The sequence below is a fragment of the Triticum urartu genome, chromosome 3A, assembly GCF_056163025.1.
Source record: "Triticum urartu cultivar PI428250 chromosome 3A, HENAU_Tu73, whole genome shotgun sequence".
NCBI classification, from domain to species: Eukaryota; Viridiplantae; Streptophyta; class Magnoliopsida; order Poales; family Poaceae; genus Triticum; species Triticum urartu.
Genome location: NC_141875.1, coordinates 464,368,056 through 464,440,144, shown reverse-complemented (window position 1 = coordinate 464,440,144; position 72,089 = coordinate 464,368,056). Strand labels below are relative to the sequence as shown.

At 45.9% G+C, this 72,089-nt stretch overlaps 3 protein-coding genes and 1 pseudogene across 3 annotated transcripts; 2 read left to right on the top strand and 2 right to left on the bottom strand.

Annotated features, from left to right (window-relative positions):
* Positions 1-12,237: 12,237 nt before the first annotated feature.
* Positions 12,238-15,891, top strand: LOC125541470 (ubiquitin C-terminal hydrolase 12-like). The gene is made up of 6 exons (XM_048704879.2): positions 12,238-13,493; positions 14,444-14,518; positions 14,600-14,683; positions 14,769-14,945; positions 15,288-15,331; positions 15,484-15,891. The coding sequence occupies exons 1-4, from the start codon at positions 13,407-13,409 to the stop codon at positions 14,808-14,810; spliced, it is 288 nt and encodes a 95-aa protein (XP_048560836.2). The 5' UTR covers positions 12,238-13,406; the 3' UTR covers positions 14,811-14,945; positions 15,288-15,331; positions 15,484-15,891.
* A 35,962-nt stretch (positions 15,892-51,853) lies between these two features.
* On the top strand, positions 51,854-52,469 carry LOC147980094 (uncharacterized). Its single transcript, XM_087516829.1, has one exon. The coding sequence runs from the start codon at positions 51,876-51,878 to the stop codon at positions 52,467-52,469; it is 594 nt and encodes a 197-aa protein (XP_087372955.1). The 5' UTR covers positions 51,854-51,875.
* Positions 52,470-55,382: 2,913 nt separating this feature from the next.
* LOC125548495 (uncharacterized) lies at positions 55,383-56,173 on the bottom strand. The gene is made up of 2 exons (XM_048712078.2): positions 56,152-56,173; positions 55,383-56,066 (listed from the first exon to the last, which is right to left on the bottom strand). Exons 1-2 carry the CDS (start codon positions 56,171-56,173, stop codon positions 55,507-55,509), a joined length of 582 nt encoding a protein of 193 aa, XP_048568035.2. The 3' UTR covers positions 55,383-55,506.
* A 5,217-nt stretch (positions 56,174-61,390) lies between these two features.
* Positions 61,391-62,418, bottom strand: LOC125548494 (uncharacterized; annotated as a pseudogene).
* Between the last annotated feature and the right edge of the window lie 9,671 nt (positions 62,419-72,089).

Sequence of the window (72,089 nt, the reverse complement as noted above, 5' to 3'; positions counted from 1 at the left end):
GCCTGATGCCTCGGGACTCCTCACCTGCGCTTGCCTCTTTAGCACCAAAGAGGAAACGAGGACACTGCGCGCTGGCGCCCGCCTGGCTCCAGTCGTCATGGCTTGCGTCACAGAAACCTCGCAAGGTGTCCCTTGCCTTGATCTCTCTGCCCCTCGCGGGCCAGCCTGGTGAAGCTGCCCCCGAGGAGGTCTTGTGTCTTCCGCCTCGCGAGGCTTGGCCCCTTGTGAGGGTCTTGAGTGTTTGCTGGTGAAGATGGGCCGTACAGGGCCGCTGGTGGAGCCACGACGCGGGCCGCAGGCAGGCAAGTCTGGGGACCCCCGTTCCTAGGACGCCGAGAGCCATGCTTTGCATTTCCACTTGTTTCAGTCCTAGGGACAAAAGAACAACAGTCCCAGGCGAAGCGTATGAGATATGCATGGACCCCTCGAACCTGCATAAGGTGAACTGGGGGAAATATATACACAGTGAACTCCTTCGTGCGGCAGCAAGATGCAAGCAGGTTTTAAGAGAAGGGAGGACGCCTCACGTGTATGGATGTGCATTAGTGTTGCAGGTGAGTAGGATTGGGCGGCATCATCAGGGATGTGAGTTTTAGTTAGTCGTGTCCACACTAGATCGAGTTGACGACCGTGCTTTGTTTTCGTGCAGGCGCTTCACTTTCACTCTGTTGACTGCTCTGCGTTTGTCAAGCCCGATTTGTCTGTGCGTCCAAGAATAAGGTTTTTCACAGCTTGCCACCTCTTCAAACTTATACTTGGGAACACCATCCCTGGCTCCATCCCTAAGCAGTACGGTGTAATGAAGGTGAGAGACGCCTGGTATTTTTTTGTAATTTTTTTTTCTGAAAGCGCTTGCGTGAACTGATTCGAAATGTGTAACAGCCTAGGGGGTGCCAACTCAAAATCTCCCGTAGGACACGATGCATGTCAGGCGCAAAATCGCAGAGGTGAATCATAATCCTCCCGTGTATATGCTAGTTCTTGGTTTAGCATGTTTTCATTTTGTCAGGTGCGTTGGCCGCTGATTGTACTTATGTTTCAGGCTAAAGCTTTCATAGACAGGTCGCTACATGAGCATTCACTGGCTAGTACAGAACACAACAAGAAGTTCTCCCAGAGGCTAGCTGAGCTTAACAGCAGTGCCATATGTTTTGTGAACAATAACATGCGCATGGAGATTGACATGCACATGGAAAATGAGAGGGTAATAACGAGAAGGCACATGGAAGCTTTAATTAAGTATGTAGATGAGCTGGGCCTGGGAGACTCTGGAAACGATCTTAAACAGCAACTGATTGTTGTGGCAGCCCAAACAGGTATAAACTGTTTGTTGGTAATAGGTCCTATCCATTTTGTCGGGCTTTATATGGTAAAAATACATGATTGTTCATCAATATGCAAGTGCCTACAGCGGGGCTGGAGAGGGCACGAGCCGAGCTGAAGCATTAAATCCTAGGCAATTCATTCCTGCAGCGGGTGTTATCCGTCCTGGTACGATTTCCTTTTGTAGTGTGATAACATGTTAAGAATTTATTGTTGTGTGCTGAACATTCTGTACGCCTTTCAATTGTCATTCGTCATGATCCAGTGCATCGCCCGACCCCCAATCCTGAGCCCCTTCAGTAGACTGATAGGGGTGCGTACTAGAAATAAATGCACATAGTGACAGTGATATGGGTAGTGGCAGTTGAATTTAATGAATTTGTTTTCTCTCTGTTCAGGTTTGTCCTTAATGCTGCCCGGGGAGGCGGACGTAAACCAGATGGCCACTCCGTTACTGCCAAGCGTGCCAATTCGTATGTCCATGGGGTCTTTTGGACAGTTTTATCTAAATGGTGGGCTAGCTAATGTGTCACGCCCTGATGAAAACATGGGGTTTGTGCGCTTGGGGAAGAGAAAAGAAAGAGACTTTTATGAGGGGGTGAGATTATTATCTACGAGGGGATACATAAGTTGTAGCTGCAGAAAAAACAATTCCCTTTATAAACATGCTGTTATGATATAATCATGTGTTGTTTCCCTTGTCATAGGCGTAGATGACCCTCCCAAAGAATTGAATCTGTTGTCCAACTTTGGAGGCATTGGTGGTGAGAACTCTTGCAGCAGCTCCATGGCATGCACATATCACGGGAGATCTCCGTTCAGCATACCTAGCTTCACTTACGAGTTGGTTTCACCAGCAGTGGCCAACCAAGGATGGGAAAACATGACATAGTGCTCACGTAATGTTTTGGACAGGTAAGGCGGCGCGAGAGATTACTAGTTTGATTTTTTCTGTTCCTACAGGTTACTAAATGAATATCGCGCATTTTTTCAGTGCATGGTTTGATCACCCTGGGCCACCTCAAATCGTAATGTATGGAAAAGAGTTTTATGCAAAATTTTGTTAGCCGGGGGTGGGGGGGCTTGATGACAAGGGTTTTGAGGTTGTAAACATGGTCATGATCCAGCATGATGGAAGGTGGCACAAAAAATCCGACACGAGCCATTTCCGTCACCCTTTGCCGCCGAACTTTGCGGTAATATTTCTGCACCAAAGCAATCATAATGCAAATGTGGAAGGTGGCTGAAGTTTGTCGTATAATTGCAGGCCAAGGTCATGGAGGAAGGCTATGATTTCTTGTCAGATCCTTACATAAAGAGGTTGTTTGTTGGAGAGCGTGTGCGTTACGATGTGAAGACCTGCCGATTGGTAAATTCTTGTTATCCCTTCCTTTCTTCTCAGTCCCGTATAACTATAAGCATTTGACATCCCCTGCCATGAATGTGTTTTGCTAGATACTGGTGCCCATGAAGGGTGGGGGTGGCTATCACGTGATGTATATATTTGACATGATGAAGAAGATTGTTCATGTGATGGATCCTAAAAGGGCGCAGTACAATATTCTTGAGCTGGAAAGGAAGCATACAAGCTGCATCGACAGGCTCCTGTCCTCCCTATGCAAGTGCATAGAGATGTTCTTCGATGGGTGGCACCTTAGAGAGGATGATTTCACAAGGAGAGCGCACCGCATGATGCATGAGCCATCGTTAAGGTAAAATGCACTTGCCCTACTTCATTGGTTTGCTTGCAGTCCTAACTAGATCGATGTCTTGTGGCAGCAATGACTCCACCTTCTACAACATTCACTGTATGAGGTGGTTTGATGGTGAATGCATGCAGAAAGAGATTTGGAAGGTGGGTAAACTGAACCATTCTCTATGTTCTTGCACTGATATAAATGTTTGGTACGTTGGGGCCTGATAGATGTTTGTTTTGCTGTATTTGACTTGCCGCAGGACCAGCTGACACCGTTCAGGCAGCAACTCATGAGGATGGTTCTCACCCTACCCGGGAACAGGGCACTGCCTCCACAAGATGTGGTGGACCCTAAAGTTTAATGCAAAGTGGGTTAATCGTCCCGGAATCATGTGCCTCATACTAGTATTTGTATAATTAAATCCTTTGAACCAGTTTTATCGTCTTGTACTAGTATTTGTATAATTAAATCTGTCGTCTGGTGGATCTTGGCCATATTAAAAACAATCGAGCCCATATTGCCAGTTTGTGTGTGTGCGCGCAAATCTGCTTCTTATTTGATGGGTTTTGGTTGTTTCATTGAAAACAACCATTTCTCCTTTTTCAATAACCATGATCCACTCGTTCCACCCCATTTTGAAACAATATAAATGATATAAAACATCCGGCGAAGTTGATCTACCGACTTGGAAAACTCATTCATATTCTTTATTTGATGAATGACACGCAAGCGCTATCACTCTTTGAGTTTGCGCCCAAAATGACGATTGGAAAGACCGAGGAGTTCTATCATGGCCTTTGGGGGGGTAGTTTTATCCATGGTTATTTTCAAAAACATTGTTTCACCCTGTTCAAAACAAAAAATAATGATTTCAAACATGGTACCATATAACCCATGATAGTCCTCACGGGTACCATATTTAATCCAATCAAAAAATGATATACATAATACAAAAAAATGTCCTCACTGTCGAAAAAAGTCAAGGAATTCAGGGTGTAGTCGGGGCAACTTATTTAACTTACTAAAACAAAACCGAGGAGTTCTTTCATGGTTTTTATATATGAGTTTTCTCATGGTAATTTCCTGTGTAAATTATTGTTGAAAAAACCAAAATTCCTGTGACTCGTGACCAAACAAGTTCCATCAAGATTTATTTTGATGAGTTTTATCAAAGGTTACTTTTGGTGCTCATGTGCATTAGGTCCACCCATCACTAAACGTGCGAAAAAAGGAGCAATTGTTGTTTTTTCAAACGATATTCAAAATGTTATCGAAAGAGAAGGAACAAAATTACCATTCCCCGGGAGGGGAGTACGAATTTCAAGTTAAAATTATCCTTTTCTCTTGTAAACAGCTTTAGGATATTTAGCTACTCTCATGGTTTTCATTGTTCTGAAGCGGATAAAAATAGGTTCTGGATTATGAGGGATAACTTTTTGAATGATATCTTCTCTTTCGATAATAGCCTAAACTTGCTTGAAAATACATCCGTTAATCCTTTTTCAATAACATTGCCCCACCCCGTTAAAAACAATGTTAAGAAAAACAAAAAAATATTTCAAGATAAAATGATTTAGCTACTCTCATGTTATTCATTGGATAGGGGGGGGGGGGGTTTAATGACATATTCTCTTTCGATAATAGCCTACACTTGTTTGAAAAGACAACCGTTACTCCTTTTTCAATAACATTGTGACACGTGACCCAAAAATTCAGGTACAATGGATAGCTCGCCCGTGCTCGCATGTAGTACTACCACCCATCGTGCCACTATTCGCGGAGAATTCCGATGAGTTTTATCAAAGGTTTTTTTTGTGCTCGTGTGTAGTAGGGCCACCAATCACTAATAGTGCGAATAAAGGAGGAACGGTTGTTTTTTTCAAACGATTTGTAAATTGTTATCGAAAGAGATGAAACAAAATTACCTTCCCCCGGGAGGGGAGTAATAATTTCAAGTTCAACTTATCCTTTTTTTTCTTGTTAAAAGATTTAGGATATTTATCTACTCTCATGGTTTTCATTGTTCCGAAGCGGATGAAAATATGTTTTGGATTATGCAACTGTTCACGGAGAGTAGCTACAACTTTCAAAAAAATGAAAACCATGATAGTCCTCCTGGGTGGTAGTTGCATTGATCAAAATTAATGAAATAATAAAATGATATACATAATATAAACATATGTCTTCACCATCTAATGTGGCTGTAGTCTGGGGGTCTTATTTAACTCGTTGAATTAAACTTCAAATTTGTCAACCCACCGTCGGGATGGTAATTGCATTTATCAAATTAAAAAAATTAAAATTGGATAATCATAATATTAAACTATGTACCACACGTCGGGAAATGAGGCATTATCTTACAATAATAATTTTCACTCATGGATGGGTGTTGCATTGGTCAAAATCAAGAAAAAAAATAAAATGATATACATAACACAAACATATTTCTTCATTGTCGAAAAAACGGCAAGGCATTGTGGAGGGAGTCTGGAGGACTTGTTTAACTCGTTGAATTAACTTCAGTTCTGTCAACCCATTTCTCCTTTTTCAAATGCATGGTCCCATCGATTCCAAAAAATAAAAACCAGGATTATTCAAAAAAAAAATCTCTTTAAACAGTTTCATCGTCTCGTACTAGTTCTGGTATAATTAAATTTGTCGTCTGGTTCTTCCTCTTTGATGGATCCTTTTCATGGGGAGTAGCAACACGTACAAAACAACTAAAACCATCGAAGGCATAATCAATGGCATGGTCGTTTTTCAAATGTATGTTCCCACCCATTCCAAAAAAAACCATGCTCCTTTTCATGGAGAGTAGGAAAATGTACAAAACAAACGAAAAGCATGACCCTTCTCATTGATGGTAATTGCATTTATCAAAATAAAAAATCAAAAAAGGATAATCATAATATTACATTATTTACCCACCGTCGGGAAATGATTCATTATCTTACAATAATAATTTACACTCATGGGTTGGTGTTGCATTGGTCAAAATCAAGACAAAATAAAGTGATATACATAATACAAACATATTTCTTCACCATCGAAAAAATGGCAAGGCATTGTGGGGGGAGTCTAGAGGACTTGTTTAACTCGTTGAATTAACTTCAATTTTTTCAACCCATTTCTCCTTTTTCGAATGCATGGCCCGACCAATTCCAAAAAATAAAAACCATGATTATTCAAAAAAATCCCTTTAACCAGTTTCATTGTCTCGTACTAGTTTTCGTATAATTAAATCTATCGTCTGGTTCTTCTTCTTTGATGGATCCTTTTCATGGGGAGTAGCAACACGTTCAAAACAACTAAAACCATCAAAAAATGATTTAAAAAAACAAAAGGTGTGGTCATACATTAATTTATTTCTCCACCATCGAAAAATTATTTATTCTCTTACCATAGTAATTTACACTCATTTCGAAAAACAAACATTCCTCCTTGCTCAATAACATTGTTACGTCCGTTCCTCAGACAAAAATAAACCATGGTCCTGCCCATGGAGAGTGCCTAAACGTAACAAACAATGATAACCCATGATATTGCTGCTCAATTTTTATATAACAAAAAAATGGATAAACATAATTAAAAGAAAAAACAATGCATAGCTCGCTCGTGCTCGCGTGTAATACTACCACCCATCGCTATGCGTGAAAAAAAATGGTTAGAATGCATATCTCGATGGAAGGGCCGCCGATGGATCTTGCACGCAATTTGGCTTTCCCAAACTTAAAATTTGGAAAACTTGTCAAAAACATTTGTAAAACTGTTCCCCTTTTCCGATAATGGTTTCCTCTTGCTTATCCCTCTAGTTTTAAAACTTAATCCGTCTCTACATCGCGAGACGCCATCCATCTGATTTTTAGTACAATGGAGCTGGCGTGCGGAAAATACGGTTCTAATATTCGAAGGATTTCCGCCATGGCTATTTTGGGTATCATTTTTGCGAGTATATGCGTCTGTTTTGCGACTCATGCAAAAAAAACTAGGTAGGATGACGTTTCTAAAAATCGATTTGGATTTCTCCATGGTTATTTTGTGGTTTTGCATGGATTTTGGCGCTCCAAACTTCCGATTGGTTCTTTCCATTTTAACTAGTTTCACGAAAAAATATTATTTGTGGTAGCAAACACATCTGAAGACGTTTGTACAAGATAAAGAGTTGTGGATCAAGTTTCATGCACTGGGATTCTCATTCGTTATGAAAAGTCAACTCGATGAAACGTCAAAGATCACGTGGATTCGTCTACAGTTGTTGAAGTACCGAGGCGATCTGCTGCGCTATTCTATACTCCCTTCATTTCACAATGTAATGTTTCCTCTATCCACGTGCTTCAACTTCGACCGTAAGTTTAACCATCAAGACTGATTGCGGCGGGGCAAAAGTTATATAAGTAAATTCGTATTCGAAAAAAGTTTTTAATTATGTAATTTTTTCTCCCACCGCAGTCGGTCTCGTTCGTTAAATTTATGAACAAAGTTCAACATCGAAAAGCGTAGGCGCACTATATTTTGGAATGGAGGGAGTACGTGACTAGCTCGCTAGTAGGCACGAGGCTAGCGTGATGGCGTTGCACTGTGGACAGAACATGGGCGGCTGACCAAACGTGTGTGACTTTGACTGCGATTAAACTGGATACATCATGTGCGGTACAGACTTCAAAGCGTACATGCGCATTATTTTTAACAGTAGAACAATTAATTCAGACTGTGCGGCACTACTCCATTGCCCATGCATTAACTATGTCGTTGATGTTCATCGAGAGGGCTGCAACATTATCTTTCATTTGAACGAGTTCTGCGAGAATCTCCTGGCGCTCCGCGATGATGGCGCCCTGTGTGATCAACAAGTCGCGACACCTACTTAATGCATGTGCAATGTTAATCAAAAGGAATTGAAAAAAAATGTGCAAAACTTGATTACCTCTGACATATCCACCATGACATTCCTCCCATCGAAGTGTTTGGCCACACGAGTGATCCACACGCCCGTGTCCGTTCTGAACAAGCATGTTGTTAAAGGTGGGGAGCGGTACAGATGTTAATCGACTAAGCCATGCGAAAACGATATGTAACTTACTGGCACACTATGGTCGGTGAGGTGACGTGGAACACTTTCTCCCACCTGATGCAGTCAACTTTCCAATTGCTGAACAACTTATAAATTAGGGTGAAAAATGCAACGTGCAGCTTGTCAGCGACGACTCCTAATAGATCCTTGCGCCGTTGTGTGGTGCACATGTCGTACGATGGATCGAATATGTTGATTATCTTCCTCTGCATGTCCCAAGCGTACAAGTACCATCCAAAATCGAATATTGTCGGCTGGTAAAACTATAGGAAAAACAAACCATGAGACGCGTGATCGAAAATGGGGCCCAAAACAGAGCAAACGCATGCGGTCATTCTGTTGCTCACCATGGTGCACTCGGCAATGTTGAATGACACGTGGGGGCCCACAAGTTGCGCGCGTGCAGATAGCAGAGTCCAAGTTTCTTCTCCGGCCAGTGCAGCAGTCTGACATGCAAGACAAAAACGACATGAGAGAAGAAAATGGAGGGAATGCGAGCATCTTTCTGTTAAATAAACGCTCACCGAAAAATCTGGCTCCATACATTTACGCCATCTAGGTGCATTATTAGGGTAAAGGATCGCGCTGTTGATTTGGTCTCGGCGACGAAAAATCAGCGCGCATACCTCGTGGTCGAGATGGTCTGTCTTGACAATCTGGGTAAGGAGTGGGCTCGGAGTGATTGAGATGAACTTTGGGGTGGCATGAGTTATAATTGCCCTTGTTAAAAAGTGTAAGCGACAGGAACATTGCACAACAAACGTGTATGAACCCCTTGGGGTGTGATGCATGTAACCTTTCAAGCTCTTCCGACGATACCGTTTTTAAAAACAAGTCAGCCGCTTTTCACATAGACACCAAGACGGTTGGACGATCTCGGCCGTCAGTCCAGTGCGGGGGGGCATATGCTACATGCATCGCTTCTTGCTTGGGCGGGAAGTCACGCGATGCCTGCCCAAAAACCATTGTGTCGGCGGTGTGCGTGGCCTCGTCGTCCAACATCATAATCAAACCTGCCAGCCCGTCCCACCACCCTTTCTATTCGTCTGCTGGCGATTGGGCGATAACTAGGCTCTTGGATGGTGCTGGCATGAGAAAACCTGCACGCTCGCCGCTAGTGGTCTCCTGGTCTATGGAATGAGAATTGAGAAAAAAAACCAAAATGTATGAGCTGACCACGTGGAGGAAACGTATGCAACATTTGCACATGGAAGAACATGGTAACATACCGTGCACGACTACTGCTTCCATTTTTTTGGGCGTCGATGAACCTGATGAGGTGAACATTTTCCCAGACAAGCTTCCTCCTGTAAAAATTTACAGCCATTACTCCGGTGGAAAATTGCATCTAACGGCATACAAATATATGGACTCACCATCGGACTCGGACATATCCAACTTGCGCCTGTAAATGTTGGTGCAGCGTGGAGAGTCGGGATTGGGTGGATTGTTAATGATGCATGGCAGTGTACGTAGGCTACAACATATGCATCCCTCGCCAATGCTCGAGCCATAGGCAACAACTAATGAAATGGCAATCAAGATAAAAAAACCATTGCTCCGGAGAAGTCTGGAGTCCCTTTAAAATGCCCCATGCTGCATTGTACCCACATACGCTTGTACCGCGTTTCATCAAATGCAGATATTCAAGGAAATGTGTTGTGCGGGAGGTTTAGTAATCCAAGATCAAGGTTATATAGGTAAAAAACCTATGGCATAAGAAAAACATATGTTAAATGTGTGCACGACGCGTAACTTTGGTATATGTCAAAAAACGCAGGACTGACCTGCAGAAATAAATGGCATGCATGAAGATACGTGACATCCCATCCTGCCCTGATATCTGCCTTCACTCTTAAGCATGCAGCCATCAGCTCTTCTAACAGGTACTCACACCAGTTGAACTCGGTGACATGCTCTATTTGTGCGAGCGTGCCCCAATACCGTGTGTTCGTGCGATCATGTTAGGTGATGGGGCTAGCAGATAACCAACAACAAAAATGACAAAAGCCATTTTGAAAGAGCTAATCTCCATATCTGAGCTATCTTTGTCTAACGATCTAGAGATGATTTTTTCTACGGCCGTAAGAAGGTTTTTCCCGTGCTGACTGATTTGCAGAAAATCGCGCACATGTGTTGTGTCTACGTCGGTTGCTTTCTGTATATGCAAAGGACCGCATGGCACACCCAAAACCTTGTGCACGTCGGATGCCTTGAATGACATTTGCCGACCATGCCGAATGTATATGGTTCTAGATACTTCGTCTACTCTAGACATCAGCCATATGCTTAACTTTAAATTCATCCTAGAAATGAGAGGCACGCTCAAAATGCCTCCAAACTCCATCTCCTCAACCAGAGATTTCTTGAATGCATCAAGGGAGTCTACCATGGCACATACTTTTGTGGGAGAGGCCCTTGATGTAGGAGAAGGTTGCGTGGACATGGCCATGCTGTCGCTCGTCTCCTGTGACTGCATGAACTCGTCCATGTGCTGTGTAAGCAAAACAAAAGGGGAGGAGGCGTAAGCAAGACGAGTCGTAGAGAAACAAACGAACAGCATGCCGCAGACAATGGTCGTTGCTTACTGGGTCCAATAGCTAGGAGACGCCGGCGAGAGCGACCGATTTTTCCTAGTTGCTAGTGATAGAGGCGTGCTAGCAGGTGCGAGTCTGGTGTGGAGCCCATGACGATCCCACTCACTTTTATAAGACGGCCCGTGTGGAGCCCCTCGCGTGCATCACGCATCAATTGGGTGATGGGTGGCTTTACGTTTTGCATGGGCAGCTGGGGCATTCATTAGTCTGTGCGAATTTATTGTGCTACCGGAGCGACGAGTTATTTTCGGTGCACTGCATGAGGTGGGTGCGGTGTGTGGTTTGGGGTTAAATACATTTTCATCCTCTCAAGCGATCCGCCGAGCTTAATTAACGCCGTGCTCGCAAACACTGCCTTTTTTGAATCTAAACAGGCTTACATACACGGTACATACGTGTTACAAATGAAAGCATAAGAGAGAACTACTACATGCTGGAACTACATCTAATCCGGTACATAAGCTGGAACTGCTGACTCCACTACAAATGCTGGAACTGCTGAAACCAGTACAGATGGTGGAACTACATATTAGGGTCGGTAGCTTTCAGAACTTCTACTTGTAGTTCTGACCGATAACAACATATTGCTTCACAACTTCTGCATGGAGCATATGGCCATTAGCACCATGTTCAGGACGCCCAATATGAAAATGTTCTTCAACCATGCTTGATTTTGCTCAAGCAGAGTTACATGTCGATACACGGATGCGTGCGAGAGTAGATGCCCCCGGCGCGTGCTGAAGTACTGTACATACTTGTTCTCCCACTTCCAAAAACGGCATCGACCAAACTGAAAAAACCACAAAAGAAGGGTGGATTGAGATGATGATGTGCGGGAGAGGGAGATGGATGCAAAGAATCTCGAAATACTTACTCCATGGCATTCACACTTGTAGAAATGCCTCTCTGGGTTCTCTACCGTTCCAGAGACAAACCAGAGCACGTTGCCAGCGTTGCACTCCGGGCAGCGGATCAGAGGCAGCGGTGGCATCTGGGTGGAGCAGTGGTGTGACGCCGGGGGGGAGCTATGCTCAGACCTGGATGAACACATGCTGGAGGCATAAGGGAAGAGAGGAGATTTGAAAACTTGAGCGGGATGTGTATCTACAAGGGCCGGCGTAGTTTAATAAGGCCGCGGGGGAGCGTCGTGGAGCTAGCCGTTGGCACTGCCATCCTGAATGCCCGCCAGCATTTTAAATGCTTGCCCTGCGTCGTGGGCCACGCACGGGGTGTGTCAGTGCCAATACTGCGTGAATACGGAGTGCTATACGAAGAAGTGAACTGATTATATAGCCGAAGTGTATTAATGTTGCATGAATCTCGCGGCGTCGTGCGGTATGGATATCACCTGCGCGTGATGGCATGTCCACACGTAATTATTCGAGTGATGTCCTATATATACTATTCTAATCCCAGGATTAGAATAACTATTTGGATCACAGCCAACCCTTATATAGGCCCGATGGAACGTTTCAAACTCCCGAAAACAAAAACAAAAAAACCGATCGGCCCATGCGCGTGATGGCATGCCCAACCCCCACCCCACCACCCGCACTGTCGGGTCCCTCGACCACCTCCCGACGCCACCCCCGACCCCGACGCACCTCCTGCCAACGCCCACCCGACCCCAACGCCCACCCGCTGCTGGCCACCGGAGCCGCCGCCCCACTCGCGAGCTCCGCCGCCTCCTCCTTCCCGCATGTGGCCTCCTCCTCCCGGCTCGCCGCCGCCCCCGCATCGTCCCGGGTCGCTGCCAAGGTTCCCAATCCCCTCCACCCGCCGCAGCTTCCGACGACGCCCACGCCACTGCTCCTCGACCACCGATGGCGGACGCATCCATCCTCCTCGGCCGCCGCGACCTTCTTCCTCTGCCGCTGCGACCTTCCTCCTCTCCCATCGCAGCCTTCTTCCCTCCAGTGCCTCTCCAGATCGGCGACTCGATGCATGTTCCCCCACCTGTGGCCCTCCCCTGTGCTCACTTTCTTCCCTCCGCCGCCGGCGTGAGAGCCGTCCATGCCACCCTGCACTGCCACCTTCCTCCTCCCGGTCGGCCTCCCGGCTCCGCTGTGCGGAACAGAGCCGCCACGCACCACCTAATCATCACTACCGCCTCTCTTCCTCCATGCTGTCGCCGCCCCTCTTCCTCCATACTGTTGCTGCCCCTCTTCCTCCATGTTACTGTCGCCTTCGAGTCTGCCCCCACGCCCCAGGGTGTCCGCATCGAGCTTCCCTCTCTTCTACTAGTAGTGCACACAAGCTGTTTGTGTATATGCCTTGAACAAAAAATCCTCTCTGAAAATTAGCAATCAACCAATCTCTAGCCAATATTAGTGCCAAAATTTGGCATGCCAACTTTTGGCATCAAACCAATTATGCTATTGGTTGTGTTCTGTAAAACACAAAAAATACAGCCTGGTTGTGAGTAGTTCCTCAAATGCAGTTGGACAAACTTTTAGTCATTGTACCACATTTGGTTTTAAGTTACTTTGTCATTCACTGAAAGAAATCCTTAGCTGTGTCTCTAATACTCCAATATTTGACATTGTTGTGTTCTGCCCACCATCCAGCATAAATGATGGAACTGGGGGCAAGGAAATTATTGCTAAGAAAGGTTTCCTTGGTCTGCTTCTGATAGCATATTTGGATATCTAGTAAACCACATGCTTGATATTTATCCTGATTTCCACAGCAAGTTCAGAATTTTGGAAACCTTTCTTTATGGTTATTCATGAGGATGAAACCTTATCTTCTATTAAAGAACGTTTACAGAAAAAGCTTAAGGTCTCAGATGAGGATTTCTCCAAGGTAATGTGGATTTTTCCATGGTTTCTGCAACATATATTGCGATGTATATAAATATGTGGTTTTATTTTTTTGCTATAGCGGCATAGTGCATCCGTGTCCGCCGCCCAATCTTCGTTAGATGTGATGTCATTGAGATATGTGTATGCTTACTAGTTAGAATATTTAACAGCAGTCAAACATCAAATATCTGAGTTGGCATTTATAGCCCAAGGTCTCACTCGAGGCTTAAGAAACACAGTTAGCTATCAAATTTTGGTTGGCGCTCATAAAATGATTATGAAAAGCGTAAGCTTTTTCTTTTTTCTGGTTGGTTTTTCGTTAGCGGCTTATCGCCTATATATTTCGATGTGGAACTTTAAATATTCTGACACATACTGTCACAAACCTTGGTTCGTGAATGCTTAGGTGATGGGGGATATAGTGGAGGTTCTTAATTTCATCAAAGCGGTCCTCTGTGTTTCGAAGTCTAACAATCTAAAATAAATAACTAAATTATGCTTCTCTAAATTGGTGTTAACCTAATTGGAAAGGTACTCCTTCCGTCCCAAAATAAGTGTCTTGACCTTAGTACAACTTTCTACTAAATTAGTACAAAATTGAGACACTTATTTTGGGATGGAGGAAGTATTAATACTTATTGGAAGATAGCGGGGGTCCATCCCAACTGGCGACAAATCCCTGTGGGCTAGGACATGAGTTGCTTATCTGCATGACACATCATCCACAATGCATATAATTAATTGACTGCATTGGTCTAAGCTTGGCAGTAATCTCTAGAAAATTAGGCTTTGTCCATTTGAAGTTGTTGGGCTGCTTTAAACATGATACATACTATCTTTTTATTTCTCCGAGGCGTGTTTATCTTGCATTTTGTATGTGGAGCTGACACCTAGTGCAAACATTGGTTAAAATGTACTTGTCCGGTGCTAACAAATGTTCTATTTGAACAGTGGAAATTTGCATACATATCCTTTGGTTGCCCAGACTATTTTGAAGATTCTGACACTGTAGCCACGAGATTTCAGGTACTACGATGCTAGTTATCTACTTGATGAAGCAGCTTTTGTAGCGCTTAATTTGATTTCAATTTGTATAAACTTGTTTAGAGAAACATGTATGGAGCTTGGGAGCAGTATCTTGGACTGGAGCACCCGGACACAGCGCCAAGAAAGGCACATAGTGCTAACCAGGTGCTTGATGCACATTGTTGCAACTTGTGCCAATAATGTCAGGCATGTTGTCTGGAATTTTGCTAATTTCATATGTTGTGTGCAGAACCGCCATTCATTTGAGAGGCCTATAAAGATCTACAACTAGACAGTTGTGAGAAGCAGGAGCGACGTCCTGCCATGCAATACCACCAAGCAAGTGGCTGAAAGTGAAATTGCAGGCTCGAATAAATTGTGTACCATATGATGGCAGGACTGGTTGCTCAAGTTAATGACGGAGCCTGTAAGCTAGCGTTTCGGCGCACTCTGCCCTCGATATATAAAGTTTGTGCAGAGATGACCCAACAAACCATCACCTTTTAGTAGATAAGGAGGCTGTTTTTCTTTTCATGCACTAGGTGCTCTATACAGTCAAATAGTTGGTTACAGGAGAAGTTCATGTACAGCGACAACAACAAAGTTCATGTTGTCAGAAAATTGAAGTCCATGTATATGGAAGTTGATGATTGTTGTGTGTATGCAGGGGGCACAAAAAAAACCTGTGGCTGACAAGTTTTCCTGTTATTTAGCCGCAACAATCTTTCTTGACCTCTTTGACAATCTTTTACCTTGTTATATCCTGCAGATAGTCGATTGAAGGGTGTTTTCCTTGAGAGTGGAACCTCAGAGGTAATAAAATACGGACAACACCTTCGACATGGCAATATCTTCTTGCAACTTCTACTGAACTTAATACCAAGATAGTAGCCATTCTTTCAACTTCTGGACTTCATTTGTAAGAACCATTCTGGATTCCTAACAACATCTCTGCAATATTTTAGGAATTCTCCCTTCTTCTTCCACAGCTCACGAGATCAAAGGCCATTGTCGACAAAGCTAAGCTCAAGAGTGCAACTTCAGTCAAAGATATGCATTAGAGATTGCGAGAAGCTCTCACTAGTCTGGCTCTTCTGTTTAACTTGTGTCAACACATACGGCCTCTTCAGTTTGGGACTACAGCTTCTTTCGAAAAGTCATGGCTACGATGACAAATAATGCGGCCATAGTATCTGTTCTGTGCGTGGTTTGTAATTTTCTTAGATACCCCTTGGCCTTTAACACATAAACTTTGGTACTTGTGGCATATTGTTTGTTATAACTGCGTCTGCGCTGCTTGTTTCTTCCCAGCATCTCCTTGGTTGCTGTAATGTTGCTTCGTTTTGGTTGTAAAATATATGTGGTCTAATGTTTGTTATATGTTTAAAAGAAAGTGCAAATCTGGGTGGGGGTGTTCCTCACATATGTATGTTTTCGACATAGTTGAAGCTTCATAGGAATTTTCCTTTTCAAATGTTAGAAGTTCACTTGTGCAAAAACGGTTCCTTAACCTCATTTACAGGAGAAAGTACACATAAATCCCGAGGTTCAAATTTTTAAACTACAATTGTTTGTGTCTGAAAGAACAAGTGCACGCGAGTTCAGAATTGGTAAAATTAGAACAAACATCAACACTAAGGAAACCTTGAAAAACAGTTTGTTGAAAAAACTCCCCCCCCCCTTATGTTGAAAGTTAGCGCTAAAAAAAATCCATGAAGTTCAAATAAGTTTAAATTAAAATAGTAGACAACAACTCATATTTACAAAAAGAAGGATGTTCCATTTTTAAAAAATAAAAAGGAGCCTCAAATTAAAAAAGGTGAGCAGTTCAATGTTAATATAACAATAAGATTTTTCTCGTGTCTAAAAACTAAAACCAAGAATTTTTTTATGGATTTAAAGCCTAGAGGTTCAAATTTTAAAATACGAAGAAGTTCAATGTTTATTAGAAACCATAAGAAGATCAAATTAAAAAAGCATCTCAAACAATTTCATATAAAAGGGATTATCTTTGTTAAAAAAACTTAGAAGTTTATTTTTAAAATACGGAATAGGTCGATGTGTATTAAGAAACTAGGATTTTTTTCCGTTACTATAAGAAATAACACCAAGTCCAAATTGAAAAAGCAAGAAGTTCAACTTTTAAAATAGAATACCTTAATGTATATGAAAAAACCCAGATTTTCCTCATTAGTAAATAATAAACCAAGAAGTTCAATTTCAAAAAGTGGAGTGGTTTGATATTTATTACAAAAACTCGAATTTTTCCCGTTACTAACAAAAAGATTCTCCTCCCCATAGTTGTTATTCATCTACTACAGAAAAAATACATCGACCGTAGAAGTTCACATATAACTGGGAAGGAACAACTATAGCTCTCTATGTGGCACATGTTGTGTTTGGAGAGGCACGATTTTGATTTTGATTTTGGGCTTGGATGTACAAGGTGTATGATGAAGGTGAGACAACTAAGTGAAGTCCATTTGGACATGTGAAATTCAGTGAGCCATATGAAAGGGAATAAGATCGTTTGTTTATTTGGCCCCCATTTGTACATCGGGTTATCTAATTTCTTGTTTTGTATTGTTTCATGAAGTTCAATAGTATGCATTGATGCAAAAAAATGTGCTTTTAGTATGTTGGTTTAATGTTAAAAAAACAAAACAACGTGAAGCCCCGAACAAGTTCAAAAACTACGACATAGAGACGTCCAAAACAATGAGAAGTTCAATTACTACACGAAATGCGTTTCAAATGAGAATAAAAAAGTTAGAGCGGTTCGATGTCTATAAAAACACAGATTTTTTATGTTACTAAAGAGAAGTAGAGAGAAGTTCAAATTTATAAGAGCCAGAAGTTCACGTACTACACTGTGTGCATTTTGTATTAAAAAAGAATGAAAAAGAAAATGCTAAAAAATTTGTTGCTAGAAGATCAAGTGCTCTACCCGAGAAAGTTCAATAATTCTTGTGAGAGAGGTTGAACAAAAATACGTGACAAAAGTTCAGGTGAAAATAGCGGGAAATTCAACTGCTTCGTTTCAGAAGAGAATAAAAGAATACAAAACGAAAAGCCTAAAAGGTTTGTTGCAAGAAGTTCACGTGCTCCACCCTGCACGGTTCAAATGTTATATTTACGAGACGTTTGTCGTTCATTTACATGTTGTTTTAAAAAAGCAAAAAACAACATTGTTTTGACATTTTAAAAACTGCTCTCAAACGGCAACGAATTTGTAACACATGTCTACATGAAAAACTTGCTGCGACTCATAAGCTTTCTACCGGGTATATTAAAAAACATTCTGATGAACGGTTTAAATTTTCATGTATACCATTTAAAACACGGTTTGATGTATTCAAAAAATTCTTACGTGTTGAAAGGAGTTCATAGTGAAAACAACGAGAAGTTCAAGTACTGCAAGCAATGCATTTCAGGTGAGAATAAAAGTATAGAAAAATAAGAGCTTAAAAGGTTTGTTGAAAGAAGTTCAAGTGCTCTGTCCGGAGAAGTTCAAAAATTCTTGTGAGAGAGGTTCACCTTATATTTCCATGTTCGGTTTTTTCCGTATAAAAACCGAATACAATTCTTTACTCAAAATATAACAAGGTGAAGTTCAAATTAAAAAACAGAGAAGTTTGGAGTTTATTAAACCTAGTATTTGCCTGTTCAAAAAAATAAAAAACACAACGCCATTTTTTGCACTTTTAAAAACAACTCATAAACGAAAAAAATGGTTGCTAGAAGTTCTAGTGCTCGGTGAGGAAAAGTTCAAAAAAATCTTGTGAGAGAGGTTCACCGCGTATTTAGATGTCCAAAAATACATAAAAAATATGTTGTTTTTTGTGTTTTAAAATAATTCTCTCAAACTAGAGAGAAGTTTAAAGTGATAACAACTGGAAGTTGACGTACTACATGGTGTGTATTTCATATAAGAAAAATACAATAAAGTGAAACAGAGTGAAGTTCAAACAGACATGTCCGAGAAGTTCAACTACTTCACGCAGTGCATTTCCATTCATGATGAAGGCAGATATCATGATCTCGTCATTTTCTAATTTACTTTAAAATGACAGCAATATCATTTGTGTAAGTTCAACTCCTAGGTGAGAGAAAGTTAAAAAAAATTATTGTGAGAGAGGTTTGAACAAAAGGAAAATATCATTTGTGTGACATTGAGGAAATTACAAACGAAAATATGTCACAGAAGTTCAACGTGAAAACAACAGGAAGTTCAACTACTACATTGAATGAATTTTAGATGAAAAACTTTCAAAATCGTCGCGAGTATGAAAAAATGATCAACACGGAAAAGTTGCGTGCTTACACAAGCTTTCCATCGGTATATCACTTGCTCAATTCCGGTGAGTGGATGGAGAGCTGCGAGCAAAAAAACTCGTGCAAACAGAGTGAAGTTGAAGTACACACGCCGAGAAGTTCAAGTTCTTCACGCGGTGCATTTTCAACGAATCTGTTTCGCGATAAATGCAGAACGTGATCTCATCATTTTTAAAATTACTTGAAAATGGCTGGGAATCAGAGAAAACCATCAACATGAAAAAGTTTCGCACTTTCCGTAACTTTTCAACATTATATTATTTGCCCTATTCCGATAAAATTTGTAGAAATTATGGTGAAAATACATTTTTAGCCATTTTTCAAAATTAACTTAAAACAGTAAGGAATTGAGAGAAACAATATATAGAGAAAATTTTCGCATTTCCTCAGGCTTTCCAGCGCCATATCATTTGCTACATTCGGACGTACGATTAAAAAATTAGCTCGAAAATACAACTCAGTGGAACTTGCACCATTTTCTAAATTACTTTTAAATCATTTAAAATTAGAAAAAACTTTCAACATGAGAAAGTAGCGCATTTTCATAAGCTTTCCAATGCCATATCATTTGCCTCAATTGGATTAGCCGTTTAGAAATGACATCGAAAATACAAACTCGGTTATTCGGTTTGCGAAATTTTACGGTTTTTCAAATTACTTTTTAACCATATGGAATTAGAGAAAAACTTTCAACATGTGGAAGGAGCGGTTACAACAGCTTTCCAACGACATAGTATTTGCCTCATTCCGATAAATGATTTAGAAATGCGATCGAAAATACGATTCACGTTTTTTATTTGAAGAAAAAACGGTTTTCAAAACTGCTCTTAAACCGCTTACAATTTGCCAAAAATTTAACTTGGGTCATGATACTGGTGTCCATAGCTTTCCAACGGTATATCGCAAGCCCCATTTGGGCAATGTTGGCGGAAGTTCAACCTAGCACTGGGAGAAGTTCAGGTCGAACAACTCAGGCAGTAAAAATTGCAAAAAAACACAATTTCATCATGACCCGAGAGCAAAATCCACCAACGAGCGAGATTTCTATTTAAAACCAGTATTTAGTTGCTAAAAAACGTTTCTAGATTACACTAACATCATATAGAACACGACTAACCAGAACAATTCGCGGGGAAAGCCACGGTTGCGAAGATAGCCCGAAGGTCGGGTTCGTACGGAGGGAAGTTCTGGCGCGTTAATCAGATAGTTCAGGTTGTGATCAGAATATTATTCTGATCCCGTGATCAGAATAGTGTTTATATATATATCAATGCACCGTAATTTTACGTTCCATAAGTTTTGTCTTATTTCCGACGCAAAAAGAGACCGTAAGAAAATATATAATCGCCGTAAAAAATATTTTATGTTATGTAAAATTACAAACGTAAAAATATAGTCTAAAATACACATAAACTGGAAATTTTCTTGTCTTATGACCTATATTTTTATTTTCTTATGTCAAATTTTACGTAGTGAATCAATAGAAATGTAACTATTTGAATTCCAAACGTAATTTCATTATGAAATGATCGTAAAATTATCTCGGATGAAGAATAACTTATTCTACACCCTGCGTGATGAATAGTAACACTATATATATATATTCAAATGATTTTTTTGTTATATGGCACTCCTATAGGCCGGCACAAGTTTGTTTTATTTTTTTTTCAATTTCATATTTTTAGAATTAGCTTCTCCTATTTCAAAAAATAAATGGAAAAGAGAAGTTGCCATAAAACTTAAAGAAAGTGTTAGCGCATTTTTAAAAATGTTCAAAATGTCATTGGAAAATGTTTTCATGTGTATTAAAAAAATTGTAAACATGCTTTTGAAAATTGTTTCATGTGTATTAAAAAATTGCAAACATGTTTAAAAAAATGTTCATCATGCATTGAAAAAATTGACAACATGTATTTCAAAAAAATGTTCAACATGTACTAAGAAATATTGAGTAAATTTATGTATCCTTCTTCGGTACCACAAGCACACACCATTACTGTTTATTTTCATTGTATATTATTAAAAAACTAACAACTTTCTATTTTGAAAACTGTTCAACGTGTATTAAAAATTATTGTGCCAAAATAATAAATTCTAGAAATGTAATTAAACATGTTAATTGTTCTCATACAAATGTAAGAATTATTTTACACACTATTTTTGCAATACACATTGAACAAATTATTGAAATACATATCGCCAATTTTTTGAATGCATGATGAACTTGTTTAACATTTTTTCAGTACATGTGAAACATTAAAAAAATCTTGTTTACAATTTTTAGTACACATCAATCATTTTCCAAAAACATGTTATTTTTTAAAATGCACTAACACCGTTTTTATGTTTTATGGCAACTTATTTTTATTTTTTTATTTTTTCAAAAAAATAATACTAAAAAATGAACTTGAAAATAAAAAAATGGAGCTTGTGCAGGCCAATAGGAGCACCATATATAAATATTAAAAAATTTGCTTGAAGAGGTACACAGGAACGCAATATATGCAATTCTAGCAATTTAATGTACGCCAAATAGAGTGTAGCCCCGTGCATAGCTTTGTGGGCAAAGCAACCCCCTACCGTGAGATCAACGTTCAGAGTCCTCCCTGTTAGGGTTTCGAGTTCCTCTCGGCGACGCGCTGCCGTGAGTCCTCTATTTCATTGGTCAAGTTCGATGCCCTCCTGGTTCTCGTCCTTCTCGGCCCTCTCAGCCGACAGGTTACGTGAATAGGTTTTGTTGGAGAATTTGTTCGAGTCAGGGTGGAACTAAATGTGGAAAAAAGCTGATCAGATTTGTTTCTATTACAAAATGTGAGGTCACGGAATACTATCAAGTTCAATATGAAAAGATCCCATTTTTTGTGGTAATTGTGGCATGCTTGGTCATTGGTACCAGGAGTGTGGTTCGGGAGAACACGATGTCAAGAAGTTGGAGTGTGGAGATTTTATGCTTGTAGATGGAGGTAGAGGACGAGTCAGTAGGCGCAGCTCAGGGAGAAGCTCTGGAAGGGGTAGAGAAGGCGTTGGACGAGGGGATCCCTCTTTTGGTCCTGGACATGGGTAGGAGTGACCCTGTTGGAGAACGTAGCATAAATTCAAAATTTTCCTACGTGTCACCAAGATCTATCTATGGAGTCATCTAGCAACGAGGGAGGAGTGGATCTACATACCCTTGTAGATCGCACGCGGAAGCGTTCAAGAGAACGGGGTTGATGGAGTCGTACTCGTCGTGATCCAAATCACCGATGATCCTAGCGCCGAACGGACGGCACCTCCGCGTTCAACACACGTACGGAGCAGTGACGTCTCCTCCTTCTTGATCCAGCAAGGGGGGAGGAGAGGTTGAGGAAGATGGCTCCAGCAGCAGCACGACGGCGTGGTGGTGATGGAGCTGCAGTACTCCGGCAGGGCTTCGCTAAGCTCTATGGAGGAGGAGGAGGTGTTGGAGAGGGAGAGGGAGGCACCAAGGCGCAGGCTGAGAGGGCCTCCTTCCCTCACTATATATAGGGAGGCCAAGGGGGGGCACCGGCCCTAGGAGATCCAATCTCCTAGGGGGCGGCGGCCAAGGGAGGAGTCCCTCCCCCCCAAGGCACCTAGGGGTGCCTTCCCCTCTTAGGACTCTTCCCCTAGGGTTTCCCCACCCTTAGGCGCATGGGCCCTAGGGGAAAGTGGCGCCCCAGCCCACTTTGGGCTGGATCCCTTCCCACTTCAGCCCATGGGGCCCTCCGGGATAGGTAGCCCCACCCGGTGGACCCCCGGGACCCTTCCGATGGTCCCGGTACAATACCGGTGACCCCGAAACTTGTCCCGATGGCCGAAATAGCACTTCCTATATATAATTCTTTACCTCCGGACCATTCCGGAACTCCTCATGACGTCCGGGATCTCATCCGGGACTCCGAACAACATTCGGGTTACTGCGTATACATATCCCTACAACCCTAGCGTCACCGAACCTTAAGTGTGTAGACCCTACGGGTTTGGGAGACATGCAGACATGACCGAGATGACTCTCCGGTCAATAACCATCAGCGGGATCTGGATACCCATGTTGGCTCCCACATGTTCCACGATGATCTCATCGGATGAACCACGATGCCGAGGATTCAATCAATCCCGTATACAATTCCCTTTGTCTAGCGGTATTGTACTTGCCCGAGATTCGATCGTCGGTATCCGATACCTTGTTCAATCTCGTTACCGGCAAGTCTCTTTACTTGTTCCGTAACACATCATCCCGTGATCAACTCCTTGATCACATTGTGCACATTATGATGATGTCCTACCGAGTGGGCCCAGAGATACCTCTCTGTTTACACGGAGTGACAAATCCCAGTCTTGATTCGTGCCAACCCAACAGACACTTTCGAAGATACCTGTAGTGTACCTTTATAGCCACCCAGTTACGTTATGACGTTTGGCACACCCAAAGCACTCCTACGGTATCCGGGAGTTGCACAATCTCATGGTCTAAGGAAATGATACTTGACATTAGAAAAGCTTTAGCGAACGAACTACACGATCTTTGTGCTATGCTTAGGATTGGGTCTTGTCCATCACATCATTCTCCTAATGATGTGATCCCATTATCAACGACATCCAATGTCCATGGTCAGGAAACCGTAACCATCTATTGATCAACGAGCTAGTCAACTAGAGGCTTACTAGGGACATGGTGTTGTCTATGTATCCACACATGTATCTGAGTTTCCAATCAATACAACTCTAGCATGGATAATAAACGATTATCATGAACAAGTAAATATAATAATAACTAATTTATTATTGCCTCTAGGGCATATTTCCAACAGTCTCCCACTTGCACTAGAGTCAATAATTTAGTTCACATCGCCATGTGATTAACACTCACAGTGTTCTGGGTTTGATCATGTTGCTTGTGAGAGAGGTTTTAGTCAATGGGTCTGAATCTTTCAGATCCGTATGTACTTCGCAAATCTCTATGTCATCTTGTAGGTGCAGCTACTACGCTATATTTGGAGCCATTTCAAATAACTGTTCTACATGGAGCTATTCTAAATTGTTGCTCCATTATACGTATCCGGTATCTCTACTCAGAGCTATCCGGATAGGTGTTAAGCTTGCATCGACGTAACTCTTTACGTCGAACTCTTTATCACCTCCATAATCGAGAAAATTCCTTAGTCCACTAGTTACTAAGGATAACTTTGACCGCTGTCCTGTGATCCATTCTTGGATCACTCTTGTACCCCTTGACTGACTCATGGCAAGGCACACTTCAGGTGCGGTACACAGCATAGCATACTGTAGAGCCAACGTCTTAAGCATAGGGGACGACCTTCGTCCTTTCTCTCTATTCTGCCGCGGCCAGGTTTCGGGTCTTACTCAATGTTCACACCTTATAACACAGCCAAGAACTCCTTCTTTGCCGATCCATTTTGAACTCCTTCAAAATCTTGTCACGGTATGTATTCATTTGAAAGTACTATTAAGCGTTTTGATCTATCCTTATAGATCTTAATGCTCAATACTCAAGTAGCCTAATCCAGGTTTTCCATTGAAAACACTTTCCAAATAACCCTATATGCTTTCCAGAAATTCTACGTCATTTCTGATCAACAATATGTCAACAACATATATTCATCAGAAATTCTATAGTGCTCCCACTCACTTCTTCGGAAATACAAGTTTCTCATAAACTTTGTATACACCCAAATCTTTGATCATCTCATCAAAGCATACATTCCAACTCCGAGATGCTTACTCCAGTCCTCAGAAGGATTGCTGGAGCTTTGCATACTTATTAGCATCTTTCAGGATTGACAAAACCTTCCGGTTGTATCACATACAACCTTTCCTCAAGAAAATCGTCGAGGAAACAATGCTTTGACATCCTATCTGCAAGATTTCATAAATAATGCAGTAATTGCTAATATAATTCCAACAGACTCTTAGCATCGCTACGAGTGAGAAAATCTCACCGTAGTCAACTCCTTGAACTTGTCCGAAAACATCTTAACGACAAGTCGAGCTTTCTTAATGGTGACATTTACCATCATTGTCCGTCTTCCTTTTAAAATCCATCTATACTCAACAGCCTCACAACCATCGAGCTGTTCTGTCAAAGTCTACACTTTGTTTCCATACATGGATCCTCTCTCGGATTTTATGGCCTCGAGCCATTTATCGGAATCCGGGCCCACCATCGCTTCTCCATAGCTCGTAGGTTCATTGTTGTCTAGCAACATGACTTCCAAGACAGGATTACGTACCAGTCTGAAGTAGTACGCATCCTTGTCATCCCACGAGGTTTGGTAGTGACTTGATCTGAAGTCTCATGATCACTATCATAAGCTTCCACTTCAATTGGTGTAGGTGCCACAGGAACAACTTCTTGTGCCCTGCCACACACTAGTTGAAGAGACGGTTCAATAACCTCATCAAGTCTCCACCATCCTCCCACTCAATTCTTTCGAGAGAAACTTTTCCTCGAGAAAGGACCCGATTCCAGAAACAATCCCTTATTGCTTTCGGATCTGAGACAGGAGGTATACCCAACTGTTTTGGGTGTCCTATGAAGATGCATTTATCCGCTTCGGGTTCGAGCTTATCAGCCTGAAACTTTTTCACATAAGCGTCGCAGCCCCAAACTTTTAAGAAATGACAGCTTAGGTTTCCCTAAACCATAGTTCATACGGTGTCATCTCATCGGAAATTATGTGGTGCCCCTTTTAAAGTGAATGTGGTTGTCTCTAATGCCTAACCCATAAAATATTGTGGTAATTCGATAAGAGACATCATGGTATGCATCATATCCAATAGGGTGCAGTTATGATGTTCGGACAGACCATCACACTATGGTGTTCCAGGCTGTATTAGTTGTGAAACAATTTCCACAATGTCTTAATTCTGTGCCAAACTCGTAATTCAGATATTCATCTCTATGATCATATCATAGATATTTTATCCTCTTGTCACGACTATCTTTCAACTTCACCTTGAAATTACTTGAACCTTTCAGTAATTCAGACTCGTGATTCATCAAGTAAATATACTCAACATCTACTCAAATCATCTGTGAAGTAAGAACATAACGATATCCACTACATGCCTCAGCACTCATTGGATTGCACACATCAAAATGTATTACTTCCAACAAGTTGCTTTCTAGTTCCATTTTACTGAAACCGAGGCTTTCAGTCATCTTGCCCATGTGGTATGATTTGCATGTCTCAAGTGATTCAAAATCAAGTGCGTCCAAACGGTCCATTTGCATGGAGTTTCTTCATGCATATACACCAATAGACATGGTTCGCATGCCTCAAACTTTTCAAAAACGAGTGAGCCCAAAGATCCATCAACATGGAGCTTCTTCATGCGTTTTATACCGATATGACTTACGTGGCAGTGCCACAAGTAGGTGGTACTATCATTACTATCTTTTGGCATGAACATGTGTATCACTACGATCGAGATTCAATAAACCATTCATTTTAGGTGCAAGACCATTGAAGGTATTATTCAAATAAACAGAGTAACCATTATTCTCCTTAAATGAATAACCGTATTGCGATAGTCATAATCCAATCATGTCTATGCTCAAGCAAACACCAAATAATAATTATTTAGGTTTTAATACCAATCTTGATGGCAGAGGGAGCGTGCGATGCTTGATCATATCAACCCTGGAAACACTTCCAACACATATCGTCAGCTCACCTTTAGCTAGTCTCCGTTTATTCCGTAGCCTTTTGTTTCGAGTTACTAACCCTTAGCAACCGAACCGGTATCTAATACCCTGGTGCTACTAGGAGTACTAGTAAAGTACACATCAACACAATGTATATCCAATATACTTCTATCGACCTTGCCAGCCTTCTCAACTACCAAGTATCTAGGGTAATTCTGCTCCAGTGGTAGTTCCCTATTATAGAAGCACTTAGTCTCGGGTTTGGGTTCAACCTTGGGTTTCTTCACTAGAGCAGCAGCTGATTTGCCGTTTCATGAAGTTTCCCTTCTTGCCCTTGCCCTTCTTGAAACTAGTGGTTTCACCAACCATCAACAATTGATGCTCCTTCTTGATTTCTACTTTCGCGGTGTCAAACATCGCGAGTTGCTCAAGGATCATCATGTCTATCCCTGATATGTTATAGTTCATCACAAAGCTCTAATAGCTTGGTGACAGTGACTATGGAGAACCATCACTGTCTCATCTGGAAGATTAACTCCCACTCAATTCAAGCGATTGTAGTACTCAGACAATCTGAGCACATGCTCAACGATTGATCTTTTCTCCCTTAGTTTGCAGGCTAAGAAAATCGTCGGAGGTCTTATACCTCTTGACGTGGGCACGAGCCTGAAATCCCAATTTCAGCCCTCGAAACATCTCATATGTTTCGCGGCGTTTCAAAACGTCTTTGGTGCCACAATTCTAAACCGTTTAACTGAACTATCACGTAGTTATCAAAATGTGTATGTCAGATGTTCGCAACATCCATTGACAACGTTCGAGGTTCAGCACACTGAGCGGTGCATTAAGGACATAAGCTTTCTATGAAGCAATGAGGACAATCCTCAGTCTACGGACCTAGTCCGCATAATTGCTACTATCAACTTTCAACTAATTTTTCTCTAGGAACATAACTAAACAGTAGAACTGAAGCGCGAGCTACGACATAATTTGCGAAGACCTTTTGACTATGTTCAGGATAATTAAGTTCATCTTATGAACTCCCACTCAGATAGACATCCCTCTAGTCATCTAAGTGATTACATGATCCGAGTCAACTAGGCCGTGTCCGATCATCACGTGAGACGGACTAGTCATCATCGGTGAACATCTTCATGTTGATCGTATCTACCATACGACTCATGCTCGACCTTTCGGTCTCTTGTGTTCCGAGGCCATGTCTGTACATGCTAGGCTCGCCAAGTCAACCTAAGTGTTTCGCGTGTGTAAATCTGTCTTACACCCGTTGTATGTGAACGTAAGAATCTATCACACCCGATCATCACGTGGTGCTTCGAAACGACGAACTTTCGCAACGGTGCACAGTTAGGGGGAACACCTTCTTGAAATTTTAGTGAGGGATCATCTTATTTACTACCTCGTTCTAAGTAGACAAGATGTATAAACATGATAAACATCACATGCAATCAAATAATAGTGACATGATATGGCCAATATCATATAGCTCCTTTGATCTCCATCTTGGGGCTCCATGATCATCTTGTCACCGGCATGACACCATGATCTCCATCATCATGATCTCCATCATCGTGTCTTCATGAAGTTGTCTCGTCAACTATTACTTCTACTACTACAGCTAACGGTTAGCAATAAAGTAAAGTAATTACATGGCGTTTATGTTCACACGCAGGTCATAAATAAATTAAGACAACTCCTATGGCTCCTGCCGGTTGTCATACTCATCGACATGCAAGTCGTGATTCCTATTACAAGAACATGATTAATCTCATACATCACATATATCATTCATCACATCCTTTTGGCCATATCACATCACATAGCATACCCTGCAAAAACAAGTTAGACGTCCTCTAATTGTTGTTTGCATGTTTTTACGTGGCTGCTATGGGTTTCTAGCAAGAACGTTTCTTACCTACGCAAAAACCACAACGTGATATGCCAATTGCTATTTACCCTTCATAAGGACCCTTTTCATCGAATCCGATCCGACTAAAGTGGGAGAGACAGACACCCGCCAGCCACCTAATGCAACTAGTGCATGTCAGTCGGTGGAACCGGTCTCACGTAAGCATACGTGTAAGGTTGGTCCGGGCCGCTTCATCCCACGATGCCGCCGAATCAAGATAAGACTAGTAACGGCAAGCATATTGAACAAAATCAACGCCCACAACTACTTTGTGTTCTACTCGTGCATAGAAACTACGCATAGACCTAGCTCATGATGCCACTGTTGGGGAACGTAGCATAAATTCAAAATTTTCCTACGTGTCACCAAGATCTATCTATGGAGTCATCTAGCAACGAGGGAGGAGTGGATCTACATACCCTTGTAGATCGCGCGCGGAAGCGTTCAAGAGAATGGGGTTGATGGAGTCGTACTCGTCGTGATCCAAATCACCGATGATCCTAGCGCCGAACGGACGGAACCTCCGCGTTCAACACACGTACGGAGCAGTGATGTCTCCTCCTTCTTGATCCAGCAAGGGGGGAGGAGAGGTTGAGGAAGATGGCTCCAGCAGCAGCACGACGGCATGGTGGTGATGGAGCTGCAGTACTCCGACAGGGCTTCGCTAAGCTCTATGGAGGAGGAGGAGGTGTTGGAGAGGAAGAGGGAGGCACCAAGGCGCAGGCTGAGAGGGCCTCCTTCCCTCACTATATATAGGGAGGCCAAGCGGGGGGGGGGGGGCGCCGGCCCTAGGAGATCCAATCTCCTAGGGGGGCGGCGGCCAAGGGAGGAGTCCCTCCCCCCCAAGGCACCTAGGGGTGCCTTCCCCTCTTAGGACTCTTCCCCTAGGGTTTCCCCACCCTTAGGCGCATGGGTCCTAGGGGAAAGTGGCGCCCCAGCCCACTTTGGGCTGGATCCCTTCCCACTTTAGCCCATGGGGCCCTCCGGGATAGGTAGCCCCACCCGGTGGACCCCCGGGACCCTTCCGGTGGTCCCGGTACAATACCGGTGACCCCGAAACTTGTCCCGATGGCCGAAATAGCACTTCCTATATATAATTCTTTACCTCCGGACCATTCCGGAACTCCTCGTGACGTCCGGGATCTCATCCGGGACTCCGAACAACATTCGGGTTACTGCATATACATATCCCTACAACCCTAGCGTCACCGAACCTTAAGTGTGTAGACCCTACGGGTTTGGGAGACATGCAGACATGACCGAGATGACTCTCCGGTCAATAACCATCAGCGGGATCTGGATACCCATGTTGGCTCCCACATGTTCCACGATGATCTCATCGGATGAACCACGATGTCGAGGATTCAATCAATCCCGTATACAATTCCCTTTGTCTAGCGGTATTGTACTTGCCCGAGATTCGATCGTCGGTATCCGATACCTTGTTCAATCTCGTTACCGGCAAGTCTCTTTACTCGTTCCGTAACACATCATCCCGTGATCAACTCCTTGATCACATTGTGCATATTATGATGATGTCCTACCGAGTGGGCCCAGAGATACCTCTCCGTTTACACGGAGTGATAAATCCCAGTCTTGATTCGTGCCAACCCAACAGACACTTTCGGAGATACCTGTAGTGTACCTTTATAGCCACCCAGTTACGTTGTGACGTTTGGCACACCCAAAGCACTCCTACGGTATCCGGGAGTTGCACAATCTCATGGTCTAAGGAAATGATACTTGACATTAGAAAAGTTTTAGCGAACGAACTACACGATCTTTGTGCTATGCTTAGGATTGGGTCTTGTCCATCACATCATTCTCCTAATGATGTGATCCCATTATCAACGACATCCAATGTCCATGGTCAGGAAACCATAACCATCTATTGATCAACGAGCTAGTCAACTAGAGGCTTACTAGGGACATGGTGTTGTCTATGTATCCACACATGTATCTGAGTTTCCAATCAATACAATTCTAGCATGGATAATAAACGATTATCATGAACAAGGAAATATAATAATAACTAATTTATTATTGCCTCTAGGGCATATTTCCAACAGACCCTTCCTTTGCTGCTGATGTGACGAATTACAGGACTAGTTGGCGTCACAATGCCCTATTTAAGGATGGGGTTTAGGACATGGAAACAGATGTGGGTGCACAAAATCTAAATAGTAGTCAAGACATTTGAGCAGGAAATCTACTTGGGAAAAGAACGGCTGAGAATGCGAATGTGGATGGAGAAGAAAATGGCCGCTTACATGCCCTCCTGGCGAGCCCAACGATAATGCTTGAAACAAATAGTGGAACTATAGTCCCTGTAGGGAACATGGAGAACATGGTTGATCATTTTGATGGGGGAGAGGAGTTACCAAAGGAAGGCCTATTGGAAACTTCTCAAAAGAAGCTGAAGGGTTCAGATGGTGTGGCCTTTGACAGTACATCAACAGGAGAATCGGCGGCCTCCATGACGGAGGACTGCCGGGAGCAATGAAAATCTTGGTGTGGAACTGCCGTGGAATGCTTTCAACCACAGCAGTTCGAGAGCTCTTGGATTTGCAAGGGCGTGTGAAAGCGGATGTGTTTTTTTTGTCTGAATCACATCTGAATACAACTAACGTGAAGTTAGGCTTTGATTTTATTCATATTATTGATAGTGATGGTCGCTCGGGAGGGCTTGTACTTTTTTACAATCTTGCGAATGAAGTTGTGTTAAATTATTTCTCGCCTAATTTCATTATGGCTTTGTTATGGATGGTAATGATGTGGCATGGCGTCTCACATGTTTTTATGGAGAGTCTAATTGGGATCTGAAGCATCAATCATGGACACATTTGAGAAATCTGCACAGTAATGCTAAAGGACCATGGATGGTGACTGGAGATTTTAATGAAATCTTGGTAGAGAGTGAGAAAGAAGGTGGAAATAGTAGACCTCAACATTATATGCAAAATTTCAAGGATTGTATAGATGACTGTCGGCTCTAGGAAGTTATGGCACTCGGGGATCTTTTCACCTGGAGTCGTGGAGTGATCAGGGAGCGGCTGGACCGAGTGCTTTGTAATGAAAAGTGGGCTGAGATGTTTCCATTTGCTGCAGTTGTCCATGAACATCATGTTCATTCAGATCATAGACCACTGCTGCTAGATACTAATTACTTTGCAGCTACTATGGGGAGAAAGCCAACAGGAGAAAGGAAGTTCGAAGCGAGATGGCTAAGTGAATCGATAGTGGCTGAGATAGTTAATACAGCCTGGGAACGAGCTAAACTTGCTGGTATTTGGCCATCTCTAGCGGAACGTACAAAATTAGTTAAGGATGATTTACATAAGTGGGACAGAGAAACTTTGATGGGACCAAAAAAAATAAAAAAAGCTACAGAAAGTTATGGAGAAATTGAAGAGAGGAGCGTTGACAGTTGAGGTGGGCCAGAAATTGAAGGAGCTGCAGGTACTTATTGAAAATTAGCTTGATCAAGAGGAGCTAGTTTGGTTACAGCGGGGCTGTGCCAATTGGATCCTCCATGGAGATAGAAACATGTCGTTCTTTCATAAAGCTGCAAGTGCTCGGAAAAAATAAATTGCATTAAGCGACTCTTGGATGATACGGGAGTATGGAAGGAAAATATTGATGATCCGAATAGCATCATAAAAGGTTACTTTATGAATCTGTTTACATCGCAGGTGCAAACACCAAATGAGGATGTGTTGAGTAAAGTAAATAGACAGGTAATGCGAGAGATGAATAACATTCTTATGGCACCGTACACTACAGAAGAGGTGAGAAAGGCTCTTTTCTCGATCGGTGATTTCAAGGCTCCAGGGCCGGATGGCTTGCATGCGGTGTTCTATAAGAGGTTCTGGGCCATGCTTGGTGAGGATTTGGTGGTCGAAGTTCTTAATGCAGTCAACTCTCGGGTAATGCCAAAAGGATGGGATGACACCACAATTGTCATGATTCCAAAGGTAAATAATCCAGAAAGCGTTACACAATTTAGACCTATAAGCCTTTGTAACATAGTTTACAAGGTTATTTCAAAGTTGATTGCAGCAAGATTGAAGGTGTTACTGCCAGAGATAATCAGCCCAACTCAAAGTGCATTTGTTCCTAGGCGGCTTATTACTGACAATGTACTCATAGCATATGAAAGTCTACATGCAATCAAACAGAAGAAAGTCAGCAAGGAAGGGTGGTGTGCTGTCAAGCTGGACATGCATAAAGCATATGATAGAGTAGAGTGGGTGTTCCTAGAAGCAATTCTGTTAAAACTTGGGTTTGATGATGAATGGGTCAAGATGATTATGCTATGTGTTTCTTCAGTGGAGTACAAAGTGAGCTTTAATTCAGCTGAGACCGAGACATTTAAACCTACCAGAGGGTTACGACAAGGGGATCCTCTCTCCCCTTATTTATTTCTCCTTTGCACTGAGGGACTAACAGGTTTACTATCTCATGCTGAGCAGGTTGGAGATTTAGTGGGAGTCAAGGTTTGTCGTGAGGCGCCAGCTATCACAAATTTACTCTTTGTTGATGACTCACTGATTTTGATGAAGGCCAATGTTCAGAATGCAGTCTGTTTGAGATCTATACTGGACACATATCGTGCAACTTCTGGACAACTAGTAAGTTTGGACAAATCTAGTATTTTTTCAGTCCTAGTACAGGAGTTAATATGAAGGCCGAGGTATGCTCTTCTCAGAATATTATGACTGAAGCTTTGAATGACAAATATTTGGGACTACCGGCTACTCTTGGCCTTGATAAAAGTGACAGCTTACAATATCTGATTGACCGACTAGTTCTGAGATTGAATGGTTGGAAGGAAAAATGCCTATCCATGGGAGGGAAAGAGGTCCTTATAAAGTCAGTTGCACAAGAAATACCAACTTACGCGATGTCCGTCTTTAAAATTCCTAAAAAAATTGTAAAGGAATCACAGATGTGATATCTCGGTTTTGGTGGGGTGATGATGCAACTCACAAGAGGATGCACTGGTTCGTGTGGTGGAAGATGTGCATTCCAAAAAAAGGTGGAATGGGCTTTAGAGACATCCACTGTTTTAATTTGGCTTTACTGGCAAAACAGGCGTGGAGACTTATAGATAATCCCGATTCTCTTTGTGCGAAGATCCTCAAAGCGAAATATTTCAGTGATGGAGATCTCTTGAATGCTACATTGAAGAAGAAATCCTCTTATACTTGGCAAAGTATTATGGCTGGTGTTGAAGTCCTAAAGATTGGGCACATATGAACAGTCGGGGATGGGACAAAAATTAAGATTTGGAAGGACGAATGGATTCCGCAATCCCCAGCCATAAAGGTATTAACTACTTGTGGTAACCATCTTCTATCACATGTGTGTGATCTCATTGACCCTATGACAGGTCATTGTGACGAACAGCTTGTTAGGCAAACATTCTCGCAGGTGGATGCTCAACGCATACTTGCAATTCCACTACCTTTGAATGATATGATCGATTTTGTCGCGTGGAATATGACTAGAACATGAGTATTCACAGTACGGTCAGCTTACCATGGTGTATGGGAGTCTCGGTACGGCTATAAAATTCAGAATTCGGTGGGGTCCTCTAAACAGAGAGATACTTGGGAATCCGTTTGGAGTTTACTATGCCCGTCGAAAATAAAAATATTTATTTGGAGGGCACTTCACAGTGTAGTCCCTTGCCGCTCTATTCTTGCCAATAAACATATCAAAATAAACCCTAGATTCCCTGCGTGCAGTCTAGGTCCTGATAATATCAAGCATTTGCTATTTGAGTGTAAGTTAGCAATAGATTTGTGGAAATTATTAGGTGTCGATGATATCATCAGGAAGGCCTGCTTGCTGGACAGGGCGAGAGAAGTTATTCTTGAACACTTGCTATGTTTGAAAGACCATGACATTCACATCCTGGATCTACCAAAATTGAGAGAAACAATAGCAACTGCAGCATGGTATTTGTGGTATGAAAGAAGAAAATTAACACATGGGGAGAATGTCCAAAGTGTAGCTCAAATTCGCTTGGCTGTGAGAGGACTCGCCGCGAACTTCATTATTTCATGCACACCTAAGGCCAAACTGAAACTGAATATGTGGTTAAAGCCAAGGTATGGATATGTTAAACTGAATGTGGATGTTGGTTTTGACGTAGATACACTAGAAGGAACGGTGGTGGCGGTTCTTCGGGACCACAATGGCAAGTTCATCGCTGCTGTGAATGAAAAGATTGATATATGTTTTGACTCGTTTACAGCAGAGGCACTTGCAGTACGATTCGGGATGAATCTAGCACGTACAACAGGGTGTAGCAAAAACGAGATCAACTCAGATAGTATGGAAGTGGTGGAAGCTCTAAAGGAGGGTTACTCTTCATCAGTTGCTAGTGCCATATTCGATGATTGTTATTTCATGTCCTTAGATTTCAATCATGTCATTTATGCTCATTGTAATAGAGAGAGTAATGTGGTAGCTCATGAGTTTGCTAGGCTGGCTAAATTTTCTACTACTGGTTGTTGGTTGGATACTGCCCCTAGTGCGGTAATCCCGTTGCTTGTAAACGATGATACTGTTTTGATGCTTGAATAAAGGAGGAGTTTTCTGTAAAAAAAAAACCTCCCATGAGGTCGTAAGAGCAACTCTAGCATACCCCGCATCTCGCCCCGACCCGCAAAATAACCGCCAAAATGCGGGTTGGGGCGGAAAAACTAGCCCGATCAGACCCCGTATCCCGCCCCGGCCCGCAAAAAATTTATGGGGCGCGGCAAAATCCCGATCCCAATTCGAGAATACGCGGGTTCCCCACCCCCCTGTGGCTGCGGTGCCCTGCATATAAGGGGAAGCGGTTGGTGGGGGACATTTCAGCCCGCGCTTTCCCCACCAATCACCTCTCCTCCCCCCTCGCGCTGCCGCCGCGCCGCCGCCCAAGATTCCGTCGAAAACGACGAGGTACGTGCACTTGCGGTAGCTCATTTGATAGCTCATTCTTTAGTTCAATTGCGGATCCTCATTTCGAACATGGTCATTCGTTTGTGTAGGACGATGGATGCTCATTTTGGTTTTGGGAAGGCCAATACATTGATTTGTTGATAGAAAGAAACTTAATAGATGTTGATGCACTCCTTAGCAGAATCGAAGGCAATGATGCGACTGCATGTGCAACTAGAGGGAAAGCAACATCTACTTCTTTCGAACCAAATATGAAGAAATAGGAATGCAAAATCAAGAATCCACAGATCAACAACGAATGCATGGAGAAGATATTAGTCCAACTAGTGGGAGCAGTTATGAAAGTTGGAAATCTTCTAAAATGCATACTTGTGGTTCTTGTTTTCTTTGGTCTTGCTATTCTAGCAAAGATTTGATGATGTCTTTTGTATCCTATGTTATTGAAAAAGCAAAGAAATTCAATATGCTAGATCAAATTAAGGTGCAAATTTAATTTTTGCGGGCGGCCATATTCTGAGAATATCCTTTTTTACTGGTCCATTATGCGGGGTCTGCAACTGCGGCCGTCTGCGCTGGCCCACAAAGACGTTTTTCCACGAACTACAAACACGTTTTGCGGGTCGGGGGGATCAGTGGCGGAGACACGGGTGCCAGTCAGGGCCCTGGCCCCCCTAACACCACAGATTTAGGCCTACTATGAATAGTAACAGTGCTTTTTTCCTGCTAAAATGGTGTTTTTTGATGGATTGGCCCGCCCCAACAAGCTTTAACAATACTCCCCCCTCCCCCCCCCCCCCCCCCTTGTCCGATTTTTCTGGCTCCGCCACTGGGGAGGATGCAGGGGCTGCTAGAGTTGCTCTAAGTTCCATCCTCCATTTATAATTTATTTTTCTCTCCCAGAACATGTGGAAGTCACATTTCTAAATTTTAGGTTTTTTATGTAATTAAATAAAATTTGAGACGGTTTTCTAAAGGAAAAAAAACTTCACGGCGTAGACAGAACGTACGCAAGACGTATCGCGGGACTGGTTTGCCAAGTTTAAAACTGTACTGAATCGGTATTCTCAAGTTTTGAAACCGTATTGATCAGTTTTTGAAACCTCTGGATGTGCGTCTGAATGCTGGACGCCTCTTAGTTTCTAATCAGAAGAGTCATGGAGGAAAATGCCGTCAGGTTGTCTGACAGAATTATAGCGTAGGCAGCACACGCAAATCTTTTAAAATCTGGCCGACCGTTGCGTATCTGATAGACTCGAGCACCTAACGGAATAGCGGCCCACCTGTTCTTTTTAGCATCAGTACAGACATAAGCACCTCCGAGCATCAGTATAGACATAAGCATCATATACACGCGCATACACTCACCCTATGAACGCACACACGCACACCCTACCCCTACGAGCACCTCCGAGAGACTGAAAGCGCATCGCCGGAAATCCTAAAATAAATACAAGAATAATGCGAGCACTAGGATTTGAACCCTGGTGGGTTGGGGATATCACTGTCCATCTAACCATCTCAACCGCAGGTTGATTCGCAATATCGGCCCACCTAGATCCTCCTCCTCGCACAAAAGACAAAACGTATACGTATCAGATTGGCTCCTTCTAGGGCTCATCTAGATGTGACATAACAAAGTCACATCTAAATGTGATGTCAACACCACCTCATTTATTTGTTTGATTTTGATTTGACAAAGCTCAAAACAAACAAACCAGCTAGCCCGCATCTCCGCCTGGTTGGGCCGGTCAATATGTCCAACCGCTCGTACATTCAGTAGGCTACCGACTAGCACAAAGCTAGCGATTAGTGCTAAAAAGACGAAGCTAGCGATCAGTATTTAGATAAAGCTAGCGATCCAAATTGTGTCACTACTCGAAGCTAACGATCAGAATTTCTTTTCGAGGAAAAGCTAGCGATCAAATGTATCAGTGAAAATAAAGTAGCGCTACCACTAATTTGTTGTTTTTTTTCTTTTTTCCTGCCATCTTTTTACTGGCTAGCTTGTAGTAGGTTACCGACATTTTTTTGCCTTTTGGCTTTTGCGTTTTCAACACTAATATTTTATACCTTAATTTTTAATAAAAGGCAAAGTTTTGATCAAAAACATGTTCATCAATTTAAATAAAAAAATTCAAATTACAAAAAAAAATTCAATGAATATGAAATATGTTCCAACATATGGTGATCAATTCTTTAATATATGATAATTATTTTCTGAATGCACACTAATTTTTCTGTAATATACATTGAACTTCCTTGTCAATATATACAGTGAACTTTCTATATACAATAAACTTTTTTAATTATACACTGAACTTTTTTTAATATGCATTAAAATATTTTTAAATACACACTTAACCTTTTTCAAATATATGGTGAACTTTTTTAATATACGGTGAATATTGTTATAACATACACTAAACTATTTTGGAACACATACGGAACAATTGATCGTGCATTCAAAAAATGTTCATGGATTAGAAAATATTCACGATAATCAAAATTTGTTCACGGATTCAGAAAATGATCGCTGATTCATAAAATAATATGCACAAATTTCTAAAATTTTCAAGAGTTGAAAATTGTTCATAATTTGAAAAGGTTTAGAAATTTAAAAAGAAAAGAAAAGAAGGAACAAGAAAAAGAATAAAACACACATAAAAACAACCAAAAGAACTAGAAAACCAATAGAGAAAAATAAATAAAAAGAAGAGAAGAAAAAGGGGTTGCAACCATCCAAGACCCCTAGAAACGTTCGTAAATACTAGATCCCCAAACCCCTGGCTCCTAGGAATCGTCGATCGCTTCCCAAAAAATCACCCGCTAACAAGGCAAATAGTCCGACCCGCTAAGAGCGAATAGTGAGTGATCTCTACGCTTACGAATTGTATAAGCGTCCCCAAGGTCCTTATTGTAGGTATTAGTGGGCTTGTTGTTTTATTAGCGACATGCAACTGGGACAAAGGGTCGAGACATGCAACTATAAGTCCATCCGTGGTTGCATGTCGAGGGCGGACCAACCGGGACAAAATGATCCGAGTCAGTTACGTGTCGTGGGTGGACCAACAATTGGATCAAAAGGGTCGAGAATAAAGTTACGTGTCGAGGATGCACTTACAACTACGACAAAAGGGTCGAGTAAAAGTAGCGTGTCGAGGGTGCACTTGCAACTGGATCGAACTCGATTTACAACTTTTATAGAAAAGGGTTGAGCCCAGTTGCAAGTCGACTGTGGACTTGCAACTGGTACTACATCAAAATTACGGGACCGATTGCGAGTGAGGGTGGACATGCAACTAGGACAACTACGAAATTACGAGCCCAGTTGCGAGTCATAGGTGGACTTGCAACTAGGATGAAACAAACTATGGGCCTATTTGCGAGTCAACGACGGACTTCCAACTGGGATAATTACACAAAACTACGATATCATTTTGAGTCGAGGGTGGACTTGTAATTGGGACAATAACAAATTACAACCCAGTTGCGACTTGAGCATGGACTTGCAACTCAGATGAAAAATATAACACATGCCCCGTTGCGAGTCGAGGGCGGACTTGCAACTAGTACAATCATGAGCCTATTTTCAAGTCGATGGTGGACCTGCAACTGAGACAACTACGAATCTACGGGCCCAGTTGCGAATCAAGGGTCGACTTGCAACTAGTATGGAACAAATTATGGGGCCAGTTGCAAGTTGTCGGTGTCAAAACCGGTGGATCTCGGGTAGGGGGTCCCGAACTGTGCGTCTAGTCCGGATGGTAACAGGAGGCAAGGGACACGAAGTTTTACCCAGGTTCGGGCCCTCTCGATGGAGGTAAAACCCTACGTCCTGCTTGATTAATATTGATGATATGGGTAGTACAAGAGTAGATCTACCACGAGATCAGAGAGGCTAAACCCTAGAAGCTAGCCTATGGTATGATTGTTGATGTGTATGTTGTCCTACGGACTAAAACCCTCCGGTTTATATAGACACCGGATAGGGTTAGGGTTACATAGAGTCGGTTACAATGGTAAGAGATCTTCATATCCGTATCGCCAAGCTTGCCTTCCACGCCAAGGAAAGTCCCTTCCGGACGCGGGACGGAGTCTTCAATCTTGTATCTTCATAGTCCGGGAGTCCGGCTGAAGGTATAGTTCGCTATCCGAACACCCCCTAATCCAGGACTCCCTCAGTAGCCCCTGAACCAGGCTTCAATGACGACGAGTCCGGAGCGCAGATTGTCTTCGGCATTGCAAGGCGGGTTCCTCCTCCAAGTACTTTATAGAAGATTTTAAACACAAAGATAGTGTCCGGCTCTGCAAAATAAGTTTTCCACATATTGCCATAGAGAGAATAATATTTACACAAATCTAATCTGCTGATGTATTCCGTAGTGCGACACACCACGGCCAAGCTTTTATCCGAGTCGTTTCATTATCCCACCTCATCGCGTCATGCGAGGCGGTTTCCTTGGCACGTCTTGTCAAAGCAGAGATCGTGTCCCCTTATTCCGGGATTCTCATCAATACGGGCGTGGGTAACCCAACCGCGCCTTTGATTATGGCGCTTGGAGATAAGCGAGTTTTACCAGGCTGGTGGGGACATGTAGTTGCGTCCACCCATATAAGGGGATAAGGATCCACCTTTTTACCCACGCCTTCTTCCTCCTTTGCCTATCCATTCTTGCGCACTCGAGCTCCAGCGCCCAAGTTCGCACTACCACCTCAACCTTCTCCAATCATGTCCGGAGCGGGAGGCAAGTGGATGGTCTCCTCCGTCATGGAGGGACACATCAAAAAGCTGAGGAAGGCCGAATATCTGGCTAGCGACATCGCGCACCGGCTTCCCGAAAAGGGGCAGCTCATCCCCACTCCTAGGCCCCATGAGAGGATGGTATTCCTCCCCCATTTCCTCCGCGGACTGGGCTTCCCTCTGCATCCATTTGTCCAGGGGCTCATGTTCTACTACGGCCTGGATTTCCACGATCTGGCCCCGAACTTCGTCCTCAACATCTCGGCGTTTATCGTCGTGTGCGAGGCGTTCCTCCGCATCCACCCCCATTTCGGCCTATGGCTTAAGACTTTCAACGTCAAGCCAAAGGTGGTGCGCGGCAGCCAGGCGGAGTGCGGTGGTGCCATGGTTGGCAAGATGGCCAACGTCCTGTGGCTCGAGGGCTCCTTTGTGGAGACCCTGAAGCGGTGGCAATCATGGTGGTTTTATGTCACTGAGTCGCGCGACGCCGAATGGGTCGCACCCCCTGAGTTTCGATCCGGCCCCCCTACGCAGCTCACCTCCTGGAAGGAGACAGGCCTGTCTTGGGGTAAAAAAAGGAGAGCTGACCGGACTCCAAACATGCATCCAAACCCTGGTGGACAAGAAGCTCAAGCTTGTCAACGTAGTCCAGGTTATGCTCATCCGCCTGATCCTCCCGTGTCAACGATGGGCCTTCAAACTGTGGGAGTTCGACCCGCGCAGCATCGAACTCTAAACAGGCTCTTTGACACGACGTATGAAGATGCTTGGAGGATGCTTTTCAAAGGCGCCGAGGCTCCCGCATCCGCTACCGAGGATCGCGGATTCAGTACTCAGCATCACGCTCATGCGGTAAGCTGTTTTTGTCCTTTTACAGGGTATCAGTTTTTCATAGTTTGACTCTATGCGGGATAAGTTCCCTTATCTGTGATAGGGTTGGGAGGTGACGTCCGGACAGATCAACTGTCCGGCTCCTTTGCCCGAAGGCCCAGCGGACGCTCGCTTGGCGAAGCTGCTGGTTCCGGCGCCCTATGTGGTGCCGGAGAAGAAGGCCACGAAAAGGGCCACGGGAACTCGAAAGAGTGCCCGGCGCCAGGAGGTGTCGGATTCGTCATCCGACGGTCCCGAAGCGCCTTCCTCTCGTGAAGACGAGGAGGAAGAAGAAGAGACCTCTCCCCCTCTAGCGGGAGGAGAGAAGAAAAGGAAGGCCGCCCTCTCTGAGGAGGCCGGAGGGTCCAAGAAGGGGAAAACCCTTCCTCCGGACTACTCCAACAACGCCGACGATGGCGAAGAGGAGTGGCAGCCCAGGGCCAAGCCCCTGGCAAAATCGTAAGTATCCGGATACCGGAGTAATTCATAGTATTCGTTTATTGCACAGCTTTCCCTTATGTCGGATATGCTTATGCAGCCCACCCAAAGACCGGCTCGATGCATCGTCGAGCGGCTCACTGGACTCGTCGGATGTGAACTCGCTTCCGATGGCTCCCCCCCCCGCCCTATGGACGACACCGAGGTGTTGTCCCAACAGGTTCCAAGCAGGGAGGAGGTGGTCCCGGAGGCGCCGCAAGGCGACCTCCCGGACTCCAGGAGTAAAGGGGATGAAACCCCCCAGGGCTCCAAGTCCGGCTCTAGGCCGGACACCGCTCCGGAACCTTCAAGGGTTCCGGAGTCCGGCTGGGGACCTCCTTCCAAGAGGAGCAAGTCCACCGTGCCGGTGACCCCCGTCCACTCGAAGGCGCTGGACAATATGTTGGAGGCGCTCCAAGGCGCCTCCATCGACGAGGAGCACCGCGCTATTATGAGTGCGGTGGTCCAGAAGGTTCAGTCCGCCAAGAGCGGACTGACTGAAGCTTGTACTAGCCTTTTGACAGGCTTTGAGGTAAGTAAATAATGTGTAAATGATATTACCGCATAGACAGTAGCCCCTGATGCTCTGTTGGGCGTTCAGGAAGAAAAGCCGAATAGAGGATCAAAAAATTCGTAGGAGTCTAACAAAAGGAGTCAATATGCGTGTGCAGGCTTCTCTGCTCGCGTCCGCCGTACTCACTTCAGAAGTGGATACGCTGAAGCAGAGCCTCGAGAAGTCCGAGCGAGAGCTCGGGCGTGCCAAGAAGCAGCTCGAGGAGAAGGAAGGTAAGAAATACCTTGGTTGAATATGTATATAAAAAAGGTGCAATTGCAAGAAATGACAGGATTAACATGGCTATTGAAGGGGCCACATCTGACGTGGCGACCCTTAAGCAAGCACTGCTCGAGGCCGAGAAGAGTGCGGCCGCGGAGCGCACCGAGCGGGAGAGGTATGAGGCCGAGGTTGGTAAGGTGCGGCAAGAGCTCCAGGTTCTCATGAAGAAACATGAGAGTTTGGAGCTTGACTCGAAGACGCGAGCGTCCGAGCTCGCAGCGGCTATTGAAAATGCCAAGTCTGCCAAGGCCGAATCCCAGAAGACCCTCCAGGAATTTTTATGAGGTGAAGAAAATAGCGGCGGGTAAGGCATTCTATATGCAAAGTAAACACATAAACGTGAGTTACTTCATACTTACCCGAATCCGGAGCTCTCCAGGGGCATTTGCAGATCTTCCCGGGAGTGTATCCGGTGCCGCCGCATTCTATCGAGCCGAGGAGGGCAGCTCGACGGAGAAGGTGTTCTGGTCTCAGTATGCTGAGGCCGGACACCCCGTGCCCCTGAGCGACCAGCTGAAGCAACTGGTTGAGCTCCACAAGGCGGTCCAACAGGCCATGAAGGGCCTCCTAGTTCAGCTGTGGCCTGGAGAGGCTCTGCCTGGGAGCTATTTCGGGCTGGTGCGGCGGCTGGTGGAGGCCTGTCCAATGCTCGAAGTCATCAAGCGCTCTGTCTGTATTGAAGGTGCCCGTAGGGCCTTTGCCTGTGCTAAGGTGCACTGGGGCAGGCTGGATGCGGAGAAGCTTGTGAAGGACGGGCCACCAGCGGGGAAAGAGCATCGCAAGCCCGAAAATTACTATAAGGATGTTCTGAAGGGTGCCCGCCTTGTGGCGGATGAATGTACTAGGAATGTAATTTTTGAGTAAAACTCGCTCGTTTTTGTCCTGTGCGCTGAAAACTTGTTCATATGCGCCGAGCAATGCTGCTTGAATTTAAAATATTACCTTCTGTGCGGTTGTTTATCAATACTGAGAGATGGCGAGTCGTCGGCTTCTGCCCCCTTGCCACTAGTGCTGGGGTGTTCGGGGATAAATCTGGGTGCTCTTTTTCCCATATTTGGGTCCTTCGAGGGAGGCGCTCAGCCCGACGAACGTGGCAATCGGACTATAATGCGTGAACACTCTCACTTAGCCATAGAATTCTATAATTTTAAATTTTGGCGAAGCCCCTAGTATTCGGAAGACCGAGTTCGGGGCGCTATCCACGCCTTGGCCGGACAGAGCCGACTCGTCGCCCTAAGCGGCATAAGTCTTTAGGGACTCGAAAAAACCTCTCGAACAGCGACCAGCTCTCGCTTCATCATGACAGTCAGTTTTAGCTTTCTCCACTGAGGTGCTCGGCCCAGCTCAACTGGGGCACAATCGCAGTGGTTCTCCTAGTGCTACCTTAGCCGATATAGCGGAACGTAAGGCACCAAAACATAGGAGCCGGGCAAACCCAACTATTGACCCAAGACATGATTCGGAGCCAATGCATATAATGCTATAAGTTTGGGGTGCCGCACTTGTGAAAGTGTTCGGACTTCTCACATCATATTGAGGGGTGCTAAAAGCCCCTGGCGTATTTTGGCCGTACCAAGTTGTACGGCTACAACATGTCATTAAGGAACATTTATTTATAAAAAGATAGTGCAAAAATAGACAAAAGTTATGCATTGTTTATTAGAAAAAGCTGCAATCAAAGCAGAACGATACAAGTAATGCGATAAACGAAAAGTTGGACTATTTAACATGCCTGCTCCAGGGGCAAGCTGTGGAATAGTATGCGAAACAGGTATACTGCTCGTGATAGAGACCACCTGGGATTTCCGTAATGCGGCATGGCTTGTCTGCTTCCCTGGTTCTTACATCGTTTGTGCGGCAATTGAACTGCCAAACAGGCCTTCCGAAGAGTAGAGTCCTGGAAGTAAGAGAAAAGTAAAAAATCGGCAGCCCCTGGTGCGGTTTAAGCCGTGTTTTGGGCGTGCCGTGATGGTGCCCCTCCCCCTATGCCCATGGTATTTCTAGAGCGTAATTATGTACGCGAAGTACTGGCGTCGCCTTTTTGCTAGGGTTGGGGTTGGGGCCGCATTGCTACGCCTGCTCGGAACGTGCCAGGCGGTCTTGTTGTAGGTTACTCCGGGCGTGCTTGACGGTGTTTGGACGTTTAATGGCTGGACTGGAGAACTTCCTGGAGAGGCTGCTTTGTACTTCCGCTGCATGGGCCGCCGTGTGCTCCTCCGTTCGGAGGGAGCGTTCGGTGTTTCCATTGACCGTAATTACTCCACGAGGGCCTGGCATCTTGAGCTTAAGGTATGCGTAGTGCGGTACCGCATTGAATTTGGCGAATGCGGTTCGTCCGAGCAGTGTATGATAGCCACTGCGGAATGGGACTATGTCGAAGACCAATTCCTCGCTTCGGAAATTATCCGGGGATCCAAAGACCACTTCAAGTGTGACTGAGCCTGTACAGTTGGCCTCTACACCTGGTATTACGCCTTTAAAGGTCGTTTTGGTGGGCTTAATCCTCGAGGGATTGATGCCCATTTTTCGCACTGTATCCTGGTAAAGCAGGTTCAGACTGCTGCCACCGTCCATGAGGACTCTAGTGAGATGAAATCCGTCAATAATTGGGTCTAGAACCAATGCGGCAAATCCGCCATGACGGATGCTAGTGGGATGGTCTCTTCGATGGAAGGTGATCGGGCAGGAGGACCATGGGTTGAACTTTGGGGCGACTGGCTCTACCGCGTATACGTCCCTTAACACGCGCTTCCGCTCCCTTTTTGGGACGTGGGTGGCGTATATCATGTTCACCGTCCGCACTTGTGGGGGGAAACCCTTCTGTCCATTGTTGTTCGACGGCCGGGGCTCCTCGTCGTCGTCGCTATGCAGCCCCTTGTCTTCATTGTCGGTGCTTAACTTGCCTGCCTGCTTGAACACCCAACAATCCATGTTGGTGTGATTGGCCGGCTTTTCGGGGGTGCCATGTATTTGGCACAAGTGGTCGAGTATTCGGTCCAAGCTGGACGGGCCCCTAGGATTCCTTTTGAATGGCTTTTTCCGCTGACCGGATTTAGAGCCTCTGAATCCGGCATTAACTGCCGTATTCTCACCATTGTCGCCGTTAATGCGGCGCTTCTGCTTGTTGCGACGTGACCTGCCACTAATGTCCCTGGTGTCCGAACTACCAGGGTTCTTGGTCATATTGTTGCTATGAGCAAGCCAGCTGTCTTCTCCCGCGCAAAAGCGGGTCATGAGTGTCGTGAGTGCTGCCATAGATTTCGGCTTTTCCTGTCCAAGGTGCTGGGCCAGCCACTCGTCACGGATATTGTGCTTGAAGGCTGCTAGGGCCTCAGCGTCCGGACAGTCGACTATTTGATTTTTCTTTGTTAGGAACCGTGTCCAGAATTGCCTGGCCGATTCTTCTGGCTGCTGAATTACGTGACTTAGGTCATCGGCGTCTGGGGGTCGCACATAAGTGCCCTGGAAATTGTCGAGGAATGCAGCTTCCAGGTCCTCCCAACAACTGATTGATCCTGTTGGCAAGCTGTTGAGCCAATGCCGAGCTGGTCCTTTAAGCTTGAGTGGGAGGTATTTGATGGCGTGAAAATCGTCGCCGCGGGCCATGTGGATATGAAGGAGATAATCCTCGATCCATACCACAGGGTCTGTTGTGCCATCATATGATTCGATGTTTACGGGTTTGAAACCCTCGGGGATTTGATGATCCATTATTTCGTTTGTAAAGCACAGTGGGTGTGCGGCGCCTCTGTACTGGGCGATATCATGACGTAGCTCCAATGAGTTTTGTCTACTGTGTTTGGCCCTACCGAATTTGTGGCCGGCGTGACGGTTACCGTCTCGAGCCGTGGGGTGCCCACGCGATCCGTAGATCGATCGTGTTTGCCCTGCCTTGTCCTCCAACATGTCTCGTAAGTCCGGCGCATATTCCCGTGCCTTGGTACGGGGTGCGGCTTGAGTGGAGGGCCGGGAGGCCTCTCTGTCGCGGCCATGAGGAGGCCGTTCGGCCGCATCAAGTGCTTCCTCCTCTAATTGGGGTAGCAACCTGCGCTTTGGGTAACTCTTGGAGGGGCGTTCGAGTTTATGCTCTTCGGCCGCAAGGACTTCGGTCCATCTGTCAACCAGCAAATCTTGATCAGCTCGGAGCTGTTGCTGTTTTTTCTTGAGGCTTCTTGCCGTGGCCATAAGCCTGCGTTGGAAACACTTTTTCTCAACGGGATCCTCTGGCACGACGAATTCGTCGTCGTCGAGGCTTGCCTCGTCTTTGGAGGGAGGCATATAATTATCGTCCTTGATCTCTCTGTCTGCCGCTCTCTCATGAGGGCTGGTTTCTCCATCCTCCTGTGCTAAATCTTGCTGGAGGGGGTTTTCTTCGGCACTCTCCGGAGTATTATTATCTCCCGTGCTGGAATCACCATTTTTGTGTTGGCGGGATTTTGAGCGGCGCCGCTGACGCCGGCGCTTGGGCTGTTTCTTGGAGGGGTCATCCTTCGCCGTTCCATCGCCCTCTCCCTCTTTTGGGGTGTCCACCATGTATATGTCATATGACGAGGTGGCTTTCCAGGGCTTGGTAGGCGCTGGTTCTTCATCATCTCCTTCATCGGCGTCCATATCGTCGATGTCTTCGGAGTCGAAGTCGAGCATGTCGGTTAAGTCATCGACAGTGGCTACAAAGTGGGTGGTGGGTGGGTTTTGAATTTCTTCATCGTCCGTACCCCAACCTTGCTGACCGTAGTCCGGCCAGGGCTCTCCTGATAAAGAGATAGACTTCAGTGACTTCAGGATATCGCCAAAAGGCGAGTGCTGAAAGACGTCCGCGGCCGTGAACTCCATGATCGGCGCCCAATCGGATTTGATCGGCAGGGGCGCGGAGGGTTCGGAGTCCGGAGAAGAATCCGGCTCCGTGGAGTCACGAGTCTCGCAGAGTACGGGGCTGGTGTTCGGCTCAACCGCCATTGGGATCAAAGCCCCCGAGGTGGCGTCCAACCGCCCATCCTCGATCGGCGCGGTTGGCTCCGAACTAAGGGTCGGAGCCGATGCGGGTGCGGCCTCCAGGGCACTGTTCGGCGGCAGAGCTAGATCATGCTCGTCGTGACAGTGCGGCGCGCTTGGCGATGGTTCGAATCCGCCGAAGATCAAGTCCCCACGGATGTCAGCCATGTATTTTAAATTTCCGAATCTGACCTGACGGCCAGGGGCGTAGCTTTCGATCTGCTCTAGATGGCCAAGTGAATTGGCCCGCAGTGCGAAGCCGCCAAAGACAAAGATCTGTCCGGGGAGGAAGGCCTCACCCTGGACTGCATCGCCATTGATGATCGTAGGAGCCATGGGGCCTGACGGCGACGACACAGAGGAACTCTCAATAAAAGCACCAATGTCAGTGTCAAAACCGACGGATCTCGGGTAGGGGGTCCCGAACTGTGCGTCTAGGCCGGATGGTAACAGGAGGCAAGGGACACGAAGTTTTACCCAGGTTCGGGCCCTCTCGATGGAGGTAAAACCCTACTTCCTGCTTGATTAATATTGATGATATGGGTAGTACAAGAGTAGATCTACCACGAGATCAGAGAGGCTAAACCCTAGAAGCTAGCCTATGGTATGATTGTTGATGTGTATGTTGTCCTACGGACTAAAACCCTCCGGTTTATATAGACACCGGATAGGGTTAGGGTTACATAGAGTCGGTTACAATGGTAGGAGATCTTCATATCCGTATCGCCAAGCTTGCCTTCCACGCCAAGGAAAGTCCCTTCCGGACGCGGGACGAAGTCTTCAATCTTGTATCTTCATAGTCCGGGAGTCCGGCTGAAGGTATAGTTTGGCTATCCGAACACCCCCTAATCCAGGACTCCCTCACAACTCAAGGGTGGAACTGCAACTGTGATGAAAAACAAAAACACATGCTCGAGTTATGAGGCAAGGGTGTTCTTGCAGCCGAGACAACTATGATCTCAATTGCAAATCGAGTGTTGCAACTGGGACAACTACAACGATAGTAGCCAAGTTGTGTGCCAAGGATCGACTTTTAACCAGGGTGAAACAAACTACGCGCCCAGTTGCGAGTCAAGGATGGACCTGCAACTGGGAGGGAAAACAAAACATAGGTTGAATTGTGAAACAAACTACGTGTCTAGTTGCAAGTCGAGGGAGGACTTGCAACTGAAACAACTACACAAAACTACGATAGAGTTGCGGGTAGAGGGCGGACATTTAACTAGGATAAGTACACAAAATTACAATACAAGTTGCGAGTCGAGGGCGGACTTGCAACTGGAAAAATAATAAACTACAAGCCCAATTGCGAGTCGATCGTGGATTTGCAACTGGGATGAAAACAAAACACATACCCAGTTGTGAGTTGAGGGTGGACTTGCAATTCAAACAGCTATGAGCATATTTACGAATCGAGAGTGGACTTGCAACGGGGACAACTATGAAACTACGAGCCTAGTTGCGAGTCAATGGTTGACTTGCAACTAGGATGAAAACAAACTATCTGCCTAGTTGTGAGTCAATGTTGGACTTACAGCTATGATGAAAAATAAACTACGGGCCTAGTTGCGAGTTGAGGGTGGACTTGCAACTGGGATAACCATACTTAAACTACAATAGGAGTTGCGATTCTAGGGTGAACTTGCAAATGAGGCAACTATATAAAGCTATGATACGAGTTACGGGTCGAGGGTGAACTTATGATTAGGATGAAACAAACGACGAAACTAGTTGCGAGTCAAGAGTGGACTTGCAACTGGGACAACTACACAAAACTATGATACCATTTATGAGTTGACGGTGAACTTGCAACTGGGATGAAATATACTACGGGCCTAGTTGCGAGTGGAGGGTGGACTTGCAACTAGGACAACTACACTAAACTACGATACGAGTTGTGAGTCGGGGTTGGCTTGCAAGTTGCAACTGGGACAACTTCACAAAACTACAAAATATGAATTGCAAGTCGAGGGTGGACTTGCGACTCGGACAAAACAAACTACTAGCCTACTTGCGAGTCAAGAGTGGAATCGCAACCGGGACAACAACATAAAACTTTGACACCATTTACAAGTCGAGGGTGAACATGCAATTAGGACAATAACAAACTACGAGTCGAGCATGTATATGCAACTAGAATGAAAAACAAAACACATGCCCAGTTGCTAGTCGGGAGTGGACTTGCAAATTGAGCAGCTATGAGACTGTTTGCGAGTCGATGATGGACTTTATAAATTCTCCACCAGGCGACAAAACACTCGGATGAAACAAACTACGTGCCTAGATGCGAGTGGAGGGTTGACTTGCAACTGGTACAACTACACTAAACTACAATACGAGTTGTGAGTTGTGGGTGGACTTGCAAGTTGCAAGTGGGACAACTACACAAAACTACAATGCGAGTTGCGAGTCGAGAATGGACTTGCGATTGGGACGAAACAAACTACAAGCCTAGTTGCAAGTCAGGAGTGGACTCACAACCGGGACAACTACACAAAACTACGATACCATTTGCGAGTCGAGGATGAACTTGCAAGTGGGACAATAACAAACTACGAGTCCAGTTGCGAGTCGAGCGTGTATTTACAAATGGAATGGGAAAAACCCATGCTCAGTTGTTAGTCGAGGGTGTACTTGCAAATTGGACAACTATAAGATCGTTTGCGAGTCAAGGATGGACTCTACGAATTCTTCGCCAGGCCACAAATACAAATAGCAAAGACCAACAAAAGAGAAATGGGCCACGTCTCAAACGACAACACATATGGGCCAATGTGAAAAGTAACGCGGGAACAAGCCGACACAAAATAAAATAGAACAAAGAGGACACACGTAAAAAAAGAATGAATTGACACAGGGCACACATGATCAAGTTCATGCAAACATTAAAGCAAACAAATCAGACGGTTATAGACTTAGATAAGACATCACGTAGATGAGATTTAGCAAATCCAAAAGAAAAAATAGTTATGCTCTTTTCTAACTAAAACAAGGAATACAAAGACACGTGGCCTCTGAAAAAAATCTAATGCCAAAAAAAGTACACAAAACATAAAAACGGCCCACTAGAAAGTTATACTGGACCTCACTGATTTATGAGGAACGAACAGAAAACACAACACAATGACAACGAGCACGACTGGGAAACACATATATCTAACGGTATATGAGTTAAATAAGATATTATTAACTCTCATTTAAATGAGAATAAAAAAAAACGATCCAAAACAAGACCCCAGATCACGCCGTGAAAATGTCCCAACAAAAGATGCACGCACAAGCAGACCAATAAATTGACACCAGACGCACGACGCCACACGGGCCATGCATGACAAAACAACCAATGGTCAAGGTTTGCACGACATTTAAAGCTAATAGATGGCATAGTGGAAAAAAATCATGAATTTGAACAATAAAATAAGTAAGAAAGGGAAAAAAGAAAAAGAAAAAGAAATGGAAAAGGAAAAATATGAATCAAAGAAAAATGCGAGCGGAAAATCACTTACTTCCACTGCTCCCTTCTCACTTCCAATCCACTCGTCGCGTGAAGGATTGTAGGAAAAAAATTAGCAACCATAGGAACCTTTACAAAATACGTACTCACTCTGATGAGCACCACCTGCTCAGCTGTCACATCCGTTCTCTCTAACTATTCTCTACAACTGAGACAACCAGAAAAAAAACACAAACGTCAAGCGGCCTAGAATGGCCTGTGTTCGCAAAAAAATGGCCCGCCCCATCTCGTGTGGAAGTGGACACAGGCCCACGTGCGCGTCAACGCGCTAGCGCGCGAGGGACGATCACCTGGTGTGAGTTTTAAAGACAAACAAGATTTGACAACCCTGAACTTAGATGTGACATCCTTAAAAATCATCCAGATGTGAGTTAACAAATTTGTTTAAAAGAAATATAAAAATATAAAAAGAAATGGAAAAAGAAATGGCAATTAGCAAATCTAGAAAAATGAAAATAGAGATATTGAAGATAAAAGTAAAAAAAGAAAAATAAGATAAATCATATTTTTTGTAAAAAAATGAAAAAAGGAAAGGAAAAAAATAGAAAAGAAAGGGAAACAAATAAATTGAAAACTGAAAAACAGATTATCAAAAAAGCGAAGAGAAAAAAAAACAAAAAATGGTCGTAAGTAAATGCCGTGCCACATCTACACTTTTTTTTTAGAAGATGCCACATCTACACTTCGTTGCAAAAGGAACAGCCCCCCAACAAAAACAGCCACACGAACAGACAAAATCAGTAGGTATCCACACCACTGTGCATGCCGATGAAACAAAAATAAGATAGCCCATGTAACAAATAGAAGCCCATCTTTGCGAACAAGAAAACAGGCCGACCGGGGACAGCGAGACGTGGGGACAAAGCACGTGATCAACCTCTGCACGAATTTTAAAGAAAACAAATCCAACGATTGTAGACTTAGATGTGAGATAACTAAATTTCATCTAGATGTGACTTAGCAAATCCGTATCAGATTTCCTTGTGAGGGGAAAAACTGAAGAAATACATAGAACGTGACGGTATTACGCCGACGTGCTACCGATGGCATCCAAGGACCATGGAGGCGGCGCTCCTCGCGACGATGGATCTGACGATTGCGGCTGCGGGTCCTGGACGATAGCTCTGCTCCTGCACACGTCCTTCTGGCTGGTCATGATGTATCTGCCGCCGATGGATTCCTTGCCCGGGATTCGCGAGCTCGACGGCTCGCCGCCATGCAACGAGGACAAGCCGACCACGTGCTCCGTGGAGCTAGCCGGCGCCAGGGGGCTGGAGCCGGCGCTGGCTCCGGGCGCGACCTCGCCGGCCTTCCACCTCGTCGTGCACGTCGACAACCGCCACGTCTACGAGCTGTGCCATGACGGCGGCGACGTCGTCGTCTCCTACGCGGGCGTACCCCTCGCGCGCGGGCGCACGCCGAGCTTCCGGCTGGCGGCGAAGGACACGGGGCGGTGGGCGGTGAACGTGACGGGCGCGGGGCTGGGGATCCCGGCAGATTTGTCTCGCCTCATGACGGCGGAGCGGAGATGGGGGGTGGCCCAGCTGGAGATCGACATGGCCCTGGCCTGGCAGTCCTTCACGTGCGACGTTTTGGTCGACGGACAACCCGGCGCATCACCGTGCAGGCTAGCTTAACACACGTTTTAGAGTGTAGATTTGTTTATTTTGCTTCTTATGTACTCTCTTCATCTTAAAATAAATGATTTAACTTTTTACTAACTTCATAAATTAGTACAAAATTAAGTCATTTATTTTGGGACGAAAAGAGTAACTTATGTTGAAATTTTTAGAGGGCTTCGTTAATATAAGTTCTTTTAGAGATTCCGGAGGGAATATGTTATAAACATTAAACAGGTATTTATATGCAACTCCACGAAATGCATTGTATCTTAGTCTTGTATCTAAGCATTCATTTACTATGTTATATGAGATCAATACTAACGCCTTGACCTTGTGGTCTAGTCATGCCACATACAACTAATCATTTTATACAAGCTTTATCAACTATTTAGTTCCTTGGTTGCAATATACAACAAGAGATTAACTTACGAAAACCATTCCATAGAATAAAAATATATATTGTGTTGATTTAGCATGTTAATGTTCATAACAGTATAATTGAGCACATGGGCTAGGAGAGAACGTTATTATTGACCAACATAGATTGCAATCATGTTTGTAGCAGTTTACCTTTTTAGTTATAAATCCAATTTAACCATTGCATAATGACTGAATTTTTCACTAGTAGTAACACAAAATTGCATGACTCAATGCCACATGTTTGGTTCAGTCAAATCCAGCAAACTGATTTAGGAACTTGGTTAACGTGTGTTAAAATTTCAGTCAACTTAAGCAAGCTACTTGCCACCGCTGCAGCATTATAATTCGACATAGGTGATGCCGCTCACCGGTGGTCAATTTGACACATCCCATGTACGCTTCTCCCAGCGAGGCATGTGATGTATTGGGCATAGGTGGTACACGACCACCACAGTTGTTGGAGGCGATGTCGGCGACTTGAGGCGAGAAGGCAACGTCAGTGGGATGGGTCGAGAAGGCGACAATGAAAGCAAGGACGGAAAAAGCAAAAGACCGGCCGGAGAATTTTTGCGTGGGGATCCGGGAAGGAGCATACCGCTCGAAACGGCGTACAGGACTACGGATGTGCTTTGAGAAGACCTCTAAAAGGCCGCGTCGGTTGCCCGGTGGTTTCTTCTGCGTCGAGGGAGGGCAGTGTCGCCCCCACACAACACACGGACTAGGGATACAAGCGGACGGCGTCCGCATGCCCGCGATCAGAAAAATTAAAATAACGCTATTATTAAAGTATCGAAGATTAGTGTATTTTTTTTTCTTTGCATACGGTTGCGGACACCGTCTACTTGTATCCCTAACAGGGACGAAACGTATCGAGCTCGAGGCAGAGTCGGTCAAGGTAAGGAGGGCGCGGACACTGGTCCCAGAGGCGGGGGTCAAGGGCACATGTTTTCCCGCCGATCCGTATCTCCAACAACTGCTGCTCTCAATGGTTCCTCTCGTTCAATTCGTTGAGAGTGGGGATCAAGGAGGAGGAGAGACGACGAACAACGAGTAGGAGGCATCAGATGATCGTTTTTTGGGGTAGGAGCAAAAAAAAGACCAACGATAAAGACCAAAAGCGGAAAAAAATCAGGAGGGGCCGAGGAGGTCGTGCGATCGTAGAAGCGAGAGGAAGCGAACGACCAATTCTGCTTTAATAATAGAGATAGAGATATTAGTTGCTAGACAAATCCTTCATCATTGCCTACATATTTACCAGGCTATAAAGTCAAAATTAATTAACAGTTTTGCTAGGTCTCAGTCGATTGAAACTTGGTTATGTCTCAATCGATTGTTCAATCTTGCATGGAGATCCATGCAAAAAAATTGTTTTCTTTTTTCTTCTTATATACTCCTCCATTCCAAAATGTAGTGCTTCCTCTATTCTCCGTGCTTCAACTTGGACCATAAATTTAACTAACGAGACCGATTGCGAAGGGAGCAAAAATTATACCAGTGAATTCGTATTCAAAATAAGTTTTCAATTATATAATTTTTTCTCCCGCCACAGTCGGTCTCGTTAGTTAAATTTATGGTCAAAGGTGGACCTTGGAAAACACGAGTGCACTATATTTTAGAATGGAGAGAGTACGTCACTAGACTGGGACTCAGTTAAATCTCAGTGAGCTGAGACCTAGCCACACCCATTAATTAATAAACTTCACTTTAAGTTTTTGTGTTGCACACTATATTTTGCATATTCACTAATGTTCTATCTACTTTGATTAACATATTAGTGTATCTTTACAACTGACTACTCATAGGAAGCAAATTTGTAGCACCCGGGTGCTTCACATCACTATACGAACATTAAATTAGAAAACTACCGAGAAATTTGAGAAAAATCTGAGATTTGGGATATCAAACCTGGGTACCTGATCGTACTCCGTGTGAAACATATTCATGGCAAAAATGATAAAAAATTCCTATGTATAGAAAAAACTGTTTGGATGGATTTTTGTTCAGACAATATTTCCTTCGCCACGGATACGTTTTAATTTTTCATGAAATTTCACACGGGAGTAGATTGCAAACCTAGGTTTGATATCCTCAAATTTCAGATATTTTTGAATTTTTTTGATATTTTTTACGTTTAATATTCGTATAGGGGCGTGGAGCACCCAGGAGCTCCCGTGTATTTTCGCGACACATGTGCTTATAACTTTTCCCTTTTTTGTTACTGTACATTCTGATTCTAACAAAAAACATCTATTTGTATATTACGGTGTTTCTACATAAAATTACTTTTTCATATACAAATACTGACTCATAGGTCTGTAAGATTCATGAATATTAATGGCCTAAGTTTCATTTTACCTTTTATCAAATAAATATGCGGACACACATGGACGCAAATTGTATGGTAAGAAAATACAAATCAATCTACCCTGTGGAGGTCGACGGGTTGATGACTACATCACAAACAAGTGTAAAAATTGAACTTCAGTCTTAAAAAATGCCATTCAGCATATAAATGATACAGCCTGAAGAAAATACCAAGACCGATAAGAGTAGTAATGTACAAATATGTTGCACAATTGTGCATGATGTCGATCTGCAACCGAGCAAAATAAATAACTACAAGGATCATGCACTAGCCATCGCTGTCTCTAAGCATAAGCTTGAAAGTATGCAACGACGTACTACGGTGCGTCTCTGTTTCGCAGAGCATCCAACTGCCAGGGTCGAACATCCTCACTTCCACCAATACCTCAGCTGTGTGCATCTGCGACTCCGACAGGAGACGCCGGTGCAAGTCCTCGGACAAGCCAACCTCCCACCCCCACGGAAGCACTGTCAGCTCCGTCGTCGCGCTCCTCGGGACGCAGAAGACCGGCACATCACCCCACGCGAGGGCAACGCCCGAGTAGGAGACGACCACCTCCCCGCCATTGGAGCACCACGCTTGCCAGGACAAGGTGTTCTTGACGTGCACCGTGAGATTGAACGCAGGAGAAACCGTGCGGCCAAGCGTAGCATCCAGCCCGTCGAAGGCCGCCAGCTCCACAGAAACCTCGGCAAGTTTGCTCGTGTGGCCCGTAAAGGTGTAAACGATCAGGAACACTGTCATAGCTGTCATAATAGTAGACCCTACTATGAAACGGGCTGTTGTCAGGTTTTCCTCCCAGGACGCGACATCTGCATCAATAAGCACTGCCCCAAACAGTCAGGGCTCACGAGAGAGAGAGAGAGAGAGAGAGAGTAATAATAGGGGGAGGGGGAGGTGGGGGCTGCTCACCGGCGTCATTGCGGTCGCTCATCGCTGCTTGAAGAACCCGCGGCAACGACGCGGAGGGATTTAGCCGGGAGGGGATAAAATGAGTTCCGGATGAGGTTCTAAAAAAAAAGTTCCGGATCAGGGGAGGACTCGAATTTCACGGCGTAGCCAGCCCGGTGGCCAACATGGCCACGTCTCCTCGTTGGGATCACTTTTTCCCTTCTCAGGTCGTTTTTTTTTTCTTGCATTGAACAACGACTTTATTCAGCGAAGGATCATTCGGTTACAGGCTTACAGCCTGCCCTTAGGCCATTGCCAAGAAAGCCTGGACTCTCCCCGAGCCAGCACTCCGTGCCCTCTGCACAAGCACGTTGGGCCGGAAAATTAAAATCCCTACTAACATGTTGCACCGAAAAAGACATAAAATTAAGGACTAAAACATTTAATTCTCAAAGATAGGTGCTGCAACAGAACGTGAATTGCCGCGCGAGTTCCATTGGGTGACTAGCTTCATGCAGTCGACCTTCATTATCACATATGACATCCCGCGAAGCTGAGCAAAGATCACAACCTTTCGGAATGCTAGGAGTTCAGTAATGGAAGGGTCTGAGATCCCCTCTAGCGGCTTGCACCAGGGCCCAATGAAGGATATGTGAGACCGGGCAACACCTCCAACTCCTCCTGACAGTGCATCCGGGAACACCGAACCATCAGTGTTGATGGTGATCCACCCCACGTCGGGGGGATTTCAGCCTTGCCCCGTCTGTACGCTTGGCCGACGGGCAAGTAAATCGAGTATGAACAGGTTTCATGGATCCATTTGAGTGCTTGCACTGGGGAGAATCCCTCTTGGTCATGAGTCCATTTATTCCTGGAGGTCCATACAACATTCATGATCGTGATGATCTTGCATCGAGTATCATTAGAGAACATGTCATTGAGCACAATATCCCGTGCCCACGTTAAGGGATGCAACCTCGGTAGGTGCAGATTGAACCGATCCTTCGCCGCAATCCAAAACCGCTTGGCATGTGAACATGAGATGAGTGCATGCATTAAGTCTTCGTTCATGGCCTGACAGATATCGCAGCGTCCGAGTGGCTTGATGTGTCGGTGCTTCAAGGTCATGGAGTCTGGCAAGATGCCATGAAGAACTCTCCACCAAAACACTCCGACCTTCGGCACCACTCGTAACTTCCAAAGTGCAGTTCAGAACTGTTTATTGGCCGATGAAGAACCCGTAATCGTCCCTTCCTCTAGAGAATTAAGATCATTATGAGTCATTAGAGAGTGATACGCTGATTTTACAGTGCAGTTACCTGACTTTTCTAGTGCAGTTACCTGACTTTTCTAGTGCCCACGCCAAAGTGTTCAAGGGTATATTAAGGATCGCCTCAGCATCAAGGTGGGGGAAGTTTTGGCGGACAAGATCAACATTCCAATTGCCAGTGTAGTCAACAATCAGCTCTGATACGGTGTGCAGGGGCGTCGCCCCTAGTCTTCCACTCGGTTTTATGGTGGCTGTATTGGGAATCCAAGGATCATTCCATATGAAGATAGATGAGCCGTCACCTATCCGATGGATCAGCCCGGCCTCCAAAGCCTTCCTGCCCACGATGATTGCTTTCCAGGTAGCGGATGCTCGGTTGGGAATCGAGGCTTGGAGGAAATTTGAGTGTGGGAAATATTTGCCTTTCAACACTCTTGAACACAGAGAGTTTGGGTTAGTCAGGAGACGCCATCCTTGTTTACCGAGCATTGCGAGATTGAATAATTGGGGGTCCCGAAAACCCATTCCGCCTTTGATTTTTGGCTCTGTTAGTTTATCTCACGCCAGCCAGTGTAGAGATCTCTTGTCAATGGAGCTTCCCCACCAATACTTGGACATTGGCGAAGTGATATCCTTGCATACTTTCTTGGTCAGTTGGAAATAACTCATACTGTATGTAGGATTGCTTGATATAGGTGGGTTCAGTTCAATTAACCACACGGTATACATATATAGGTGGGGTAATCTCTCATTCATCAATCATACAGTAGGAAAACTTGCAGCGTATGTTTGGTAAGCATGCAGTTCTGTACGTGCAAAACTTTAGAAATGCATGATCGTGGATATAAGCGGAGCAACGAACGTCACTGGTCTGTGCACAAACTTCCTGAAGAGTTCGGTCATCCCAATCCGATGCGGAAACATCAACCTGCCGCACGTCACCCAAATCTTACCTGCTGTGGCTGCTTCCTTCCCCATCAAATACTTGGGCCTGCCCTTATCTATTTGGCAACTCAAAACAGTGGACTTCCAGTTCCTCTTGGACAAGGCGGCAACAAAGCTAGGCGGCTGGGACGGTCAAAATATTACCGCCATTGGGAGGGCGGCCTTGGTCAAGTCCGTGCTCTCCTCCTTGGCGGTCTACTTCATCATCCCACTCATTGTGCCGACGGGCACTCTACGGCAGCTCACAAAGCTTCAGAGGGCCTTCCTTTGGGCAGGATCGGATAAGACAACCGGTGCCAAATGCAAGGTGAACTGGGATATCGTGTGTAGGCCTTCCGAGTTTGGGGGCCTTGGCGTACTCAACACGGAAAAATTTGCGAGGGCACTAAGGTTGCGTTGGCTTTGGTTTGAGTGGAAGGAGCCGTCCAAGATGTGGGTCGGTTTGGGGAACCCGTGCGACGACAAGGACTATGATCTTTTTTACGCCTTCTCCACCATCACTGTTGGCAATGGTGCCCGCACACCTTTTTGGGATGCTCCTTGGGTGCATGGGAGAAAGCCCAAAGACATTGCTCCGCTCATTTATGGTGCCGCCACAACGAAGAATTGAAAAATCAGAGAGGCCCTATTGGACAATGCGTGGATATCCAAAATAAAGCTGTCACACAATTTCTCGATTCACCATTTCAGCCAATTCCTCCTGCCCTGGTCTAGCATTCAGGGCTTCCAACTGCAACACGACGTGGAGGATGAGATTGTGTGGAAGCATACTGACAATGGACTCTACACCGCGGCTTCTGCCTACAAGGCGCAATTTCATGGCATGATCCGCTCGCCTCTGGAGCATGTTATTTGGAAAGTTTGGGCCCCTCCCAAAGTGAAGTTCTTTGCTTGGTTGGCCGCCCAAAATAGAGTGTGGACCGCTGACCGATTGGCTAAACGTGGATGGCCAAACTGTGGCATTTGCCCCCTCTGTAGGCGTGAGCAGGAAACAGTGGATCACCTTCTCTTCCGATGTCGGTTCACCATCCGGGTATGGAACATGATCAAGGGGTGGCTGTAGATTGAAAGCATTGATACCGCAAGCTGGCAGCACTTTGAATCCGCCAAGGAGTGGTGGATCGCGCTCTCCGACTACTCAGTCCCCAACAGGAAGGCGGTGGCCTCCCTCACATTGCTCACCTCTTGGGTTATCTGGAACAAACGTAATGCGAGGGTGTTCCGCCACAAAAGTGCCCCGCCATTTGTAATTCTAGCCCTCATCAAAGAGGAGGCGGCACTTTGGGTCGCCACCGGTGCTAAGAAGTTGAGTTCAATCATACCGGTAGAGTAGTCCCTTTGTAAGGCGGTGTTGTAATCCCTCAAACTCTTTCTTCTCTCTTAATTAATATGTGAGGCAAATCTTTTGCCTCCTTTCAAAAAAATGCATAATCTCACACAGGTGGCTAGCATGTATTCCTTCCTCTTAAAAGGATGAGTAGTTCTTTTCTTTCGAGGCAAGGCCCATGGGTGCTAGGAAACTCCCCCTTCCTCCCGTGACGCTCCCGTGGGCGTCCGGGGGGCCTAACCCTAGCACCGTCGCCGGTCGCTCCCTCCCCCACTCCCTCCTCCCTCGCCGCCGCCGAAGGGCGCGAGCGGGCGAAGCCCGCCCGTCGCGGGCGGCGACGGGGCTCTCTTGTCTTCGCGCTCGAGGGGTACGGCGCGGGCCGGATCCCCCAGTCTGGATGCGGCGCTGGGCGTAGCAGCTCGACGGTGCTCCAGCGTGGGCTGGCGACGGGGCGTGGCGGCGATGCGACGGGCAGCGCGGAGGTGGTGCGGGCTGGAGGCTGGTGGTGGCGGCGGCTGCATCCGGCGGCGCGCCCAGATCCGCCCCCGGAGCCGCGGGTCGCGGGCGACCTGGGTCGCGGTTGGCTTCTCCTGCCATGGCTCGTGGGCGGGCGGGGGGGGGGGCAGCTGGTGGATGCATGCGCCGCTGCCCGGTCGGGCCCTGCGGCTGGTCGGCGTTGTATGGCACGGGAGATCCCTCTGGTGGTCATCCATGGGCGTGGCGGTGAGAGCTCTGCTTCCTCTGCTCCGGCCACGGGCCACTGCCGTGGTCTCGCGCGGGGCCGGACCTATGGCAGGGTGGGGCGAAACCGGTGGTTTCGGGGCGGAGAGCTGGTTGGAAGGACGGGAGCTCCGGCCGAGCTACCCGTCGCCGGCCCAAGTGGTTGTCGGTCGTGGCCGTTGGCCATTCCTCCCCCTCCCCCCTTCCCCATCCTCATGTGTTGTCGGTTTCGGCTTTGCTTGAGGTGGAGGTGGTTGGCCGGCAGTCTCGGAGGCAGTTGGGGTGCGGATTTGCTCAAAGTCTCGGCCTTTGGTGATCATCTGGGCGGTCTGGAGGCAGAGCGGCGGCTCTGGCGGCGGGATGCGCGTTGGTCGTGGGCTGACCGCGCGGCTTGGGTGCGAGCGGGCAGCCACGGTCGCTTGGGCGGCATGGCTGCGGGTGGTTGGGGAAGCGGGGTTGCGACGGTGAGGTTGGAGCACCGGGATTCACCACTTGACCAGTCTCGAAACTGGCCGACGGAGGCGGCGTCCACGGACGTCGTTCCCCTCCCTGCAGGCTTAGTCGTGGTGCTCCCACCTCCTACGCGTCACTCCGGGTGAAAACTTGATCTTCTGGATCTGACGATGACGGCTTTCTACGGTCGTATCCTTCTTGAGGGCATCGTCTTGGAGTCCCCGCTTTGGCCGTGTCCGTCTCATCGCTCCTCGCTTGATTGTTCATTTTCATAGTGGTATTCGGCTTATCATTAGGGTGCTTAGTCGTCGTTGGGGTGATGTGTTCGGTGCTCGGCACCTTTGTATCTCGCCTTGGGTGCATGCGTTGAGTGTGGTGGTGGAGTGCGTTTGTATCTTACTTAAATATGTTGGTGATGGTGCTTTATCTATAAAGCGGGGTGAAACCCTTTTTCTCAAGGACCATGGGTGCTTGCATTCATGTGGAGCCTTTGCCCTATTGTTCTAATCTACAATCCAAGTTTGTCATAAGAAAACAAGGCTATGTTTTCGTTTTAGAAAATCTCCAATGTTTTATCCTAAAAATAAATCCTAAAAAATAAATCTCCAATGTTTTCACTGGCAGACACTAGGCAGGTCATTTGAGAAGCGGACATTGATAACATCGTGTCGTGCTTGGAATAAAGCTCGTTGGAGTACTATCAATGTTAGCCAAGTACTGTACTAGGTAAAGAAAAGAATTACTGATTGCATTGACTGAGGCGGCTAGGCCAAGGGCGAAAACCAGTTCTGCGGAGCGAACACGGCGCAGGGCCAGGGCGTGACGGCGCCAGGCGCGCCACCCATCCTCGCCTTGCACCACATCCACGTCGGCGTGCCCGTGCCGGAGCGAGCGTCGCCTCCCCGGAGGAGCCTCACCTGGACCTCGAACTCCACGGCGCCTACCTTCTCCGCCGCCGCGATGCGGCCACGCAGGTGCTCGGGCAGCCCGGCGCCGTCGTCCCAGTCCCACGCCAGCCTGAACGGCACCTCGCGCGCCCCCTTCCACGGCACGCAGAAGTCGGGCGCGCGGCCCGACGCGACGGTGAAGCCGCCGTACGTCACCGTGGTGGTAGCACCTCTCCGCGGCGCGGCGGTTGCCGGCGTGCAGGACGACGTCGAAGGCCCCGGGGACGGACGTCGTCGCGGCCGGAGCCCCCGCGCTGTCGTTGCTCGGGATCGACGCCAAGTGGACGGAGAACTCGCGTGGCAGGTCGTAAGTCAAGTAGCAGTACGCCGTCCCGAACAGCCAGATCAAGAGAGCGAATTCGCAGATCGTGGAGATGATGTACCTGGGGCAGTTAAGCGCCGGCCTCTTGAAGTCGCCGCGAAGGACGGGAAGATTGCGTCGAGGCTTCCTGGCTGGGTGCAGTATTTTTTGCTTGACCAAATTCCACAAGGATCGCCCAAGTCGGAAGAGAAGAGATGACATGTTGCCGTGTACCCGCTGCAGATATTCCCGGCCGGCCGGGAGGGAACGTGAGCCTATCACGACGAATTTGTTGTACGTAGTTTGACTAGGGCAGTACGCTAATATATAAAGATCGATGTTTTTTTTTTACATCAAAGATCGATGGGTTATCTGTGGAGGTCTCAATTTTTTTTTTGAGGGGGAGGTCTAAATATATAAGATCCTGATGATGTGTGCACGTATATGGCTGGCGAACATAACCACGATGGTGTGTGAGGCTTGTGTTCCAGTAACCCACGTTCCTTTACCCCTTCTCCTTCTATTTCCAATTTTTAAATTAAATTTTGTTTATAATAGATCAATATAGAACAATGGATACAATCAGATGATTAGTTGAACACATCGACACAAAAATAATACGTGTAGCCTATGACTACAGTTATATGCCTCAAAATTCTCCTTCTATTTTCATTTTTGTTGTTGCTCATGCATCCGATATGCATAGTGTCATAATCGGCAGCTCTTAATTCACCATTTGAAGGCTATTTTGGTTATTCAAACATGCAAAACAACACATATGCTTAGTCTGTTGATGGCTTCTAGCACTTCGATCTACTTCACCCACGAGATCCGGTTGCGAACTATCGCTCCTCTTGCTTGCCGTTGACCGTCACAGCCTCATGGCAAAGAACTGGTTCAGTTGTGGTGGGAGTTGGAGGCGGGATAGATAGCTTGTCCTGCACCAATGGAGGTCGGGAAGAGGAGGGGTCAGCGGCGGGATGAGAGCGGCGGTGGGGTGGGTGAGAGCGAGCAAGGAGAGGAAGAAAAAACTGAGCCGGTCCATCCCCGTCACTTCTTGAGAAAGTCACAACCGAGTGTTGAAAAACCGATGACGCACGAGTCATTCTGTAGTTCGAAGAAAAATGTAACATTCACCGTTTAGATATTGTGTTTTATTATTAGTAAATGACATTTTTATTAAACTCAAGAATAGCATCAAAGACATACGAGACATAATGAGTGTCTTTTTTGGAACGAAGACGCACGAAGCGTCCGGCTTTAAATAAATAAAGCCACAAGGCAGCATCCACATAAGTTTAAGTTTACAGACCAAACAGGCATCAGTTCAGCGGGCTCAACGTCCCGGCAAAGATAAGGCTAATAGTTCAAACAAGCGGTGATATCTCATATCAAGGTTCACGACACCAAAAGAACTAAACGCAAAAGGCTCAAGCTTGCTGTTCTTGAAGTCTTGCTCTCGTCATGCACAACTTGATTTGCTCCATCGTCTCGATCATGCGTTCCTCGTCACACTGCTTCCCCAATGGCGCCCAAGCCTGTAGGAAAAGATGACATTTGAAAAGAATCTCAGCGGGGTGAGCAGGAAACTTGTGTTCGATAGTAATTTTGTTCCTCGCAGTCCAAATGGACCAAAGCATTGCCCCTACGCAGCGCCAAACCACTCTCGCATTCGCACCCCTCTGTGCGGATAGCAAGTTAAGCATATCGACACTAGTTTGCGGGTTCCAATTCTGATTAAAAGTATCTCTGACCGCACTCCACGCAAATCTAGCGAGACAACATCTGAAGAATACGTGGTTAGCGTCTTTTCCAAGACCACAGATGGCGCATGTCCCATTTGCCGGCCCATTGCGTTTGGCCACATTGTCCGAGGTTGGAAGGCGATTGCAGAACATTTGCCACATAAAAATCTTGACCTTAAGGGGAATGCCAGCCTTCCAGAGCCCCTAGCCATATCTAGCTCATTCCCCTCCGTAAGCTTCTCGTATAATGATTTGACCGAGAATTTCTGTGAAGCCGTTAGCCTCCACGAGATCTCGTCCTTCTCCTGGTTGAGCCTCTTCCCCTCGAGCTCAGCCACAAGTGCATTCCACTCCTCGGCCTCTCCTGCCTCTAGAGTTCTGTAGAAGGATATCGCCGGAGGGTGCACTCGCAGGGCATCAGCAACCAGAATGTGCGTGTCCGTGGCAAGCTGATACAACTCCGGGTGTGATTGCCACAACGGAGTTTGGCCCCTCCAACAGTCCAGCCAGAAACGCGTACAACTTTCCGCTGTTGACTGAAAAGTGAGCCCCGACCGCAAATGCCGGTCTCACGGCTTGGAGGCCATTCCAAAACGACGATCCCTTGGGCTTGGCTTTAAACAGATTGCCGTCCGGGAAATATTTTGCCCGAAGGATATCCGCCCAGAGGCCCTTCTCATTTTGGGTGAGTCGCCACCACCATTTGGTAAGCAGGGCAACATTCATAAGTTTCGAGTTCGTGATCCCCAAGCCACCGAACTTCTTCGGTCTACAAACCGCAACCCACTTTACCAAGTGGTATTTGCGTTTCGTCCCAGTTCCTTCCCAAAAGAATCGGGCGCGCGGTGTGTCCAGCTTGGCGTGCACTCCACCAGCAAGGAGGAACAAGCCCATCGTAAAGAGAGGAAGGGAGGATAAGCTAGAATTGGTCAAAATTAACCTAGCGGCTGAAGACATAAACCTCCCTCTCCACGGACTAACCCGATTCACCACTTTGCCATAAAGAGGCGCCCATTTGGCTATGGTCAGGTTCTTGTGCAAAATAGGCAGTCCTAGATATTTGATCGGAAACGTCCCAAGTTTACAGTTGAGCAAGTTTGCAACCCGCCTACTTTCGCGATCATCCATCCCTATGGTGATCACTTCACTTTTGAGGAAATTGATCTTTAGCCCGGACAATATCTCAAAAGTTAGCAGCAATAACTTAATCGATGCAATGCTATGATTGTCCGGCTCGAATAACAACATCGTGTCATCTGCGTACTGCAGGTGAGTCACGCCGCTGGGGATGAGGTCAGAGATTAACCCTTTAATGTGACCCGCAGCCCTGGCCTTTTTAATCATAGCCGCTAGAGCATCCGCAACAAAATTAAAGATCAAAGGCGAGCTCGGGTCCCCTTACCTAAGGGCGCGCTTGTTGCGAAAGAAATTGCCCATTTCACCATTTATGGTCACCGCCGTGTGTCCACTGATGAAGCTATGTATCTAGGGCAGGGTCATGGATCTGTCCAAGATACCCTCCCCAAGGACATCCCTAAAGGAACCAGGAGCATTCGAAGAAAAATCATCATCCACTCGACTACGAAGTTATGTTTCACTCGACAATCCTGAAGACACTCGACCGTATAGATAATCACTCAACTACCAGAAGATCTAGAGCCACTCCACTCTGCAATGTCCAGGAATTAAGTCATAGCTTTAATGGTCATTATGTATCTTTATTGCAGGCGTTACCAGTAACGTCTCCATCTTTATGTACCTTAAAATCTCTGTGACGTGGGCTGGCTGGGGTCCTGGTGCACTCTATATAAGCCACGCCTCTCCATCGGCACAAGGGTTCGCACCTTCTGTAACACACGCGTATATAATCCAGTCGACCGCCTCCGGACTTCGAGATGTAGGGCTGTTACTTCCTCCGAGAAGGGCCTGAACTCGTAAAACTCGCGTGTACAACTCCTCCATATCTAGGATCTTGCATCTATATTCCTACCCCCCATTCTACTGTCAGACTTAGAACCACGACAGTTGGCGCCCACCATGGGGCAGGTGTCTTAGCGACTTGTTGGAGAAGTTGTGATTTTTTCCGATCCCCATCAACATGGTTTCAGGCGGAGGTTTGGCCAAGGGCCACGAGATCCGTCTCGGTGCGCTCGTATTCATCGCCGACGACTACGCTTGGCTCCAGGAAGCGCCACTCGACGTCGAGACGCTCCCCGTCTGCGGGGCAACGCACTTTCGCGCGTGTGTCCGTGGCGTCCTCCTACGGCAGCCGTCGACTCAGTATCGGTCGGCTCTCGTGCCGACCTCCCTCCCTGCAGCCCGCCGGGGCAAACGTTCTGGTCAGTCGAGGCTTCAGCGGTGGGTGAGGCATGCGGTGGCTCGCCAACCGGCCACCCCCCAGGTCGCGGCAATCGAACCCGACGAAACTCTCTATGGCATGTTCGACTGGCTTCGTAGAGACTGCATCCGAGTGCGACAGCAGCGACCCCGCGGCGGAAGTTTAGATGGTCAATGGACCATGTAGTCCTCCTGGCTTCACTCGTGAGGACGGAGGCGATGGTGACGGCGATCCGTCGTGTGTCCATGAAGAGTACCGACCCGAACCCCTCTCTTCACAGAGGAGGGAGGAACTTCGCCGCCGGAACATGGATGCACCTCACACTCCTATCGTTGGAGAAACCCCTGAGGCCCAGGCCTTGGAGGAGGCACGCCTGGCCAACTTGGCCGAGCGCACTCGACTAGAGAACCTCTAGCGCGCACTCGACGAGCGTGCTCGACAGCGTGCTCCCGAATCGAGTCGACGTCAAATTTTTCCACCTCCGACTCAGGTATACTGTAACACCCCGGATGTAACTTTCCCTATTTGTACTCCAACTCTTGCCGTTTCCGGCGTTAAGTTATCTTATTTTCTCGGGTTCGGGTTTTTGTCTCCGTGTGTTGTTGTCGTTGTCATGCATCTCATATCATGTCATCATGTGCATTGCATTTGCATACGTGTTCGTCTCATGCATTCGAGCATTTTCCCCGTTGTCCGTTTTGCATTCCGGCGCTTCGTTCTCCTCCGGTGGTCAATTCTAGCTTTCTTTCGTGTATGGGGATTAAACATTTCCGGATTGGACCGAGACTTGTCAAGCGGCCTTGGTTTACTACCGGTAGGCCGCCTGTCAAGTTTCGTACCATTTGGACTTCGTTTGGTACTCCAACGGTTAACTGAGGGACCGAAAAGGCCTCGTGTGTGTTGCAGCCCAACACCCCTCCAATTTGGCCCAAAACCCACCAAACTCTGCTCCATGTCCTAGAGCGTTCGATCACGATCATGTGGCCGAAAACCGCACCTCATTTGGACTCTCCTAGCTCCCTCTATGCCTATATATACACCCCTCCGTTTTCGGATCTTCTTCCTCCCCGAAGCCCTAAAAACTGCAGCTCCGCGCGCCGGACGTGTCCACGCCGCGCCGGACGTGTCCACCGCCCACCCGCCACCTCACTCCGGCCTATAGGAGCTCGCCACGTCATCCCCGCCGTCGCTCCAGGCCAATCGGGTGCCGCCAGCTCACCCGGCCGGCTCTCTCTCTCCGCCGCGGCCCGCGGGGCCCGAGGCCGGCCCGCGCGGGCCCATCTCCTCGCGCCGCCGCTCGGGAGGCGCCGCCTTCGTCCTCCCGTGCACCGACGCCCGCCGCCCCGCTCTGCCACCGCGCCGGCGCCGCCCGCCACCGACGCCGGCACCGGCCACCGTCGCGGCTGCCACCGGCGTCCGTCGCCCCGTCCACCGGCGCCGGCCACCGCCCTCGCCCGCGCCGCCCCGCGCCTTCGCCCCGGCCGCCGCACTCCACCGTCCTCCCCTCGTCGCCGGCCTTCGCTCCGGCCACCGCGCTCCTCTGTTCCGGCGAAGTCTCCGGCGTGCCTCGGTTTCCGTGCCGCTGCAGTAAACCCTAGATCCAGATCTGGGGTAGTTTTTTTACTAAGTCCCGGATATTTTTTAGTTCATATGCTCATGTTCGCGGCCCCGTAACTTTGCATTCCTAGCTCCGATTTGGGCATATAGCATATCAAAATGTTCATCTCAAAGAGAACATCATTTCATTCCATTGCATCATTTTCATTAGAGTTCATCTTGATGCCCGAAATGCTGTTAGAAGAGGGCTACTTGAGTTAATTGTCGGATCTGTTACTCCGTTTAGCACTTTTGTCATTTTTGCCATGATTTATGTGTGCATGATATGCCCATGAGTTCTTCATATGTTTTGTTAAAGGTTTTGTCATCTATCCAGAGGTGCAACCCATGTATTTTTAGGATGTGTGTGGTGACTTGTGCAAGCTTGCAAAGTGGTGCACTTGCTAATTCTGTTTTCAGGGACTTAGTGATTTCACTAAGTCCTGGGACTGTTTAGTTCATGATGCCATATGTTCTAGTTGTTTCCTAGTGATCCGTGCCTCTTTTGAGGATGATCAGTAAGGGAGTTTTGTTAATGTTATAGTGCTCTATCCATACATGTCTTTTTTTGCAATTATGGAGCACACTAGCTTGAGTCAATCGAGCTCTACTTTTGCTTCGTTGCGAATCTGGGTAGATCGTCAACTTGTTTGCGATTTTGCCGATGTTATTGTAGTTGATCCGTGCATGCTATGCCATTGTTCTTGCCATGTATAGCTTGTATTTTGTGCCTTCTTAAGGGATGTATGCTTGTCTTGCCATGACTTGCACCGTAGTGAGTGCATCGAGCTCGTAAACATGCCTTCGTGAGTTATGTTTCAGCATGTCCCAGTTTTCACTAAGTCTGAAAACTGATTATGTTTTTGCTATGTTCGTGTGCTTGTTAGTATATTTTGTGATCCTTTTGACTCAAGGTCACTAAGGGACTTTTGTTAAGCTTGTTGAGTAGCTCCATGCCATGTCTTTCTTTGTCATGTTCAAGTCCTGTAGTATGTTGTTTTGTTGCTCCGAAGAGGGCTATATGATCTGAAATTCCAGACAAGTGTTAATTTCACTAAGTCTGAGATCTGTTTTACCATTTGCGTTTTTGCCATGCTTGTTTGAACCTGTTAATGGATGAATTGGCCGTAGCTCAGTGCTAGACTTTTGTTAAGCATCTTGTGTGCATCCCTACACATGTATTTTGTTGTCATGTTTGGGTGCTGTAGCATGTTCATTTCGTTGCATTTAGATGCCTACTTGCTGTAAATTGCAGACCGGTGTCATTTTTGAATCGCTTGCCATTTCCAAACCGTAACTCCGATTCCGGCGTTCTTTATATCGTTTTCAAGCGATTTCATCTCATCTTTCCAGTGGCACCCTTGGAATTCCAAGTTGAGGCCAGCTTCATGCATTCCCTGTCATATCTTACATTTTGCATCCTGCATCGCATCCCGCATAGTATATCATCTTTGCATCGTGTTGTTTGAGTTTGCACGTGGTTGATTGTATCCTTGTTGCTTGTTTGTATTGTTTGGGTAGAGCTGGGAGACGAGTTCGCTAACGAGGAGCCCGTTGAGTTTGCTTTCGAGGATCCAGTCAACTCTGACAACTGTGCAGGCAAGATGATCATACCCTCGAAATCACTACTATCTTTGCTATGCTAGTTTGCTCGCTCTTTTGCTATGCCATTGCTACGATGCCTACCACTTGCTTGCAAGCCTCCCAAATTGCCATGTCAAACCTCTAACCCACCATTGTCCTAGCAAACCGTTGATTGGCTATATTACCGCTTTGCTCAGCCCCTCTTATAGCGTTGCTAGTTGTAGGTGAAGTTTGGAGGCCGTTCCTTGTTGGAACATTTATTTACTTGTTGGGGATATCATTATATTGCCATGTTATCTTAATGCATCTATATACTTGGTAAAGGGTGGAAGGCTCGGCCTCTCGCCTAGTGTTTTGTTCCACTCTTGCCGCCCTAGTTTCCGTCATATCAGTGTTATGTTCCCGGATTTTGTGTTCCTTACGCGGTTGGGTTATAATGGGAACCCCTTGATAGTTCGCCTTGATTAAAACTTTTCCAGCAATGCCCAACCTTGGTTTTACCATTTGCCACCTAGCCTTTTCTTTCCCTTGGGTTCTGCAGACTCAAGGGTCATCTTATTTTAACCCCCACGGGCCAGTGCTCCTCTGAGTGTTGGTCAAAACCGTCAGCCGCCGGTGGCTACCAGGGGCAACTCTGGGCTGGCCTACCGGAAGTTTAGACAATCTGAGTGTGCCCTGAGAAAGAGATATGTGCAGCTCCTATCGGGATTTGTCGGCACATTCGGGCGGTGTTGCTGGTCTTGTTTTAACCTGTCGAAGTGTCTTGAGTTACCGAGATACCGAGTCTGATCGGAATGTCTTGGGAGGAGGTCTATTCCTTCGTTGACCGTGAGAGCTTGTCATGGGCTAAGTTGGGCTCCCCTGCAGGGATTGAACTTTCGAAAGCCGTGCCCGCGGTTATGGGCAGATGGGAATTTGTTAATGTCCGGTTGTAGATAACTTGAACCTTAATTAATTAAAATGAATCAACTGAGTGTGTTACCGTGATGGCCTCTTCTCGGCGGAGTCCGGGAAGTGGACACGGTGTTGGAGTAATGTTTGCGCAGGTTGCTCTCTAGTTTCTCGCTCGTGCTTTGCCTCCTCTTCTCGCTCTCTCTTTTACGAATAAGTTAGCCACCATATTTGCTAGCCGCTTGCTGCAGCTCCACTCATATTTTACCTTGCCACACCTATAAGCTTAAATAGTCTTGATCGCGAGGGTGCGAGATTGCTGAGCCCCTGTGGCTCACAGATTACTATTACACCAGATGCAGGGCCTGATGATTCCGCTCCAGGAGACGCGTATGAGCTCAAGTGGGAGTTCGACGAGGACTCTCAATGTTACTACGTTTCCTTTCCCGATGATCAGTAGTGGTGCCCAGTTGGGGGTGATTGGGACCGTTGTCGCATGTTGGGTTCTCTTTATTTTGGCGCCGTAGTCGGGCCATGAGTGTGTTGGATGATGTAATGTTATTTATGTACTTGATTGACGTGGCGAGTGTAAGCCAACTATGTTATCTCCCCTTTTATTATTATTATTACATGGGATGTTGTGAAGATTGCCTAACTTGCGACATATGCCTTCAATGCGATTATGTCTCTAAGTCGTGCCTCGACACGTGGGAGCTATAGTCGCATCGAGGGTGTTACATATACCGAACTCCAATCCAGAATCTCGCAGCTGCGGCCCGAATAGCGGAGTCAATTCAATCTTCCCAGTCAGAAGCTGGTCGAGGTTTGGTGCAGATCCGGGCTTTGCTCCGAGCCGCAGGAGAGCAGAATACAGTAGTATCTCAGTCGCGGAATAGGATTCACAGTAGATCCGTGGTAGCAGACACAGTCCAGTCGGCTCACAGCCCAAGATCGCCCCCGAGGCGTGTGGGACGTGGAGACCGACGAGACCAGTACAGAAACCGTGAGCAGTATGATCACCGACTCGATCACGAAGATCGTCGTCGAGGGCCCACGCCTCCCCCAAGGAGTGGATCATACGTGCCTCAGCGGCAGGATGACAAACGCCCTCACAGTGGTGGGCGAAGGATTCCAGTCGACCCCAGGGAATCGGGCTTTGATACGAGATCTATTCTCGTTCAGGGTCTGGTCGACAGAAGCAGGGCTCACAGAGAAGGCCCCGATAGAGATTTCCCAACCAGCAGCAGAGTGCACGTCTCAGGCCCAGAGTGCTTCAGTAGAGCCATCAGGGCTGTGGTGATTCCTCCCAACTTCAGGTTGGTGACTGGAGTCAGTAAGTTCACTGGTGAGTCCAAGCCTGACACTTGGCTTGAAGATTGCCGAGTGGCTGTTCAGATCGGGGGCGGCAATGATGAAGTGGCCATGAAGCACCTTCCTTTGATGCTAGAGGGTTCGGCCAGGGTGTGGCTGAATCAGTTAGCTCCTGGTAGTATTTATACTTGGGAAGATCTTGCTCGAGTATTTGTCAGAACATTTGAAGGTACTTGCAAGCGGCCAGCAGGGTTGATAGAATTACAGTGTTGCGTTCAGAAACCGAATGAAACTTTGAGGGATTATATCCAGAGGTGGATCACGTTGCATCACACAGTGAAGAATGTGTCAGATCACCAAGCAATTTGTGCCTTCAAAGAAGGCGTTAAGTATCGGGAGTTGAATCTGAAATTCGGTCGGACAGGGGATATGACTCTGACTTGGATGATGGAGATCGCCACCAAGTACGCCAATGGTGAAGAACAAGACCGACTCCGGAGTGGCAAGCACAAAATAGTCGCCCACGAAACT

What these genes read in the sequence shown, in the direction of transcription:
- LOC125541470 (XM_048704879.2), top strand. Translation starts at nt 13,407, where the DNA reads ATGGTTATTCATGAGGATGAAACCTTATCTTCTATTAAAGAACGTTTA. An exon ending in CAGATGAGGATTTCTCCAAG is followed by an intron (nt 13,494 to 14,443) that starts GTAATGTGGATT and finishes CTATTTGAACAG; the next exon opens with TGGAAATTTGCATACATATC. An exon ending in AGGCACATAGTGCTAACCAG is followed by an intron (nt 14,684 to 14,768) that starts GTGCTTGATGCA and finishes TGTTGTGTGCAG; the next exon opens with AACCGCCATTCATTTGAGAG.
- LOC147980094 (XM_087516829.1), top strand. Translation starts at nt 51,876, where the DNA reads ATGGCATCCAAGGACCATGGAGGCGGCGCTCCTCGCGACGATGGATCT.
- LOC125548495 (XM_048712078.2), bottom strand. Translation starts at nt 56,173, where the DNA reads ATGAGCGACCGCAATGACGCCG. An exon ending in GAGCGACCGCAATGACGCCG is followed by an intron (nt 56,067 to 56,151) that starts GTGAGCAGCCCC and finishes TGTTTGGGGCAG; the next exon opens with TGCTTATTGATGCAGATGTC.